Raw genomic sequence first — 57,886 nt, 5'->3', positions numbered from 1 at the left:
TAAGTATTATAACTGCAAACGAAAATTGATATTACGTAATGAAACCTTTTGAGTAAATTAAAGACTGTCTTTTAATATTTAATGTAGGCAGGCAGACTGGCCAATTGGCATGATAGCAAGTAGTCACCAACGCCCATTGTTATTGGCACTATAAAAAATACTAACCACCCCTTACATCGCCAATGCACCACCAACCTTGTGAACTAAAATCTGATGGACCTCGTGTGTAATCACGTTGAACACACCAATAATAATTATTAACGTTTCAAATTAGAACAATTGGTGAGTGGGTTGCACAAAGCCTTTCACCAAGTAACCTAACATAATTAATATATTATCATATATCTGATACACGTTTCTGATTCAAATTGTTTAAAGCGTGAGAAAATAGCCAGAATATTTGACAACCACACCCGGACTTAAAAGCTGAGATGGCCCAGTGGTAAGAACGCGTGAATCTTAACCGATGATCGTGGGTTCAAACCCGGGCAAGCACCACTGAATTTTCATGTGCTTAATTTGTGATTATAATTCATCTCGTGCTTTACGGTGAAGGAAAACATCGTGAGGAAACCTGCATGTGTCTAATTTCACTGAAATTCTGCCACATGTGTAGAATACACATGTGGCAGAATTTCAGTAGCACTAGTACCAACTAGCATTGGAGCAGCGTGGTGGAATAAGCTCCAAACCTTCTTCTCAAAAAGAGGAGAGGAGGCCTTTAGCCCAGCAGTGGGACATTCACAGGCTGTTACGGTTACCCGGACTTACCGCCATTTAACATCAATCACTAGTGAGATAGTGAAAACAGACTTACGGTGTTACGCTATTTTAATACGCGTATCCTTTAAATGATATAATTATTATAGTCGCGTATCACTTTCTGAAATTTCACGATCATATTTGGCGGTAAGTTTCATGTAAATATGGCATAACAGCATAATGGATTACTAATTATCGCCCTCAGCTTCACACGAATTTTAGGGGCGTTGATGCCAGAGGTTAAGTATATCTAATAAAGTAGTATCCTTCATTGAACATCAAAATTTCTTAGTACCAAATTTCGTCTAAATCAATTCAATGGCTTAGCCGTGAAAGCGTAACAAACAGACAGACGAAGTTACTTTTGATTTATAGTATTAATATGGATAGTATAGATTACCTAGGTTATCTAATTATACTAATTTTGAGCGTATGGCTTAAGCAGGTAAAACCCAAATTAAATTACAATCAATTAATTTATAATCGATTATTATCTGGCGCTAGGAAAGGATTATCATATTCGCCATAAAGGTAAATAAAACGCCAAAATACAAATACTTCAATTCACTTATGATACATATATTTAAAGACAAAGGGGGTTGGCGTTTGTATAAATTTATTGCTGTGGTCCGGTTTAGTAATGAGTCAATGTTGGTTGAAATATAGCGTTTATTATCAAACAAAAAAGCAAGTAACGGCCTACTGCTGAGCATTTTTTTAATATAATAGGTAGGCGGAAGAGCTTATGGGTTCACTCACTCAACTGGAACACAACTATACCAAGTACTGCTGTTTGCGGTAGAATATGCTCCAATGCCAGTTGCAGGTTACACATGTGGCAGAGCTCACGATGTTTTCCTTCACCGCTGGGAACGAGATTAATCATAATCTTCCGTTACAGAGGATTGTGGGCTTAACCTTAACGATACTTATTTTCATGTGTTTAATTAATGTTTATTTTATTCATATCTGTTAAGAATGTGGCAAAATATATATATAATACGTTATAGGAATAACGTGTTTCCCACGTTATTCCTATAACCTAGGTCGGATGAAATTTTACTCACTTTTACTTACGACTATTTTAGTTTTTTTTTTTTTTTTTATAACGTATAGGCTAGCGCTTGACTGTTATCACACCTGATGGAAAGTAAGATACAGTCCAAGATGGAGCGCGCTTGCCTAGAAGATGCCTATTCACTCTAGACTTGACTAGGTGGTGGGGAAAACGGAGGTCGGGAGGTTATTCCAGACCTTGGCGGTGCGTATCAGAAACGAGGAAGCAAATCGTTTCGTACATGTCTTAAATACGTCAACTACGTACGGGTGCAGGTCTTTTCGATGCCTCGCAGTTCTGTGGTAAAAAGGTGACGGGGGATCCAAATTAAATAGTTCCTGAGCACACTCTCCGAAAATATATCTTGTAGTATACCGACAGACAGGCAACCTTACGACGATGTTCTAAGGTCTGGAGTTTTGTGACCAGTGTCTGGTCGCCAATGAGCCTTCTAGCACGACGATCCACTGAATCCAAAGCTTGTCAACCGGCGCCATAGATTATATTTTGTGAAAGTGGATGTTTTGGCTGCGACATTATGTGCTTAGAGCATGTCAAACAAACAACCAATGGTCCTTCGATATACATATTACGTGGCCAGCCTAAATCGTAATCGTAAATTCCTCTACCTAATTACTTATTTCACACGGTTAAAATCGTAAACAACTGTACTAATGTCCTGTAAATCATATTCTTAGACGTAAAGGTGAAGTAGACTAGATCCTAAAATGAATTGTTTCTGTTACTCGACTGCATAGAGTCAGTAACTCTTTTGTGTGGCAATGTATACGGTTTTAGAAGAGGATCCCAGAAAGTGCTCAAAATGCTTGTTGTTAATTTAAAAAAAAATGTAAATGGACGCTTGTTTGCAACATTATACAATTACACCTTGAGAATGTAACGATCACCACCAGGCTATTCATTTACTAAAAATAATAAACAATTGTTTGCAACATTATACAATAAGTATTGATAGAAAAATAAAAAAAACCTTGTTTTTTGCCGGTTCTTCTCAGGTAGTTTCTAATTTGACAATAAATAAGTAAGTTGCTTTTGTATTGATTAAACGATTTTTGATTTGAATATTATAACATACAAATATCTGGCAGCAAATTGGCAATTTAAAACTTCTACCACCATCTCACCGTCTTCATTACTGTTATCTGATAAAAAACTTTAATGAGTTACAAAAATGTAAGTATTATTTTAATCTGTGCATCTTTAGATAATAATAAAATATTGTTATCTATTTTATGTACTAAGCGATTATTTCTACGAGAAATAATTAAACATTACTAGCTTTCCACCCTGGCTTCACATGGGTACAAAGTTAATGTGTTTTTTCTTAAATTATAACAGACAGTACGGGATCATCCGATCTACTTATTATAGATATTCGAATAATCCCATAGACAATTACTATTTTTAATCATGTTTGTGGTACAAATCGACCTATGTGTGCAAACACAGACACACTCTCTATTCCGTCACTCTCATAATCTGATGGATTGCTATCTGACACGGTCGCAGACAGTTCAGGTGCTTTTTCGGAGGCACGGGAATTTTAACACAGCCAACTTAAAAACTTCGGGCTACTACTGGGATATCTGCAGTCTAAGGAGATAGCCCTAAATCAAAGAGGCTCAAATATTATTCTAGTATTTATGAGTATATTATATTGTAACTATTTTATCTTATTCTTATATTAAACGAGCAATATTTGTATATATCTATCTATCGGCTTCCCGGGTACTGTATTATCATATGAGTAAAGTGTATTTGTATTGCTCTGTATGTATTAGTGTGTATGTTTATATATAAATAGTAACCCAACATTAAATTTCAGTTTTAAAATATCCAAACCAAAGCTTTTTCTGTATCTCATTATAATATTTTTAATTTGTGTAATGTGTAGAATTAATATTTCTTACGTTAACAAACAAATTAATTGATTCTCTTTATTGTTATTTATAGTGATAATCCTATATTGATTGAATATATTATATCTCAAGCAAACAAGACCATTGACGTCTTTCGAAACCCAATCTAACTAATCGTAGCGATTATCGATATTATTAAAACTTTTCTAAAATTATACTTTGTTTAAATTATAAGATAACGCAAACGAAATGTAACATCTACTTATGGCTTACGATCGCTTTAAATAGAGGCGCTAATTCAATGTATCGCAACATGGCCTATAGTGAATGCAATAGCAATTAATTATTTTTTAATTTAATGACATTTTAAGTTAATATTTTAATAAATATCTGTTAATATTAACGTCCGTACTTCGGTCAATGTGCCAAATCACAAAGCTGACATCTTAGCTATCTGCACATGAAGATATTATACACCTATGATAATCGACCCAAACGGATTGCGCTTTTTCGGCAGCAAGACCTTGTGGAACAGTTACTAGTCATGACCTCAAATTTCAGAACTATAATAGGCACACGAGGTGACTATTTGACATTAACAGTGTTGCCAGATGTCCATTGTCATTTCCACTCCTAGCACAACAATCATTTATTGCCAGCTTTTTTATTTGTCTAATAGCTCTTTATATATGCGCAAAGATTTTAGACGACGTGTTTTTGCTTTAAATTTGTAATTTTGTTTTTTTTTTATTTAAATTTTATATTTTATAAAAATGTTTGATTATATTTTGTGAAAGCGGATGTTTTGGCTGCGACATTATGTGCTTAGAGCATGTCAAACAAACAACCAATGGTCCTTCGATATACATATTACGTGGCCAGCCTAAATCGTATTCGTAAATTCCTCTACCTAATTACTTATTTCACACGGTTAAAATCGTAAACAACTGTACTAATGTCCTGTAAATCATATTCTTAGACGTAAAGGTGAAGTAGACTAGATCCTAAAATGAATTGTTTCTGTTACTCGACTGCATAGAGTCAGTAACTCTTTTGTGTGGCAATGTATACGGTTTTAGAAGAGGATCCCAGAAAGTGCTCAAAATGCTTGTTGTTAATTTTAAAAAAATGTAAATGGACGCTTGTTTGCAACATTATACAATTACACCTTGAGAATGTAACGATCACCACCAGGCTATTCATTTACTAAAAATAATAAACAATTGTTTGCAACATTATACAATAAGTATTGATAGAAAAATAAAAAAAACCTTGTTTTTTGCCGGTTCTTCTCAGGTAGTTTCTAATTTGACAATAAATAAGTAAATTGCTTTTGTATTGATTAAACGATTTTTGATTTGAATATTATAACATACAACTATCTGGCAGCACATTGGCAATTTAAAACTTCTACCACCATCTCACCGTCTTCATTACTGTTATCTGATAAAAAACTTTAATGAGTTACAAAAATGTAAGTATTATTTTTTGTAATGTTTGTACATGATTTAAAAAAATAAGAAATTGATTCAAATATTTATTATATTACACACTGAGTACACTTAGGTAACTATAACTATGACTTACTTGTGTTATATAAAGTTTCTAATATTTTTATCTAAAATAGACATTGATAAATATATATTTTTTTTAAATATTTTTTTTTAAGTACATATATAAAATATTTTTATACGCTTATTTATATTTACATTGTGTCATAATAATTCAACATTGAATATAATCTGTCTTTTAAAAACAAAACTATATTGTTTTATTAACAAACAAAATCCACGCGAACTTGTGGCAGTGAAAGTATTGAAGTTACGAAATGGTATAAAATTTTATATATATATATTTTAAGCTACCATTGCTTTCCATGGACTTTTTGATAAATTAAAACACTTTTAATACAACCTGTTTCCATGAATCCAAAACTATAAATAACTAGATAACAATCATTAAATATAAGTTTATCAAAATGTTTTATTTTTAAATGTGTCATTACAATTTCTACGTCTAATTTGTGCAACGTTTCTGACGCAAAAATGTTTTGAATTCTATCACAAATTCTGAGTTGCACACTTTATTTTTTTGTACTAAATTACACAATTTATTATGTAATAATCGGTCATTAAACATATTACAGGAGGCATTAGCCCAGCAGTGGGACATTCACAGGCTGTTACTGTGTAAACATTTAGTTATTCAAATCATATACACAATAGTGTTGTGTACTCTAAATATATATAGGCCGCTAGAAGTACTACATTTTTAAAGATATTTTCACCGAACAACTTATTTGTTTTAAATAATTAAATTATGAGTAAGAGAAGACGCAAATGCAAATTCATTTATATGTAAGTTGTATATAGAAAGTCACAGCAATAGCGCCCATACCTGACATTTAGAAACCGCAGACACAAAGTGTACGGCAGAAATGATGTAATATTTCATATGAGACCAATATATTTTAATAACAAATTCTCAGTAAATTTTATTAATTTTTTTTAAGAATTATTTCAAGTTTATTTACTCTTTTTCTATACAATCATTCCATAACAAATTTTTTATAAAATTATATTTAAAAAAAAACTTGTTCTTTGTGTATTTTTACACATTACATTGCAGTAATAAAACAGTTTAACTATACATAATTATACCACATGTCATTTCTGTTGTACCTTTTGATCCATTTTTAAATTAAAAACAATAAATTAATTTTAAAAAAAAGTCGATATAAAAATTCATAACAAAGGAACAGAAATGAGAGACAAATAGACAACAAATAAAAAAACATAACCCTAAAACTGTTTTCAAACAGGAAAATGAACCTTATCAGATAAATGTTTTAGTCGGCTTTCCTGTACGCACCCCGTGCCCGCCACGCTTTGAGCAAGTTGTAGGAGAAATACAGCTGGAAGAAGTGTACTTGAGATGCTAGAAGTATGAAGGCATACCACAAGAGTCCATAGGGATAACCCTGGAAAATATAATTGTATTATTAGTTATGAGTTTAATCAATTGTTTTTCAGTCACATACACTATGTTGGCTCAAAAAGCTTTTGACACCAGCCCATAAACTCACTCTCATGTAACAACCATATTACTCTTTTGCTGCATGAAAGAACAAATTAAAAATATACCTTTGTAATATTAGAATATTTTCCTATGAAATAGGTATGCAATTATCTTTCATAGCTATGGCGCTGTAAGAAATATTAAGCATTCAATACATTGTCAATGCACCACCAACCTTGGGAGCTTAGTTATGTTCCTTGTGCTTGTGATTACACTGGCACACTCACAATGGAATACAAAGTATTGAGCTTGGTGAAAGATTGGCTGAGGAATCTTACTGGCCAACCCAGACTTACTACCTAGCACCTAAGTCCTATTTCCATTAAATATATATGAGCAAACCATTTTTCGCAACAATGTACTTATTCTATTATATTAACTAATTGCTTCTTCTACCACTTTGGTCTATTGGCTAGCATATAAGGCAAAAACTCTAGTACTAAATTCAAACCCTAGGTCAGACCAGTAAAAATTAAGCTTTTCCATTGAGAAATTCTCAGTTGCTATTCTAGAAGAATACAGTATTTATACTCCGGCTCCTTGCAAACTTAACCAGTCCTGCACTTTAACAAATCCATCATTTTGAATTTGCTGTCCCATTGAATTACAAGAGCAGAGAAATAAAGAGTACATTTGTGTTTGCTTACTCTATAAAATTTCCTGTGAAATTGGCTACTCTTTTTTGAGAATGGTCACCGTGGCAGATAATGGCCAGGAAAATATCAAAATAATGAAGTTGTAAGTGGGAACCTACCTGCCACATTTGTATATCATCATCATCCTCATCTTCATCTAATGTTAGATACTGGTACACATCCCCACAGTAATATATCATACAGTACAATAACGGCCCAAGTCCTATAGCCATAATACCATATACGTATCGACGGAGGTTCTTCACATTGTTACGTTTGATTGCTGATAATCCAAGATATGAGAGTAGGAGAGATAGACACCAGATGTACTCCCACCAAAGAGGCTGAAATTGACATCATTTAATTAGCGAATAAGCAGTAACAATATATTTGTTTAACTTTTTATTGTACACTACACTACATAGTTTCTAATTAAGCCAAAGATATAAACATAAATATCTCTGTTACACTTTCAGAGCGAAGTGACTGAACGAATTTTGATAAAATTTACTATGAAGCAAGATTGCACTCCATGTAAGTACATAGACCACTTTTTTGTACATAAACACGAGGGTGAAGCGACACATGAAGACTAGTTTATTTTAAGTATAATTAGTATAATGAATTTATATAATGAAGAAATTTTAATATGTAATACTTCACTGGTGGTAGAACTTTGCGCAAGCTCGTCTGGGTAGGGTATCACCCACTCATCAGATATTCTACTGCAAAAGAGCAGTACTTGGTATTGTTGTGTTCCAGTTTGAAGCGTGAGTGAGCCAGTGTAATTACAGGCACAAGGGACATAACATCTTAGTTCCCAAGGTTGGTGGCATATTGGTGACATAAGTGATGGTTAACATTTCATACAATGCCAATGACTATGGGCGTTGGTGACCACTTACTATCAGGTGGCCCATATGCTCGTCCGCTTTCCTGTTCTATAAAAAAAAAAAGTCTTATTTAAAATTAGTTTAAATAAGACCCCTGTGACTTTGACCGTATTGGAGGGGATGAGTAGTTATTAAGTACCTTCCTTTTCTGTACCTTTGATAAAGTGTATGCAAAATGTTATTACTTTTGGTTTAGAAATTAATGCATATAAGTGTAATAAGCAAACACACTTTCACTTTTATAATATTAGTTAGCAAATGTAAGTTAAATATACAATTACTTGTGGTATTTGAAGCTCTTCTATTTCAAGTATGAATATGTCTAGCTTGTCAAGAATATCGGCTGCGAGCTTAGCCATCATCGTCAGGAACAGAACATGGTGAAAAAACACACAGTATTTGAGACGAGATTTGTTCAATGCACTGAAAAACAAATAAAAAATATTTATTTAATAAAATATAAATACTACAGAGTTGGTAGATATGCAAAGGAGCCATCTTATGGTAAGTTATTATCTCCGGCCATAAGCATGAAAACTTTTAGCCATATTAAGTATTCATATTAATATTAGCTCAACTATTTACAAAATTATTGAGTTTAATTTTCTATGTCTATGTTATTGAGAGTCGAGGTTTTAAATGTGATATGAAAGTTTTGTAGTGTATCTATCAGGTTATCATAATTTTCACTTGAATTGGAAATTGTTAAAGTTCGTTGATTAACAGATAGGTGTACAATACGTATTTTCATGATATATAATTCAAATGAATGGCGCCAAACCATCCACGACCAAGCTTTTGTCTAAAAATAATTTGACGGCTATTGACGAAATGTCGCGTGTCACATTTACACTGAACATAGAGTTAGCCAGCGCCCAACACACGTAAAAATAATCCCAAAGCTCACCTTATTTGATACTGAGCCGCTATTTTTTCCCTATGCTCGTAATCAGCACCATTCGTACCTGTCACCATAATACCGCCTCTAGAAGCCATTTTTTAAATTAACTTCACTTATTAAGTAATATAAATAACTCCCTAGAAGTACTACAACTAGTACTAGGCAGTATATACAGATGTATCTGTTTATATTTAATTATTTTCAATCAATCCATCACAATTTTTACATCTGCCAAACGAAATTGAGCTGGCGAACTGACATGCCAAAAATGCCAACGTCTCAAGGTTGACATGAGTGCGTTTAGAAATTAAGCATAAAATAATTAATAGCATTTGTGAATATGTCTTTTATTTTTGAGAATAATAAGTTTTAATTATAAAATATTTATATAGCCTAAAACTTACGTTGTCTTAACATACAAAAGATAATAAAAAAATATAATCTGGAAATTTTGCTGCGAATGTTGCCGTTAGAGAGCGTCCCAACTCTCTGTATTATCACATTTGACTTTCTAACTTTCTTTGGATAGTGAATTATAAACTTTTGACATTGTTGCTTAAATAAAATATTGTTAAATTGTTATTTCAAAAAGTATCTACTACATAACTTCGATTCGAAAAAATGAAATGTCTTTGAACATGCCTTGAACATTGAAAAAAAATATTATTTCTATAAAACGACACTTCGTTTCATAACAAAATTTACTACTTAAGTTTTGCTGAATTTAATAATACGACAACAATGTCGGTGTTAACTGCCTGGTGAAAACTATATCCATTCTACCAAAAACCCTTTCTTTCTTAATTAAATTTAATCGGTCGTGATACTTAAAATTTCCACGCACATAATACGACTATATTGGCATATAAAATGAAAGATCGATAACGATTTTAATTGTTTCGACAATGTTTTATAAACACGAGGCTTATTGATTAAAACGCAGTCTTTATTTTGATTCAGTCGAACCTATTTGCGCGTTTATAAAAGACTCGCTGACTCTTTGTCTTTCAGACATACATTAATTTTCCGAGAAACATGAAGCTACTAGCGATTGTTGCGATGTTCGCTTTTGTGGCAGTACAGGTAAATGATTTAATATTTATTTATAATTTCATTAATTTACTCTAAGGTCTTAATTTGAGAGATGTATATTGGTGAAGATGATTAGTCTAAATGGCTTAATGAATATAGAAATCAGAATTGAATCTAAATATTTCAAGTTTTAATTTGGGCAAGTAGTACTTTATTGTGAAGGCAATTATCGTTAAGAAATTAACGTCGGATGAAGTTCGTGTATTCACCGACCCTTTTTTTTTAACGCTGGAAAAACGCATTACACGTTTCCCCCACGGGATCAGTGGGGGGGTGGGTATGTGGGACACGCCGGTGTCCAAGGCGCCGAGTGCGCCCCGAACATCGGAATACCCACTAAAAAACCAGCCTACTACCTAGTACCCTTTCCGTTTTAACGAAGAGCACCGCGGGGTCGCTTTCGCATACTACCGTGGCGTGTATTCACCGACCCGCAGTATAGCAATGTGGAGATTATATCATCCCCAAATATTCTTAAGAATAGAAGGCCTTTGATCAACGATGGAACAAGTTACTGGGCATTTTCTTTTAAACTAGACTTTAACCGAAGTTCGATCTATAGCTCAGCTGTTCAGCACCGGTTCCCGATGAAGAGAAGAAAGAGGTCGAAGTTGTACCCGCCGCGGTCGCTGTTGAAGCCTCATCGCATGTCGTACCAGAGGTAATAGATAAATTATATAATAATAATAGAGGTAATACACACATATAATCTAACAATCCAATAATCCAATAACACTGACGATAATTGCAAAACAATCCGCTAACAAAAATAATTAAAATACAGCATAAGAAGTACTTTAAATATAACAAGAGAATTTCGATACTAAATTTTATAATTGACAAAGATGGTACAATAAAAATGTACCTAAATATTAACCTACGATTAATTCTAAGCGAGAACCCTACGTTTTCATTCGTGCTTATAATTTATCTCGTGGTCTTCTGTGAAGAAATACCTACATCGTGAGGTAACTTGTATGGAATGGATGCAACTCTGCCGCATTTACATTTGCCAAGTATTAATCCGTCGTAGTGGCACCAGCTCTTTGTAACATGAGGTTTTTGTCCTGTGAGACATGGACTGTTACTTCAGATCTTGTATAAATATGTATTTCCATTTTCTTTGATCAATATGACATTAATGGCCAACTTAGCTAGCTGGTACAACCAGTGTCTATAATTTATGCTATTTGTCTGTTGTTTTTGCTGGTCTTTTGATTTAAAAAAGACCATGCGTCTGCACAGATAAAGTTTCGTTAAAAAGTAAGTCCTATAGTAATACAATACCGTATTATCATTGACACCTTGAAATTTACCCAAAATAATTTAGCTAATTGCGCGAACATTCGTTATATAAAGATTTTTGATTGCATCATTATTATAAACGCGACGTAAAAAGCTTAGATAATTGAAGCTAATTAAAGTTTGTAATTGATTTGATACAGGTTACGGAAAATTAAAACTAAACAACTCAATTTTCAATCAACGTATTAAAATTTAATTTCTAGAAACAAGAACGTTTGTGAGAGAAATTTTGAACTTATAGTTAACCTAATCTGTGAACAGCACACGTGGCTCTCAATCTTTTTCAAGTATGGGTACACTAGTCATCAATATATAATAAAAAAAATAATAATAATAATACTGGTGGTAGGGCTTTGTGCAAGCTCGTCTGGGTAGGTACCACCCACTCATCAGATATTCTACCGCAAAACAGCAATACTTGATATTGTTGTGTTCCGGTTTGAAGGGTGAGTGAGCCAGTGTAATTACAGGCAACATACAAGGGACATAAAATCTTAGTTCCCAAGGTGGGTGGCGCATTGGCTATAAGCGATGGTTGACATTTCTTACAATGCCAATGTCTAAGGGCGTTTGGTGACCACTTACCATCAGGTGGCCCGTATACTCGTCCACCTTCCTATTCTATAAAAAAAAAAATATCGGATCCAGTATATACTTACGATACTTATAAAAATATCTAATAGTTTACCTATATGGCCTTGTGTCTGAGCGCAGGATAGTCTTATTTACTTATTTTAATAGTTTTTAATTATGTACCAACTTGTTAATGGCTTTGAGCGGAGCTCCTTTTTTACGCGGTTAACTGTTTGAGAACCACTAAACAAGTCCATCACATTATATTAACAAATATGTTTTTATGATTTAGACAAAGGCTGAGCAATCTGAAGTCGCTAGACTTGCTGAGCCAGCAGCGCCCTCTCCACACGCAGAAGAAAAGAAGGTGTGATTGCCGACACATATATAACGAGTGTCTTACATTTTATAACATAATATAATGATTTACTTTATGTAATATTTTTATTAATAAAGCATTACATTTGGGTAGTTTATTTAAAGAGGTGTGTTTTTTTTATTTTTGAATTCCCTTATCCTTTAAAAATTGCTTAACAGGTATGTACTTAATTGGTTTCTGTATTAAGTACATAAGTATTTTTTTATTATTTTAAGTTAATTAGTTACTAACCGAGATGGCCGAACTACTAAGTATTAATGTGCTTAATAATATTTATAATTATTCATCTATCATATACGAAGAATTGACGCAACATTGTAAAGAAACCTAGATGTGTTCTATACCTGCATCGTAGGGAATAATCTCCAAATCTTTAGTAGACCGTCTTTTTAACGTATCTATAATATCCGCTGATATTTCTTTACCAAACAATTGGACATTTACGACCTGTCACTTTAATAATAAGGAAATGAAATGAATACTGTTTCTGTAGCTGAAGAAACATAAACGCTCATTCGTGTCACTTGTTATATTATTCCTTAAAAGCGTAAAAAACGGTAATATTAGTCGAAGGACAGCAAAACCTGGTAAATTTTCGTTGTTATAATTATTGTAAAATCTTGCAATTTGTTTAATTATATCGTTCCAAAGAGGTGAAGATGTGTTTTTTTGAGGAAATAATAATATGTATTACGCAATTAGTAAAAATAAACAAAATATATCAGTAAAAACTTTTATTTAATAAAAATAATCATTATGTCGTGCGTATGAAAAAACGACAACTAAACGGATAACCCATTTCTTTAGTAAAATATATGTTTTGATCACTCCCACATGACTCCTATTTTTGTGGTTATCGATTTTTAATTGTAATCACTTGTCGTCGCATACTGTTTATAAGGTCTAAGTTTCCGATTGGCCTTTTTCACAAGTACCTAGAAATTCTTTACATTCTACTGCCATTCGTTGAGAATCTGCTACCCAGCTCTAAGTTAACTAATAATTTCCTTGGCAATTCACATTATATTAAAATCAGTCGGCGGTAAAGAAGAGTATATCCCGGACACTAGCTGGTGTGGGCAGTTCGAGCGAGCCCAGAGTGACCGCGCCCGCGCTGCCCGCACGGAACCGAGACGTGCTCTCTGACACCCCTGGCCCTTGGATATACAACGTCACCTATAGATAAAAACAAATTATACTCGTAAAAGACTTTGCTTTATTGACTATCAAAGCACAGCCAAAACGACTGAGTCAAAAACGTTTAGTTTAAGGGGAGAAATGCGAGAGAGAGTAACTTTGCATAAATTTTACTTTTACGAAGTACAACGAGTCGCTAGTTCTACATATTGCTCTGTACCCTGTGAGCCAGGCGAGTGACCCAGTAAATACTAAATAATGTATAAGAGACATAGCATCCTAGTTTCCATTTGTTGGCATTTTTGGTGTAAAGAATAGGCATTCTTTCTTACAATATACCAATATGCACTTTATGAGAACTTGTTACATTTATGTTATAAAGAACCTACCTGTTGAGGACTATGATGGCTAGGCTCTCCGGATAGCGGAATAGACCTAGGCTCCCGTGATGATTCCTTCCTTCTCCTCTTGTTGGTGCGACGATTGTCTTGCCGTTTTCTAATACCACCTATATGGACAACATCTGCAAGATTGTTAAATATCATAGTGTAAGTCGTATCAGTATAATCACAGACCAAGGAGACGGAGACGGATATATAAGAGACAAACCGAATATGTCTTTCATATTGTGATGTGTATAAAATGTATTCTATTTAGTAGACCTGAGGATACGGAATTAGACAGCAAAAGATAGAAATTAATAATCTATTAATTATATTTATATATATATTAAAATTTCGTCTTAATTAATAAACGCAATGGAAGCTTAGTTCATGAATACGCAAATAATACACGACACAACTTAGCGATTTGATGAAAAATCTAGAACGGTTGTAATAAGAAAGGACACGGGTAACTTGTAGTTTAATATTTTGAAATATCCAATCGTGTTGCTCGCTTGGAAAATTATCAATACCTTCATCATCCCCGGGCGGAGGAGGGAGGGCGCGCGGCGCGCGGGCAGCCGGGATGTTCTTTCGTCGATTTTCTATCAAACGAATGAGGCAGTCCAAGGCGGCTTGCTTATTCTATTACAAGTAAATTCAAGATACAGGTACTTTATTCAAGTATAAGCGTTTTTGAGTAGTCATATTTTATCAAACTATAAGAAACTGAGTCGTTCCCGTATGATATTAATTAAAATGTATGAGATGATTCTTATTAAAACTAGACTTTAACTAGACTATTCTAATGTGTATTATTTTAAGTTTTACTGCCTCGTTGGTTTAGTGGTTAGATACGAGGCCACAGATTCAAAGGTTCAAAATAAAAATAATATTATTGAGTTTTTCTTTCATTTATATATTTATATTTCATATTTTCATTTCACATTCCCGTGTCCGTCTTGTCGGATTACCGTCCCATCGGATTATGAGAGACATTCTCTCTTGAGATTGGCCGCTATGGCAGAAATCGTTCAGAAGAACACCAATTCATGTTGAAAAGGTATTTTTAAGTCGACGATTTAAATTCCAAAATTATCAAAACTAATTATCTTTACATTCGATTTTCTAAACATAAAACGTGCATAGTGCGGTCTCAAATGGCTTTAGGATACTAACCCTAACCTCCTCCAACAAGGGCTCGAACGCAGCTGAATCATTACTGTCACGTAAAGACTCCCAACTTTTGTAGAGTTTGCGATCCGACAACCTTATCGAGTTCTCGAGTTCACGAACCTCTAATACAGATTATCTCCTCAATTTAAATTCAAGTTCATATATGTAAAAACACAAATACTCGTTTTAATACATAAATTTATTTTTTCTTGATGTTTTAATTAACCAATATAAAGCTCGGAGTGTAAAAACCGTTGGCCCTGCGTCTGAACTCTTTCCGGTTATGTCGGATTGTCGCAATGTTATTCAATTACGAGAGGGAGGTAAAAGAGCGAGCACATGGGTTTACGCACAGTCTTGTGCACATATATCGCGCAGTTGGCTGGTCTCTTAATATACCACCATAACCGAAATCAGTTAGGACCACAATATTGTTACCTCAAATTCATATAATAAGCAGTGCCAACGCTAGAAAACTAAAAAATAAATTAAAAAAACATCGATAATGATAGAAAACACACTGCCTTTACCAGCCTCCCTCAGCTTAGCGAGGTGAGCAATTATCTGCGCGCGCTGAGAACGCAACGCTCGGCGCTGCAAGCGCGTCCGCGACGCCGCGTCCCGGGCGTTGCGCACTTCACGAGCGAGTGCGACCACTTCGCGAGCTTCACACTCTAAACGACGCTCTAGCTCGCTACGGAAACCAGCGATTACAACAGTCCGACAATCAAAGAATAATGCTGTTAATAAATAAGATCGGAGTTTGCTTAACGATTTGCAATCAATTTAAAAAAAAATATTCTAAATGACGGTTCAAACCAACGGACATACTATATTAATTAATTAAAGGACAAAAATCGCTACCAACCTCGGATACTCGTCGGTGACTTTGGCGTAAGATTGTATATTTCTGATTACTTCAACCAGGTGATGAAGCTGGTTACAGAATTCTGGCAGCTGTTCTGGAGTCAAATACTGGCCACCGTATCTTAAAATATTATTTATATTAAATATTAGTATGTATAATTATATCCAAATGTTATCTGAATAATATCTAAGTTTAGTTTTTTAAATTAGTTAATATCTTAAGTGTTTTAACTACTTTTATTTCTATATTTAGTTTTTAGATAAACAAATCCGCAGTACAACTAGGATATTTATACACTGCTGTTGTTGTATGCTCTAAACAACAATTGATTGAAATGTCAAAAACTATTTTTAGGGGGATAAAAGCATTGTTTAATTTTTTTTATATAAAATCAACAAGTGAAAGGTTCGATCAAAGCTGAAAGAGAATCTCACTCTACCCTAATGTAGGCCGGCGCTGGCTCTCAAAGTAACTTTACTATAATGCACTGGCTGTAGATTATATAAGTTAACAAACCTAAGGTCAATGTTCGCAGCAAATTGTGCATCGTCAATGGTGCCGCTGGATACGTCAGCTTGTTGTGAAATATCATTGTCTTCGTTGCTACCACAGCCTATACTCTCACTCATGCTATAAAATCGTATAACTTTATTATAATAAAATATGTTAATATTTTTAAAAAAAACGAGGCACTAATTATATTCATATTAATTACCCAGTAGATGTAAATGAGAAGTTTTTATCGAGAGTCGAGTATCGATGTTCTCCACGTAGTTTACCGAGTAACCTTCCTAGCAGACGCGACTGCCGACCAGTACTTCCGCTGTCCATATTTAATCTAAACAAGGGAGCCATAACATAATATATATTTACAGTGACAACTATTATATTATAAATTGATTTAAAGTAGTTGAACCTTATAGTTTTAATACAGGAATGAAATAAATAAAATGTATTTTTATATCTATGAACGTACATTTACAATATACATTAATAACTTCATAACACTTGATATATATATCAATAGCAAGTTTACATAACATTTATACATAGCATCATGTAAACATTATGACAACATAAGTGTATTTTAAAGAAAAAGTTATAGTGAACTGTGTTACTGAGATACATAATAAGTAGAATTTCTTTATAGGTACATAATATCGGTTGTATGAAACTGATTTAAAATACAATTGCAAGATTTTATCATTATAAGTTACCCACACACAAGACAAAAGCTTATAAAAATTGACGAATCATCGTTTAGAAAGTTTTAATTATTTTTTTATACGGAACATTTCTCAAAATTAGGTATTCGTGTAGATGTCTTTTAAATACTTACCTACTTAAATGATGGAGATGTTTGCAAGAATTGGTAGTTTGTTTTGCTGTGTTAATGTTTGATTTAAAACCATTTTATTGACTTAATTTTCGTATGTCCATTGTTGATTATGGTGGTTTACACATGAACGTAGTGATTCCATTCTCTATGGGTTTAGATGTCATATTTTTTAATCGATTATAGTCTATGGTTATTTGATATAACCAAAGAGTATATCATTTGTGTAAGAAAAAAAAACAACATATAAAAACCGTTTTCACAGCCTATACATGATAATAACTCAGTTTATTTTTGTTAACTTACATTAAGCAAAGTACTTTCTTTCCAAGTGTTTAAATAAAACAATATGTACATTTTTATTGCATTTTAATTCATATAAAAATACAATTATCATTATTAATATACATAATCGCATTTGCCAGCGAAGGCATACAAAACCTATGTTTAATAATAAAAAACGCTACGGCGACATTGCTACCAATCATTTTTTTAAGTACAATTTGAGGCACATGTCAGTCTGAGTCCAACACAGTATAAAAATGCTACATAACTTAATTTTAAAGCCGAATAAAGATATTCCTTTTAGTAACATAAGCATATTCGATCAAATCGGTATTAGTGCCAACAATAAGGCTGCTCTTTCAACAAAGAGTATTCAATAGCACTATGCAATCACATCAATAAAACAATATTACATATTTCCTGTGTCACAGCTCCGTGGCTGAAGCCAAACCAAAGCTTCCCTGACATCGTCACTACTAAAAGGAACATATCTAACGTCATCATATGCCAGAATTTTAACCAAACAACACGATCAAATCTCCAAAGCCTATCTAGTGAAATTCTAAAACCTACCAATTTGTGACCATAGATTTTAAGTCTATATATATATTTGGCTAGCAAGACTTGCCACTTTGACACAAAAGCTAAACCATGAGAGAGTACCAGTTACGTTAAAAAATATCATTCTCCATTTAAAAAAATAAAATAAAATGCGTAAATAATCCGATATACTGAAGAAATACATTGAGTAAATAAAATACCTTTGCGAGGGATTAAAACAAGTACCATCTTTGACTGGATCAAGCAAACCCAGCTAAGAGTCTAAGTGAGGGACCAGTTCACAACATTCATCTACATTAATATGTGTACAGATAAATACATCTACCCAACAATTTACAGACTAACTTCATGATCGAAAGTTTTTTTTTTTTAATTACAAAACAAGACGAATGCTTAAATAATTTCGTGTCTGCCTCATATTGTGATTATTTTTTTTAAACTAAATCAATGCCATAGACTAGATTATCTGTAAAAATATCCATCTCTCTATGCTTGTATAGATCGAGGTTAATGTTTTATACGGACTCATTACAGATACATGATTCAGTTTATAAAAAATAATAATTTAAATATTCAATTTTTAAATTATTTACTTTAAACATTGAATGTTTAAATTATTAAGCGATAATAATTAAGGTTTTTTTTCATAAATAGAATGTCAGGTATATATATTAAAGAAATATGCCAATCTTTCTGTAGACATATTAATGCATAACCAAAAATCAATCAACTCTCAATAAAATCCTGGTCCCATAGATTCTTAACAATAGGCAGGAGCTGCTTTTACTGGTTTTACCAAAGTCCAGAAGAAAATCCACCAGGAGGCACACGGACGCGCTTAGGTGCCTCGCATCTGGGTTCCGTGGGTGTGACCGCTTTGGGGCTCATAGATTTGGGCTCAGGGGGTGTTGTGGGTGTTGGAGCAGCTTGCGGTGTTGAGGCAGCTTGGGGTACTGGGGCGGCTTGTGCTGTCTCTGGAACTGGAGCGGGTGGTGCTGGGGCTTCGTGGGGTTCGCTCGCTTGACCGTTTTGGCTAGGGGTTATTGCGCCGTTTGTTGGCTTCGCTGGCTCGTCACCTTGACCTGCAATTCGATGTTACAATGTTTAAAAATTTATTAAATGGATTACAAAACATAGCTATTTAAAAAAAAGGTATATGTATATATATATATTTATATTAAATAAAAAAACAATTGAAATAAAAGACACGTCTACAATATTTGATTTTTTTTCCTACGAAAACAAATTAAATTTAAAATATTACCTTGGATTAGACTAGCTGCAGCAGAAGGCGCGGGTCGGCGGCCTCGGGTAGGTTCGGGCTCCCCACCAAAGATGTCCGTGTGACCGCCACCAGGGGGGCGAAGCACTCTGCTGGACGAACGGGATCCGTCGCCAAGACCAACGTTAAAGGATGTAGAAGTCATTTTAGATATATTCTGAAATAGAGAATCTTTGCAATCATTGTTATCATTTAATATAAAAACAGTAATGCTTGTAATTATCTGGATTAAGTCACACTTTGTCATACTACGTATTACGCAATGTAAATATAGCTAAATTAAATTTGGCAAATGCCACATCAATACATTTTCCTTCAGCGTTTGCCAGGATTTGATACAGTGATCATCGTTTGAAATTCACGCCTTTTTACCATCGTCACAAATGGGCTCTTCGTAAATAATTAACCTATTATTGTTTTTTTACTCCAACTTGCATAATAATTTGGTGAATGCTAAAATGTCTTAAATATTAACTGCCTACGCTTAATCCAAAATGGTTTTATGGCCACTATCTTTATGGTAATGTTATGAATCTAGTTTTTGAGTATAATATAGCGAAATCCTAGTAAATATCAGAGAGAATAATCTTGACATATATACAAATTTATTGTAGGCCAAAGTTTTAGTCACGATTCCAATAAAAACCAGCCAATTATGCAGAATATATTATAGCGCCCAAGTGTGTGCAAACAAATGCCCTCAAACTTTAAATCCGGTGGAATGGCAATCCGACCACTGACTTAACGTGATTACCGTGGCACTGGAGTGCTACACTCCAGGCTACTACAGGGAATTATTCACAGAATATTGACCCGGAAACTTGGGATATGCACTTGACCAACGAGGCTTTTTCATTAGTGTTTAAAACTACATTGCTATATAGATATATAATTGAAAAATTCTCTGAGGATTCAGTTGGATAATTATATTTGTTTAAAAAATAGATTCCTAGACAAAATAGTGTTCAATATCAATAATACATCTAGGGATATAGGACTTTCACTTCCAACTACGTTTCTACAACTATTTTTAGTACTTATAATTTAGAAATCGATTATAATTTGGGCGTACCAAGGCTGCGGTTAAAACTTCGAGTAACGACCGCATGAATCAGTAATACAGCAGACATTAATCATATTGTTCTCTATCCACAATGGTAGTTCAGTGGTACCATTATACCACACGCATAGCTATTTTAATGATATTAAATATTAAGTTGAATATTTATTCCATGTCAATCATAAATGTATTAGGTTTTAATAAATAATTGGGAGACATAAATATTTGAAACCTTTTTATTATATGAAAAATAGTGTGCCAATGTATGCAGGCGTTTGAACGTTACAAAAAATAACTATAAATGTATAATCAAATGTAAAATCAAATAAATGTATACATTAGTGAATAAGTTAAAAAAAATTAAGGAATAAGGTCCAAATCTTCTCCTCAAATAGGGAGAGGAGGCCTTTTGCCCAGCGGTGAGACATTCACAGGCTGTTACGGATTACGGACATTAGTGAATTAATGTTTGTTTATCCAATAATCGTTTTATATATACATTTATTGTTACCAATTGCGTGGGAGTCTCTGTCAGTCCCGTCAATAATTAAAAGATATGATTATTATGGGTAAGCCTTTCGTACTAAGTTCACTAGACATTTTTTGTATGTAGACATTTTACTAAACTTTGGTGAGCTATTCGAAGTATGATCGAGAACTTTCTTATCAAAAAAAGACAAATATTTTCTTTGTCTGTCTCCAATATAAACGTTCGACCCTTATTCTACCCGTGTGAAGCGGGACGGGTAGCTGGTGAGTAGTAACATACAAAAAATACAAGTTAAAACAATACCGTTATGTTATTATTATACTTATTAATCACGTAACTGTATTGTTTTTTTATAACAAGGGTATTGTTTCGATTTAACAATTGTTGAACAAAAGTTTCTTACTTTAAATAAACCTATTTAAACTGATTGCACATTCAAGCCGAGGCGAGTTTATCTCTCTATATATTTGTATATACAAAAGAATAACTCAATGACTGACTGACTGACACATCTCAAACTACTGGGATTAGCACCATCAAAATTTGCAAACGGATTCCTTTTTCGGTTTCTAAAGAGCTTTGGAAATTGGTATTCAGCAATATTGAAATATGACGCGCGCGAAACCACTGGTGAAGCGCTAGTTACTTATGTAATAATTATCATGCCATCTCATTCATCGTACTCGATTCGTTCACCGGTATCACAAATGCCGCTTATGTCCTTTTTTGATATTTCACTAGATTTAGGCCAGTGATATGACGTATACTGAACATATGGTGGTAGTATTGTATAATATGTTTTCAGTAATAACATATAACAGTAACAGCCTGTTAAGGTCCCACTGCTGGGCTAAGGCCTCCTCTCCCTTTTGAGGAGAAGGTTTGGAGCTTATTCCACCACGCTACCCCAATGCGGGTTGTTAGAATACACATGTGGCATAATTACAATGTAATTAGACACATGCAGGCTTCGTCACGATTTTTTTTCCTTCACCGTCAAGCACGAGATGAATTATAATCACAAATTAAGCACATGAAAATTCAGTGGTGCTCGCCCGGGTTTGAAACCCACGATAATCGGTTAAGATTGACGCGTTTTAACCACTAGGGCATCTCGGCTTTTTTTAATAAGATGTGATGGATTTTAATTTACTTGGTGGTAGGGTTTCGTGCCAGCTCGTTTGGGAACGTAACACACTCAGATATTCTATCGAAAAATAGCAGAACTTAGTATTGGTGTTGCGGTTTGAAGGGAGAATAAGCCAGTGTAACAAAAGAAGAGACATAATATCTTAGTTCACAAGGTCCATTGGCTATGTATGAGATGGTTATTATTTCATACAATGCCAATGACTATGTACGTGACCATTTACCATCGCGTTGCCAATTTACCAGGCCGCCTACTTATTCTATATAAAAAAAAAATTCGACATCTCCATTTCATTTTTCGATGTCTTTTATACGTTTACATTAATATAATAGTTCCGATCCAACAGTAAAACAGTCACAGACAAATATACGGAACATATATTTATATAGACAATAACATGAATAAAAAAACGAACCCTTACAATGTAATTCTTTTTTAATACCTACGTGTATGGCTTGTAAATGATACGTATGACGAACAAAGGATTCGTATTGATCCATTTTTAATTATCACGTTTCGAAGGGTCGCACCTGTTTCCTAGTATCGGTGCATCACGACAGGTGCACGCAAACCACAAAACCCAATAGACGGACTGATTAGTGTTATTCGCATCGCTTCAATTACTAGGGGTTGTAAAACAAAATATAGACTATAAGCAATCGGTACGTAAATACACACATCGAACGCAAGCGAACATGTGAATACTTCCATAAAGACTTCGAAGAATCTATAATAAAATATGAATGCGAAAGTAACCGCCACTGAATCGATTTTGATGAAATTTGGTACGAAGCAAGTTTAAATCTTAAGGAAGGACTCGGGACTTGGACTACCATTTTTATAACTAACAAAAATAAAAGATCAGGAAGGCTTTATATACGGGATAGCCATTAGCATCATATGAGGTAGAACAAACAATGTTTTTCCATTGGCCTCGCTTAAGCTGGAAGGCAGCTGTTGTGCCGGCTGCATTGCTGGTCATAATGCAATATCGTTTTTATCGATACATTACAAAGTAATATCAAAACTAAATGTTATCTTCAATAGTATAAGGTAGTTTATGCCCAATCTTTAGAAACATATGAAATAGAATATTAATATTCGCGTAATAATGTGTGCAATAACCACAATCTCGTTTGTAGCCACTTCACAAACACATGGCGAAATGTTTCTCCCACTGAAAGAGTGGGGGGGGGGTATGTGGGGCTCGCCGGTGTCCAAGGCGCCGAGTGCGTCCCGAACATCGGAATACCCACTAAAAAAAACCAGTGGTACCCTTTCCGTCTTAACGAGGAGCGCCGCGGGATCGCTTTCGCATGCTAAAGTGACAACCCACGCACATATACGTCAGAACAATTATCATAACAATAGTTCATTCAACGTTCTAATTAAGACGGGCTCATTATTATTATCGTTACAATAAAACACGCATTTCCTTTACAGTGACGATAAAGCGTTTTATATTGTTCAGTATGAAATAATTTCAAGTTGCAACGAATCTTAAGATAACACTATCTAATAAAATAATAAAACACACTAATCCATATAATAAATCATTTTAACATTCCTTTATAATCAATCACCTTGATCAAAAAACGTTGGTAAGAAGCGGTTACGTAGAAGAACTAAGTTCGTCCTAATAACTAAAAACACTTGCGAGATCCTTGCGATAATAACTTTAAAAAAAACACGTATTATTTCACTTTTCTTACTGTATACATAACTTAGAACAGAATATGAAACCAGTTTCTTGTAGATATCAGAAAGGCTTCGTCGAAGCTCAATTTTAAACATCATCCACATCATTATTTATGTTTTATTATTGAAAAATAAAACCGATTTCAAAAATAACAAAAAATGGACTAAAAGTAAAAAGTTTTTAATATAATTACATATTATACTACAAAACTAAAGTCAAGTGCTAAGCGATATTTCGCTTATCGTTGGCAACATAAACAACTTCATTTATTATAAATATAATGAATTAAAGTACATATAATGTTATTATTGAATAATAATGAATAAGAATGGCGCTTTTATTCCGGTTTGTCGATGTAAAAAAACTCTTTTTAAATAAATACTGCCTATTGAACGCAATTTATTATTAAATCAAAATCGTTTTCGAGTAGTCGGTGAATATATACATACATACATAAAAAACATGCACGTTGAACTTATAACATTGGAGAATGTTATGCGTTTTTTTTAAGTTGTTTAAAAATCACAACCATGACGTTAGAAACGATCGAATTTCGAATGTCATAATTACAATTGATAACCAATCAATATATTAACAATCAATTAAAAAATGATCTATATTGTATATCATATATTTCACGAGATGACATACAATATTATTCCTACGCCAATATTATTTTCTATGCAAATTTGAACGCCAACACTAAACACTAAATTATTAAATACAATACGTCAATTGCCGATCGCGTTATAAATCCCTGCTGGGCTAAAGGCCTGCTCTCCCTTTTTGAGGAGAAGGTTTGGAGCTTATTCCACCAGGCTGCTCCAATGCGGGTTTATGAAATAAGCATGTGGCAGAATTTCAGTGAAATTAGACACATGCAGGTTTCCTCACGATGTTTTCCTTCTCCGTAAAGCACGAGATTATAATCACAAATTAAGTACATGAAAATTCAGTGGTGTTTGCCCGGGTTTGAACCCACGATCATCATGATTCACGCATATAATATAATTTCCATATACTTCGGTAATATCGACAAACGAAAATGTCATTCACTGTGGGATTGTGTCTAGGCCCGCAGAAAGCCGCTCTACATCGACTCATACTATAAATAGTTCAATCATAATTACCCATTGAGTTATTGGAACTACAAGAGGGCTGTGAAGAGCATATTATTTTACGACTGTTACGAGTACTTAATTCTTATTCGAATCAAGTACCTATAAATACAAGTATCAAGATGCAACACTCATACTATTATATAGCACTCTTATACAATATGCGTGTTTATTTTAACATTTCTAAAACATATAGGACACCGTCTTATTTATCGCACTGATAACAGAAGGATTGGTTCATTTTTCGCCGAGAGTATCGACCATCACAGCTCATACCTTATATAATAATGTACTGATATATAAAGGACATTTTTTCTCTCTCTCTCTACCTCTGACAATAAGATCTTAAGCAAAAATTAAAATGAATCGAACTTCATTAGGACGTTTTAGAAATAAATTAATTTCAGCAGTACTGGTTTTGACGGCTAATATAATTATACTCCCCTCCCACTACGCGTTAGGTTTTTGCAAGGAGCGAGTACGATAACCCCAAGGAGGCACCATTGAGCAATAGAAGTTTAGATATAAACGCCTACGCGATTGGTGCAATGGTTCCTTTATGTTTAATACATTAGGTATATATTGCAATAAAGTTTACAATTTGTTATTGTTTTTTTATTGAATAATTTAAAAGTTAACGATGCAAAAAAGTAATAGATGATTATTCATAATACTCGGGCGATATTTTCTCAATAGCAACACCACGCATTTTAATTCAATAACTTTTTAAATAAATAATATTTTTATTTTGAATCACCATTCGCATAATTGTTATTATTTAGAATATTTGACATTGGTTGAAATATATAGTGTTAATAATATCGTAATATCAATTTCGATGTTTAGAAATAAAATATCGATTACAATCATCGATCCACCCAGCCGCTCGGACGTAATCAAGTAATGAAATCCAAACACAAATCGCATTTATAAGCAGAAATTTTATCTTTTCATCGCAATATAAACAAAATTGCCAGAGCATTGACACAACGTATTAAAGGCATATGATATGATTTGATTTTGTACATATATCTATGTATTTTTTTATGTAAAATTGCCAAATAGTCACCATTGCCCATAGACATTGAGGCTGTAAGAAATATTAATCATTAAAACGCCAATGCGCCACCTTCGAAACTAAGACAGTATGCGCCTGTAGTTACACTGGTTTACTCACACTACATACCGACAATAATAAGTAATGAGTGGGTGATACCTACCCAGACCAGATCCAGTGGGATTGCAGGGAGCCCTACCACCAAGTAAAGTAAGTTTAATCTTAACTATACTTAGTATCAATGTATGCATTTTCATACACAGGTACTTGCAATGTGTTTGCGTGCCGACAAGTTGTCCTAACATATTTATAATTTTGTCGCTATTCCTGTCTGGCATTCGTCATTGGTTTTCCTGATCATAAATTAGTACTCGTAAACAATACCTACAATTTATTACACATGTATATTCAAATTTGACGCGTATGTATCCTCATACGAATATTGAAATTATTTAACCAATTTATCAATTGAAATTGTGGGGTTTGAAAAAAATTCATTACAATTATAATATAACAAATTAAATTATAGCATCACGGCTTTAAATATTAGCCTACGATAACTTAAACCAATTCAACTCTAAATGAAAAGCTTTTAAAATTAAAACGTATAGAAATAATCGAGCGTAAACAAATATAAGTAAATGCAACAGTGACTTTTGCTTAAAGACGTCAAAATTTTATAACAAAATAATATGTAACACCATATGTAAGTTTGAAATGAAATGTTTAAAGAACGTATTATATTTCAGATAAAAAAAACAACAGTTGTGAAACATAAGGTGTATGTTAGCAGATGTTTTTTTATCTATTGAACGGTTGGAGTGCCGATAACCTTACAATGAAAACAGTTTCGCTCTTAGAAATTAATTAGCCGCATTATTGCTTACATCCGGATAAATAGCTATCTTTCTTCAGGAATATTTATTGAAACATGTGGCTGAATATCAATCGACACGTGCAGTTTTCCTCACGATATTTTCTTTAACATGCGAGCATGAGATGAGACAGACTAATATCGTTATCTCTATTTATCTCATAGGGACTTAACATATAAAACGATTAGAAAATCGCATGTAATATGTTAATCTAAGCTTTGTTCAACTCTACTCCTTATGTCATTGGAATACGTTATAGATAACGTTTATCAAATGATGATGACTCATTTTAAGTATTCGTAACTGAATAATTCCGTACCATAGTTTAAGTTTCACGGATCATCAGCTTCCGGTTGTTCCGTAACATGAATCAGTGTCTTATTTGATTCTTTGTTTAATGGAAAGTCATTCTTCTTGGACGTGGACCGTCGGTTCGATGAAGTAACGTGATATTAATGATTAAAATTACTGGAAGCCGAGTATAGCTTACGATATAATATTTTTATACCTTACTCACTATTTTCGGTAGAATCTAGCTTACGAACCGGTGTTGGCTTTACATTTTATTCAACTCTAATCTGATATTTGAAAAATGCTTATATGAAAGTTTTTTTTTCTGACTATATACTAACGCTTCACCACAGTAAAATCCGGTGACAAGAACAAATGCAGTCTGAGATGAAACGCGCTGGTCTATATCTACATAATCTTGCTTTGCAAGTAACCGCTTGCAAAGTAACCATATAACGCTCAGGAAACACAAACACCGGAAGGACATTCCACGCTACTTGCATAAAGTATTTTATTATCTCTTTTTTTATTTTGTGTAAGTGAATTAATGGCCTACGATTTATGCTAATAATTTTCACGAGTTTCTTGAAGCCAAGGAAATTAAATAAAAAAATACTATTTCCTCAAAAGTTACCTCTACTCTTACTTAAACTCAAATCCAACGACCAAAACAAAAAAAGAATTAAGCGAACGTGAAATCTAAATAAAACCATATAAATTCAGTCTGTTTATTACGTGCAGTTTGAAAAGAAAAACTTATCAAATTGCCAAATTACGTTATCGCGAAAGTAAGCAAGAATACAAATAAAGGTTGAGCAATAAAAAAAAATTACATCTGAATCACGTCCGACGAGTCGTGTTCTCGTTAGTCTATCAGTACTTAATTTTGGTCGATTAATTTCGCAGAACTTGAAATTTAATCTACAAAATCGCCGTTATTTATCACGTGTCTATCTTTCGGGAAGCGCTGATGGCTCAGTGGTTAGAAGACGAGAAGTCTTAACCGATGATTCAGAACTCGAAGCCTAATTTGTGTTTATAATTCACCTCGTGCTTGGCGGTGATGGTTTTTCTTCATCGTGAGGCAACCTTCTCTTCGAAAAGGAAAGAAGGCCTTAGCACTGAAGTGGTATATTTTTAAGACTTTTACAATACTCTTTTAAGTATCTATATCGATCTAACTTGTTTCACAAATACACTTCTATTATGTATATGCCTTAATTGGTGTTGGGGATTTGTGCAAGCCCATCTGGGTAGTTACCATATACCAAACAGCAACATTTACTATTGTTGTGTACCAGTGTATTTACAAGCACAAGGGACGTAACATATTTGTTCCCAAGATTGGTAGCGCTTTGCCAATGCAAAGGTGACCACTTACCATCAAATGGCCATTTGCCAAATTCGAGACTCATCGCAGAATACGATTGTGAAATTTATATGGGAAATTAACTATAACAATTATAAGATTCAAAGGATATAAGCATCAAAATAAAGTATTATCGTAAATCGGTTTTAAACACTTCACGAGTGAGATACGAGGCGAGCTCTTACAGAATAGCACTGCTTAGTATTTGTGGGTCAAATCTTGCAACTGAATTTTAAACCACACCCACTCAAATGATTCACTAATCGTAAGCTGAAATTTTGCACAACTGGTTGGTGACAATACATATGGAATATTCGACCAATCCAATTAATTAATATTTATTATGGCTTTTATTTAATGACTATTAGTCGCGCTTTTTTTTTTTTTTAAAAAAATCTTTAGTATAGTAGGCTCACGAATACTCATTTTAATATAATAATAATCATTTTACGAGATTAATTAAAATTTACCGAATCGGAATATTTTTTAGACACACTATAAATTGAAAAAATAGATACAGATAAATTTAAAAAATATTCATGCATATAAAAAAAATCCAAGTTTCACATATATGTCATAGCTATGTCAGATAAAAATTAACTAGGTACCTTTCAACTCGGTGTTGAGGATGTTACCTTTACGTCATTTGGCATACAACATATGCAAATAACAGTTCTAATTATAAAAATGACGTCATCTGTCACCGGTAAGGACCACAGATAAACCAAATGGAGTTAAACATCGTAATTTTTTCAATTTCTTTTTTATATATTAACATATAAAGTGAATCGTAACATAATCTACATGATACGAGTATAATGTAAGAGAAAATCTAGTATCACACGGTCGACATTACAACTGAGCGCCAGCTACAAAATTACAATTTTTCAGTGCGGTTGCATCGAAACTGCAACACGACTGCGCAGTTTGTTTTTTTTTTTATATTTGCCGGGAGGGCAAATGACTACTCCACCTGATGGTAAGTGGCAGTAGAGTCCAAACGCGACGACGGCCAGTACAGATGGGAAAGACGTTCTGCACTAGCCACCTTCGCCTTGCCGGCCCGCAAGATGCCTGTCTGTTTGCAGTCAGGTATAAGACGGGTTCTAAGAATTGCAGTATTATTACTGCAAACCGTATGTAAAGACTTTTAAATATAGCAGATGATAAAGCTCATATAATCGTATAAACAAAATTCTTGTAAATGATAATAACACTAGCGATAGGGTGCAATGGATAAAACAGCACTGCGCTGACCCCAAATAAATTTGATAAGGGAAAGATAATAAGTTGATAACATAGCCCTATGTAAGCGTCCGCCATTCGCCATAAATATTCGCAATAGTATTATTACTTTAGAATTGACAATGAACATTTATCTTTTCAATCTACGTTGTTGCTAATGCAATTACTGAGTCACCGATCACATTGACCCCTGTACAGGAAATCATCAATATCAACCATCACTGTTTTGAGTTGGAATCACTATCGACTAAAAGGTATCTGGTAAGCGTATCGATACTTGTTTAAGAAAATATCTTTTCTACAAGATCTCAATAATTTTTTTTTTAATTAAATTATTTCTAAGCTCAGACGTTTGGCGTTTGTGCCACTTTTAGCTTTTTTATGTATTATATATTTATCTTTTACGCCTTAATTACATTGTTATTAATTAAATTAATAACATAAATGTTAATTACAATTAAATTACTGAATAACTATTAAATAATTATCTTAATTAAATTGCGTGTTCGTATCACTGTAAGGCTATTCTGTAAGAACAAATTCGGGACTAACTTCAGAAAACGGTCGTGAAATGACACCAAGTTTTAATCAACATTGATCGTAATAGTTACAACAATTCAACAATACACGCATCAAAATATTACATCACCATAAGTCGGTTGTCAACATTTCACGGGTGAGTAATGAAGTGAGTTCTGCGCCTGAACTCTTTCCGGTTGTGTCGGATTGCCGGATTATGAGAGTGAGGGAATAGAGAGTGTAGGTGCACTTTAGGATGTATGTAGGTGTTTGAGACACACTTGTGTACAATACGTGGCTAATCCCTCTTGAGACTTGTCGCCGTGACCGAAATCAGTCAGACATCATCATCACATTGAACGATGTCAATAAAAAGAAATATCTATCTTTTATAAAAGATAGGTAATAAACTAAGTAGAAAGCAGATAGTCCATCACGAAACGCGAGAGAACAATAGAAATTCAATTGTAAATTTGTCCGTTGACCGCGACGGGCATTCACTTGTTGCAAAATTGAACACTCCTACATTACAAGTAGGTTAAATATTGCATTCATATACAAAGTGCATTGGCTCGATACCTTGTTTAGTGAAGATTTCACAGTTTTAAATATTAAAAACAATTTGAATGTTTACTAAAAAAAAAGTGGCTTATTTTTCGTACCAAATGTTTTATACAAAGTTGTTTTTAAATTAAGTTATTGTTAAGTATAATGTTTATTTATTTAAATTTTAATATACTATATATATATATATATGCATATATATATATATGTACATTAATTGTTTTTTAATGATCATCATATTATAAAATAATTGCATGTAGTTACTTAGTTCTGACATGTGATACATACATAGTCATTTATATTCAGTAGAATATATTAAATACTAAAAAGACCCTCCAAGGAACTAAATACATACGTACATACTTTATATTATTATAATACATTAAATTTAATTTATTCAATTAGATACATATTGTTCAATTATATATCATTTATTTTCTAAATACTCGGCGGTAATGAGATGTCAAATATTTAACAAACGATTCATGAAAAAAATATAACGCAGAACATTATTTAGACGAATTGCGAATCTCCTTATTTTGAAGTCGATAAAAAAGGTCAATATGTTTACCATATCAAAAAAATATCAAATATCTACAAACGATCAATTAATCGTACATCGATAAGAACTCGTCCGACAATTAAAACTTTTTTCTAATCACGATAATCGATATACGGACATCCCTACACAACAGTAATCGATTCGTCTGTCAAGCGAAGCGGAAACATCTCTTATACGGCAACATGCATCGTAGCAACGTTGAAATAATCAGAATAGCATTTATGGAGTATCATTATTCAACAAGGTCGGGCAGTTAAGAGACCGTATAGAGAAACAGCAAATATAATATATATATATATATATATATATATATATATATTATATACATAGTTACTTTCGCAATTATAACATGGTCCGACTTCGGTATATTATAATTTCTAAGATTGAAGATCAATATATAAATAATACCAGTTCTAAAACAAATGAAACATATATATAAATAAATAATATCCTGGGACATTATTCACACACGGCCATCTGATCCCAAACTAAGCTGAGCTTGTAGTGTGGAAACCAGACAACAGAAACTTTTCTTTTGTAAATACATACTTATATAGAATATTATACCCAGACTCAGGACAAACAGACATGTTCATGCACACAAATGTCTGTCCTGGGTGGGAATCGAACCCACAACCTTCAGCGTGAAAGGAAAGTAAAGTGATAAGGGTGTATTACATAGCAAACACATTTATACTAATGAATAAGATTTGTTGTTATATATATAACAATATGTATCTAATGCCTAACTGAATAAACTATTAAACTAACATAAAACAACCAAGAGATGCAGCGCGTTTCGAAGAAGGTGACATACATGAATTACTTGTTCTTATTTATACTAAAATACATATGCAAATATTATATTTTATACATTATAATATAATCCGTATAACTAAAAATAAAAAACAAATCTATTATATTATAAATAGTTGCAGAGATTGTATGTTTGTTTGAACGAGCTAATCTCAAGTTAGAAAGGGTTATATATTGGAAAAGAAGGAAGGAATGTTTATCGAATGAAACCTCGGTCAGTAGTTATTACCAACATAAAATTGAATAAAAATGTTCGTAAATACTAGAGGAGCAAACAAATCTAGGGTAAAAGTTATTATTACAAGATATGAATAGAAAAATTGTGTCGTTATGCCTCTTTACATACAATACTCTCACGCCATATTACCACTCTTTGTACGTTATTAGTCCGCTAGAAATCATAAAGTAAATGCAAACGATTTTAGTTTTAACTCGATCGGACGAACGATACGCGTAAGCATGCACTATAAAAAAGTAATAATGTAAATATATAAGATTTAAATAAATCATTTATATATAAAAACTTCAAAATATAATTAATATTATTGATGTGAACGACGGACTCGTTTTTGTAAGAAACCTCTGAAAGTTTTTACTCAAATGAAAATGTAATTAACGGTTGATTTGAAATAGAAGCCATAACGTTGATTTAATTAAAATCGAGTGTTCACAAACAATTTTTTTCGAGGTGCAATTATAATATAATATCTCAATCTTAGAAATTTATGTCGGAAACCGATGCCTGGAATTAGTTGGCCCTAGATCCCGCGGCAGGTCCAAGAAGCTCTGGCTCGATGTCGTGAGGGACGACATGAGAGAACACGGTCTGACTAAGGAGGATGCTTTTCATAGGGCAAAGTGGAGGAATAGATGCAGGAAAGCGGACCCTGGCGTTACTAGGCCGGGAAAACGATAGGCAGAAGATCTTCAATCTTAGAAATTATAATATACCGGAATCGAACCATGTTATAATTGCGAAAGTAACTATATATATGTATGTTTGTTATCCCACTATATGTATGTTTGTCGCTTCTCTACTGGACTGATTGTAATAAAACATAATATACGCGATAGCACACGAAATCAACAGGAAAAATAAATTTACCGTATGTTACTTAGTACACGCCGTACTTAGTTGAATGAAACTTACTGTCATGTATGAATTAAAACATTCGTTTTTTTTTTCGTATTTATTTTGAATGCTTGAAAACAACATCTATCAGTCAAATGAAGCAATGTCGTGAAATAAGATGCAAATAGTCTCAAAAGAGAAGGTCTGTTACCAGTATTGGGACTTATCAGAACGTTATATAATATTCGTATCAAAGTTTAAAAACAAAAAAAAAACGAAAGAGACATGCCTGTCGTTTTATTAAATTTAAAACTACCACCGATTTAGAACGTAGCAAATACCGAGAAGAAACGCTTTCGACTACGAAGTTAATACATCCTTCCTGAGGCAGGATATTCGAATCTGTAATAAAACTCCACAGACTACTACAACAATTATATATAAAACTCGTGTTATTTTTTTTAATAAATAAGTTTTATATTTATTGTGTTGGTTTATATAAATGATAGAACCGTTTACGAGTTAGCATTCTCTCATGTTCATACATGATACATAATTATATATGATTAGTATATGTACATTCTTTTACTGATTAAAAAGAGTAACTACAGAGTTTCTTGTCGGTATTCTAGGTAGATACCGATATATACCGTAACCGTAACAGCCTGTGATGTCTGTCCTGTCTGTCTGAATGTCCCACTGCTGGGCTAAAGGCCCCCTCTCCTCTTTTTGAGGAGAAGGTTTGGAGCTTATTCCACCACGCTGCTCCAATGCGGGTTGGTAGAATTCACATGTGGCAGAATTTCAGTGAAATTAGACACATGCAGGTTTCCTCACGATGTTTTCCTTCACCGTAAAGCACGAGATGAATTATAATCACAAATTAAGCACATGAAAATTCAGTGGTGCTTGCCCGGGTTTGAACCCACGATCATCGGTTAAGATTCACGCGTTCCTACCACAGGGCCATCTCGGCTTTTTTACCGTTAAAACGTATATACGACATGAGATGATTTCACTTTGACCAAGTCACCGACCGATATATAGTAAAATGATAATTCAAAAGCGCTTGTAAGTGCCTACTTATAATCGAATAAAGAATATTTTGATTTATCAAGAAATTCAGTATTCACTCTTTTCCAACAATGAAATTACATAGCTATGTTTATATATATGTTTAAACATGTCTACGTAACATGTCTAGTACGTATATAATAATCTGTGTGTTCGAAACCCGATACTGATTAACGTAATCGCGTATTAGAGATATCGCGTTTCTGCAAAGGCGACCGCGAGTGAGGAAATGCAGTCCAGTCGGCGAATATGGTGCAACCAAGGGTAGTTGTTAACAACGATGAGTTCCGTATTTGTATTTGGTATAATTATACGATACTATTTAAAGTTAAAATTTGCAGTAAAAACTACTGCCAATTATTTGTATTTGGCTAAACGTGGGTGTACCCTCGTCTTTTTTATAGCATCTTGTTATACTTAATATGGGGACAATTAGAAGTATGTCTCTTATTAATAGTCAATAGTTGTATTAACCCGTTTACATAATTATAAGTCATTAAAAAATGTTATGTCAAAGACTAGTTGATGGTATTTATATTTTTAATTTTTTTTTTAACGAAGGTATCACTTCAAAAGGTTTTCGCTGTATATATATATATATATATATATATATTAACGAAGGTTCGTTAAAAAAAAATTAAAAATATGTTAATATGCAGTATATAGGTGTATAATATAAGTTATATATTGTCTTTAGTCTTTGTCATATATACCAATAGTACAATTTGAAACTTCAATCAAACTATACATATAAATCAATAATAATTATATAGCAGCCATAACATACCAAGCTGTAACACAAGAAAAAAAACAATGACATTAATTTCCTTAGAGTAGAAAGACAGCAATGTTAACATTTTTTTCTATATGATAATGTTCAAAATGAAATTTATCATGTTCTTTTAGAATGTATTTTTTCATTATTTAATCAATTTGAAATTGATATGTTTTTTTTTTAATTAGTTTACATACTTTAAACAATACATATCACATAAATCAGAACGTAACAAACCAATTTACTAACTGTTTTTTAGTTTATATAAACAAGTAAATGTATGAATCTAGTCTTAGATCAAATTAGCTAGTTCATGCAAATCAATTTTTGTTATTGTCTCAATAAACTCGGCATTTCTTATTTATTAAGCCAATAACAGTAACACTATTAACCCTTTAAGCCTTATCTACAAAAATTACTGTAATTTATTACATCTGAGTATAGCCCTACCACTAAGGGCTTTGTACGAGCTAGTCTGAGTAGGTACCATCCATTTATCACATACTCACTGGTGGTAGGGCTTTGTGCAAGCTCGTCTGGGTAGGTACCACCCACTCATCAGATATTCTACCGCAAAACAGCAATACTTGATATTGTTGTGTTCCGGTTTGAAGGGTGAGTGAGCCAGTGTAATTACAGGCACAAGGGACATAAAATCTTAGTTCCCAAGGTTGGTAGCGCATTGGATATGTAAGCGATGGTTGACATTTCTTACAATGCCAATGTCTAAGAGCGTTGGTGACCACTTACCATCAGGTGGCCCATATGCTCGTCCGCCTTCCTATTCTATAAAAAAAAAAAAAACTTGCCAAGTGATAGGCACAAAAGACATTTTATATTACATAATTTTAAAATGAGTAGTAGATTGACAATCTAAGGAATGTTTAAAATTTCTTCCGTCGCCAATGTCTATGGGCAGTAATAAACACTCACCACCAGGTTGCCTATTTGCTAGTCTACCTACTAATTTAAAATAAAAAAAAAATATCAGATTATATTGTATGATAAAAATTGAGTTGTTACTGTTGATTTCCATGCAAGATATATAAAGATTTAATTATATTATTGTCAAAACAATATTATTTTATTTAGTTCTCAGTAAAATCAACATTTCAAACCTGTTGTGTATTGCATGTGAGAACATATTTAAAATAGTATTGATAGTACTGTCAAAACAAAATATATTACAATAAAAAAACTACTGTATTTAAATATATCTTCTAAGCTACAAAACACATTATTAAAGAAATAATTGAAGTGAAACCAGAATTTTTAAGTATATAATTAATCCTCCTAATACAATAATGTACACAATTACATACACAATTTATTAAAAGATATTATAACTTATTATTAATGAAACTTAATGATCAATGCCGAATCAAATAAAATGGTAATATAAATTTGTGTGAGCTTTTGCTTTATTATATCAACCTGTTGCTTCGTTGAATCTAAAATCCTTTAGTGAGATTTGGGTAAACAATCAAGTTCAATTAAACACAGTGTAACAAGAAAAACATGTGAAAAGAAAATGAACTTTATTACAATATTATTGATTACATTATAAGCTTAATTCAAATGAATTACCGGAAATTTTGCACCTTTTGATGCAGGTGTAAAAATAAACAGTAATTTATAGTTTTTTTATTATATATTTATTTATTTTTGTTTATGTTTTTTATTTGTATGGTATTTTATGATAAATCCTGAGTCTAACTAAGAAGAATTTACAACTGATTAAAGTTGATAATTTCAAGTTATATTTATTTAAATTTTTTCATTAGTCATATTTCTATTTCAATCATATTTAAGATAAGATATAAAAATAACATTATTTCCCTTTTAATGGTCAATAAAACAAATTTTATCACGATTTACTTATCATTAGCCAATTCCGACTTTTATTTCATCATCAAAATCTAGAATCAATGTTTCATTAAAAAAAAAAATTAAATTTAATAGAACTTTCAAAAACAAAGTTGCATCTCAATATAAGTTAATAGAGAATAAAATATTTCGATCCTGGTCAATAAGTAAAAAAAAGCATAACAAAGAGCGGTTGAAAGACTGCAATTATGATATGACTAACTGTACTTCCAATACCTCGGGCAACGGTCGAATCAGCGTGTGACAGACGGCTGATCTAACGGCTTTAATATTAAATCCGATCAAATATCCGCAAATTAGCGGTTTATACGCAAATACGTAAAATCTGCCCATCCCAAGGCTCAGACAACCAGAGCACATTGACCTTATAATCTTGAAAAATAACGGCTCACTGAACTAAACTCAGTCGGCGAAAATTAGGAACAATGTTATAATACTTTGAGATTTATAAACATTTATATTAACACCAAAACAAAATGTTTTTTTTTCTATTTGCCTTTTATTCAAAGACTAAAATTTTAAATATATTTGTTAAAGTAAAAAAGATTACTCACCTCCAATCGGTTTCCTCCTTTTTGATAGAATGAAGTTGAATGAATGTGGGATAGAGACAACAATATATTTGACATTTCCTGTGTTGCAATTTTATTCATACAGATTGTACCAAAATAAAAAGTCAAACCAAAATAAAAAATAAAAATAAAGAAAATTTGTGCATAAAAAAAAATAACTGCAACAATGCAAAAATAGAAATTTTAAAATTGAAACCTTAATAATTCTAAAATGCAAAATAAAATTTCTTTAACAGTAGATTAAAAGATTATTAGGCAACATTAGAAATTTATTCCTCTTATTAACTTAACTAGTTTTTAGCAGTTTTAAGATTTACATTTGGTTAGTCTAGAAAATATTATACTCAAATTTATTAAACATTATTACATTAAATAATTATAAATGTTCTAATTTTAATAAGAAAAATATTGGTTTTAACGATATTCAAATTAAATAACAAGTGTTGTGTATTGTAGTTTTACTAACTACATGTTTATACATACATATATATTTATAATTAAAAAAAATAACAGTGTGGATTTACCATTTATTATCTATATCTATAAAGTTATATAAAGCTGCAGAATTAGTTTAATGATATATAGAAAATTTTACTAATTATTTATTCAAATCACTTTTTGTACAGTTTGTACTAAAAGAATCATCACATTTTTTCATGAACGATGAGAGCCCGTCACAATCAATGTTACTGTGTTTTGTACACAATAATTATATTTTCGCGATATTCGCGATATTGGAGCATTCTGTCCAAGTTTCGTTTGAGTGCGGTCAATATTAAAGAACAGACATGGGTTGCGAGGAGGTCTTCATTATTCACAGATAGAATCTTATCTATCATAGTTGCGCGACATATACCAAACATATTCATATATTGGGTATTTGTAACGTGAAAGTAGTGAGTAGAAGTGTTAATTGTAATGTTAACTCTATATGTAAAATCGATATCGATATTCGACAATATTTATTCCTATCTAGTCCATCTACCATAACGTAGACCATCTTTTATGACACTTGACACTAGAGCTACGCTACCATAGAGTATGAGGACTACAGCACCTCACTAGCGAATATTAGTGCTACTAATACTAATATTGTAGATTGGCACTTGGCATTCATCTATTTTAGTTTTGTTTAGCTAGCTAAACAAAAAAATAATATTCGTAAGAATTAGAAAAAATGGAAGCTACACAAAACGAAGTACTAAAAGGAAGTTCAGATAATGCTTCACCGGAAAGTAAAACAGAAGTAAGTATTAAGTTTTAATTCAGCTTGTTTTATAAATAGAAATAAAACAATATCAGGTGACAGAGGATTTTTAAAAACTTCAACTTTAAAATTACTATTTATCTCTCATTATAAAATTAATTCGGTTTCATATTTCTGTCTTGTTAGAAACTCTTCTCTCTACGAGTTAAGTTTAAATATTGGAGTTAACTTACCTATAGTTAACCTGTACACTTTGGCGTAATGCCAAATTTAAAATGTTTACGATATTTTAGTTCTGAAGCACGTTTTATTCTTTTATGGTTAAAGAAAATCTGATGCCTCAATTTATTAAATCCTTTATGTTATACAATAACTTTTCCGTATAAATTGTTGCTATGGTTTTGTAAACAACTGCATTATTTTTATATAAGATAATTTGGTTTACTATTAAAAAACCCATTTGTTCAAGTATAGATAAAATATCAAATATATCTTTTGTGTTTGCTTTACTAAAATGAAATTAAAATAGTGTGTATGATTATATAGAAATAGGTAATTGCAATTATTATTATATTTTTGCATTTTAATTTAAAATATGGCTTTTAAAAAACCACTACTAAAATCAATATGTATATTGATAATCTTACAGGAAAAACCACCCACACAAACACCACTACTTCAAGATCCACCAAAGAAATCAAAAAAAGATGATCGTTCAAAAAAAGATGACAAAAATGTTGAACAATTCATGAAATCACTTAACTCAGTACCAACTCCTGACGAAAAACTGTCATTAGTGTGTAAGAAATATGTTCAAGCAGCTGAAGACAATAAAAAATTACAATTCTACATTAAACAGTCAGATAAACGTTATGCCTTGCTAACCAAAGAAAAGGAACAATTGCAATTTGAATACAATAAAACTATATTAGTTAAATCTAAGTTAGAAAATCTTTGTCGGGAGTTGCAGAAACAGAACAAGGCTATTAAGGTATATTTTTAAATGTAAAAGAAATAACTTCATGTCTTCTATAGTATGCCATTATATATAATTTTGACTTCTTATTATACAGATTATTAAAGTTTTTGTTATTAACTTGAAATTTTAAAAATAATATTTTGAATTCTATCATGTTATCTATATAAACTTTTTAAGTACATTTTACAGAAATTACCTTACACAAATTACAGGCCCTAATAAATACTTAATACTTACAGGAAGAATCTCTTCTCAAAATTCGGGAGGAAGAAGAGAGGCGTAAGGAAACTCAAACCAAATTTCAGAACACCCTGTCAGAAATAACAACATTATTGCAACAAAACAATGAAAAGAACGCTAAGTTGAGGGATGACAATATTAGTATGACGGAGAAGTTTAAAAGTGTCGTTCAACAATATCAGCTGAGGGAGCAACAGGTAATCTATATTACCTATTTATTTCATGAGTATCGAACAAAAGAACACAGAACAATGAGGTAGAACATTATCTTTATGTACTTCTACAATTTTACGAACCATAAACATTGTTGACCAAGCTAATTCTGTATCACATATGGCACATACATATAGTACGTAAGTGAAAAATCCAACACAAACACAAAGAGGAAAAGCTTTAGAAACTTTCTGTGGATTATCTTAGGTCTTTGATAGCATGCAACATGATATATTAGTCTGAAAGCTTAACTCTATGGCAAAAGAAAATTTAGATAGTTGATGGGCTGGTGATGAGTCTTAAAAATTTCTCATCCTCGTTTATATAAGTGTACTGCTTTATATTTTGGATGTAAAGCACATTTTAGTGTCGATGGGTTACTGGTAAATAGTAAAAAGACTAAATGTATCGAATTCACTACTCCAAACGATAATGTGTAAAACCTGGTCACTAACCATATTATCGGAGCTTAACAGAAGTATACATTACATAAAAGATGCATTAAAACAGCTTTTATTCACTTTTATTGAGGGCTTAAAGGATAAGACTAAAATTAATATTTTTTAACAAAATTATATTTATGGCTTATTGCTAAAACAGTATTTATTTTAATTGTATAATTGGAATACTTTAAAACAAGTATAAAAATAAATATATAAGTTACTGTTCCTTCATTAAACATATATTATTAAATATTTTTTAAGGTGGACAAAATGGCAAAACAAATGACTTTAGAAACTCAATTATCTGATGCGAAATTGCAAAAAGCCTCTCTAGAGCATCAAGCAGAACGAGAACGCATTTTAGCCGAGATGGAACAGATGAAGGTGACCCTCGCACAGTACAGGGCGAAGATCATTGAACTACAGGGTACAGAGACATCTTTAAAGGGTCAGCTGGCAATTTACATGGACAAGTATGACGAGTTCCAGAACGCTTTGGTGAAAAGTAATCAAGTATTTGGTGGTTTTAAAGAACAAATGGAGAAGGTAAGAACTGCTATTGCGATTTCCTAATAAATAAAAAATTTACAATATTGCAATATGAAATGTAATTTTTCTTAGTGTGTAAAGTGTAGGATGTTAAAGACTCGTGTTAAAATTTCAGATGTCAAAAAAAATTCAAAAGCTAGAAAAGGAATCGCTTTCCTGGAAGAAACGTTGGGAGACCTCACAAACTGCTCTTTTGGATATGTGTGGAGAGAGGCAGGCCAGCGAGGAGCGAGCTGCTGCCTCGGGAAAACATCTCCTGCAGATGCAGAGCTTGTGTCGAACACTGCAGGTAAAGTGTAACGGAAGATTTTTATGCTGCTCAAGTTTTATTTAGCATAAGCACCTATAAAAAAAAACACAAACATACCTAATATATTATTATACTTTACTTTGTTTAAAATAGGCTTAGAAGTAAAATTAATTAAATGTTAACTCCCATTTGTTTATTTAATTGAAAGACTACATTGACTGTGGTTGTAAATACCATAAATTTGGATTGTGCATATACGGTAAAACGTCCGCGGCAGGCGGAGCGCACGCTGCTGCTGAACACGCTGAAGGAGCACGACATCGAGCGCCCCGCGCCGCCCGCGCCCGCCGCGCCCGCCGCGCCCGCCGCGCCCGCCGCGCCCGCCAGCGACGCCAAGGTCAGCCGCGCTGTCTACTGTTTATACATTGATATTTATATTGCTTGCTATGTTGGACCCTCTTCAAACGACTCCCCTCCGTACACCCAACTCTTAGTGATATCTTTTTAGTATAAATAAAATATAATATCAAATAAATCTTGTATAAATTTAAGATATATTATTGATACGTTCGAACTCCTTAGTATCATTTTAGATGATAAACTACATAAGTGAGATACAGAAACCGCTGATAAACTATAGTTAATTTCAAGTCTTTGCAAATTTTGTGCATATTATTAATATAAGGCACAAACAAAGTTGTAATTATTTGGATCCGGTGATTGGGCGTTAATGGTTGAACTTTTTTTTTCTGACCATCATCTATCAATTGTAATCTGACAAAGCTAGAGTTGACTCCATAGTGAATTAGCTTATTTATAATTTTTTTTTAATTTTATATACCGTTGTCTATATCTTATATCCCTATACCCTGAAAATAGTTTCTATTCAAACCGGATTATTCAGATACAAATACATGTAGTATTACCAAACTGAAATTATTAAAACAATTTAGATACAAAGTTCATCAATTAATTATTTCGATTGCTTTACCAGGTCGATGCAATGGCAGCAAATTGTGTGCAACTAAGACAGAGTCTGGCGCACCTACAGAGTCAACTGAATGTCCTGACTAATAAGAATAACACTAAAGAAGAATCTCCGAAACCAGAGAAATCGAAGAAGTCGAAATCGAAAAAGAATAAGGCTGAAAAACAAGCCCAAAAAGCCAGTCAAGACAGTAGTAATACAAAAGAAGCTGAGATTGAGTCAAGTGTTAAGGAAACGCCAAAGGAAATTTCACCTACTACTGAAGATAATAAAGTTAAAAATGAAGAAAACAGCACAGATGACAAAATAGATAGTAAAACAATGGAGAGCCTTATACAAGCAATTAACATGGCTAATATAAACATTTGCGATTTAGAAGTTGTCAGTGATGACATTGATAAACAAAATGGTGAAGTGAGCGAAGAGAAGGCAGTATTAATAGAAGAAATAGTCGAAAAACAAAACAATGAACCAAATACAGAAGTTGTTTTAAACGAAAATGAAACATGTAGCGAAAATAAAGTTGTTCCAGCTGAACTAAAAGATGTCCCAGTTATGAACGTTGAACCGATTAATGAAACCGTTGATGTTGAAAAGGACAAAATTACTGGAGAAACACCAGTTAGTACATAAACATTAACGTGTATCCTATGTAAATAGACTTTTGTGGCATATTTTTTGATTCGTGTCAAATTAAATCGTAATGCGATGTTCTTTTATAAATAACTAGGAATTGTTCTTGAAAAAATTTGGTTTATTGATCAGTATTAGGATGAAAAAATAATAATTAATGTGTATGTATTGATCCGAAAGCGTTTATATATATATAGCATTTTATATATTAATTTAATTCTTGTAAAGGTACTATATTATATAGTGGGAAGTATTTTTTATACAAATTTAAAAACACTGTCCAACGATATATTTTTTTCTAGTTAATAACTTGTCATTAAACGATTCTTAGATATTCTTAAATGAAATTATATGAACTATTTCGGTTATCCTGATGCTATTCTTTCTTTTCAAGTGTCTGTTGAGAGAGAACGGAAAGAAGAATAGAATAGAATTATAAAACGTTAATGTTGACTTCTCAGAGTTGTTGCTGGTAGGGCGTTGTGCAAGCCCTTCGACAAGGTACCTTTTTTACCTTCGGGAAGGTACATTTCACATACGCTACCGCCGAATAGTAACACTTAGTATAGTTGTTCCGGTTTGAAGGTTGAGTGAGCCTGGAATAAGGGACGTAACATCTTAGTTCCCAAGGGTGGCGGTGGTGTCGACTTAAAAAAGTCGAATCGAACCAAATGAGGTACGGCAGAAATCAGTGAAACCGAAATACGATATAATCTCTTAAGTATAAATTTGTAGTGAAATCTCATGATAATAGTTGTATGGTGCTATTTAATTATTTTTCTATAATCTTAAATCTCGCGTTACGGTTTAAATCGCTAAGTAGGAATGTAAATGCCTAATAACTTTTCTACATTATTTTATGAATTAAAATAATCGTCGAAAAGTTTTAATATAATGTTTTGTATTTTAGTGTTATAACGACTGGTTGCGTTTTGTGTGATTATATCCGTTTTTATTCAGCGCAAATAATTCGATAGTGCCTGAAATTAGTTATGTCTAGTCAAATATGACCTTTTGTGTATTTCTTGTATGTGCGTGCAGAATTTTTTATATATAAATGGTAGGTTTAATGTTAAATACACTAAGAATTATTTGCTTTAATGTATAACGATACATAATTTATTTATTTACTTTATTCTTTGGTTGGTCGCGCCAAAATATATACACAAATCACGTGTGGCAACACTGGCTAGCGGAACACTGAAAATCCGTTCAAGTGTCAGCGTCTGTTTAGTTAAACGCTTCTTTGTCTCTTTCTGTCGTTAGTGATATGACATTCGAATGACGAAGACAGTATTGCTTAACTTTGCCCCGCTAAATAACGTTTATAAGGCCGTTTGATTTTAGTGTATTTGACAATTAAACATCGTTACCTAAAATGACGGTTTTTTTTAAATAGACTTTTCTTTATGACAATAAGAATATATCTGTTTATGGTTTTGTACAAATTATTTTCTTTTCTCATTATGGTACGCCTTGCATTTATTAAAAATTGATATGATTTTGACGAAATGTTCAAGTTGTATGATTAATTACATGTTTTTTTTAAATATTCTGTTTTTTATTAAATTTCCTATATATTTATGTATGTAACTTCTGATCGATTTCAATCGGGTCGCCTAATTCCAAAGAATATATTATTACTCTGCGCTTACAGATTCACGCTTAACTGAAAAGATTCATCTTATAATATTAAATGAGCAATTCTATATATATCATATACCTCGGAAACGGTTCTAACAATTTGGCTCAAATTTTGATTGATGTGATGTTTTGATATTTAAGTTTGTCTATAAAGCTGAAATATAAGATAATTCATTCTTCTTCTTCTTCGTCGTGACACTCTTGTCAGAGCGGTCGTTATCGCCATGAAGTATTATAAATTATTCGGCGCAGATGTTATTCGCCTACGAGCCTGCGCCATATGTCCCTGTCAGAGTGATATGACTGACTGACACTGACTGACAGATAATTCATGAAGAAGTGTATTTTCAAAAAAAAAAAATATAAATGCAAAATGGAGTTTATTTGTTTGTTTTTTATTCTTTCACTAAAACTACTTAACCGATTTTTATGAAATTTTGCATAGACTTTTTAAGGGGTACAGAAAGACACGTTCCCCTGCCATCTCATGCAGGCTGAAACTGGTACTAATAATAATAATAAGCACTTTTTAAGTGATGTAACAAATATTGGCGTTTGAAAATGAAGTATTGACTCTCGTGATTATTTAAATAATATCGACATACAAATAAAAGTTACAATATTACAACATAATGTAGGCTAAACAAGATTCTCGGTAGCATGCGGAAGCAATCCCGTGGCGCTTCTCGTTAAGACGGAAAGGGTACCGCTGGTTTTTAATGGGTATTCCGATGTTCGGGCGCACTCGGCGCCTTGGACTGTTCCCGTAGGGGAAACGCGTAATGCGTTTTTCCAGCGTTAAAAAAAAGCTAAACAAGATTTATTGCTCTTTAAATTACAGCAAGAGTATTATTAATTTTATATCAACTAAGTGACCAAAATGTAACAATATATAAATCCATCCCTCAGAGCAAAAATATCAAGAGAAATGAAAAATTATTGTACTCGTATGATGCTGGAATCATACAGTAATTTTGAATTTGGAAAAGATTTTCTTGTATGTAAAAAAATTAATAATTTATTTAAATTTCGAATTGCGCATTAGAAGAAAGAAACGATCATGATCTAGAAAATAGAAATGAAAACTGACCAATACTGGCGAGGTATTCAGTCTTGTACTTATGTAAGTACCTAAGCCTAGGCCACCTGAGCCGATCAGGAATTACAGAATCATTATCCAATCACCCTCGATAAATAATTGGAAGATGCAAAGAGATAAGTTCTGCGTAGTCGGTAGACCGAGGAAAATTAACCACTATTGGGTCTGGTTACGTCTAGGTGTCATCGGGCTTTTTTTTATAACTTTCAGACCATCTATTTTGTAAGAACTCACTTCGTCAGTAATGCGTTATTTTGATACGTGTATCCTTTAAATGTTATAAATAATTTCACAAAACCTTAAATTTTTCAATGACAGCGTACCAGCTCTTACATGATTCCTCGCTTAATAAATAGCTTAGATAATAGAACAGGCGAAATAACCAATAGGAATTTTAAACAAGTTGAAGATGTATTATTTAAAACAACAATTATAGTCTACATTGTATCTAAAATCCTAGGCGGAAGGGCACTCAAGATGAAGATGATTTTTGTAGTGCCATCATTTATTTTTTATTTACTTTGTTGTATTCTTAAGTAGGTAAATAAAAAAAAATGCATATCACTTTCTGACATTTCACTATCGTCCTAAATAATTAAACACACACCGTAACCGTAACAGCCTGTGAATGTCCCACTGCTCGGCTAAAGGCCTCCTCTCCTCTTTTTGAGGAGAAGGTACACACACACACATATATATATATATTTATGTAAATATATATTTTTTATATTGTCGATAGTAATATGCTTGGTCACAATCAATCTTTTGATAAGTGCTGATGCTGTCTAAGAAGGAACGCGCTTATCTTATTTACCCTTGCAGTGGAAATATCCGGAATTAGAAGAAATTAGTTAGTACAGTATAGTTCGAAGATAGTGTTACCCTCGGCGGATTTACCAATGGATATAAAGAATGTAATGTATTTTCAGCGTGACATATTTTCTAATCCCAAATCGTATTCAAAGATGGGCAAAAGGGCCACCTGAAGGTAAGTGGTTATAAGCGTTGGAATATTAACCATCCCTTATATCACCAATTCGTGTTTGGCGGTAGAATATGTGACAGTGGTACCTATCCAATCAACATTGCACAAAGCCTCATCACTAAGAAAAGGAGGTGATTGAGTTGATCGAAAAAATTGTGAGGATGCATGTTTACTCATCACTGTACTGAAGTTGCATGGGACCAGACCGTCTCCTAGTCGCCCGTCGCCTAGCAAATTGATATTTACGGGCTATGACTGTATTATATATTTCACCTCATCCATTTTTCTTAGTATAAATTAAGTTATTTTTTTATTTAAGACATTGCACCGTTTCATTATGTCGCTAACATTTTGTAAATCTGTAAGGATTGTACTCGCAATGCAACTTACGGAACATCCAGTTACCAGCCGTGTTCAATTGCCTAATAAAATTTAGCACGTGATAAAATTGCGAACGGTTTCCTCGGCCGTGACGCCTGATCTGTCATCGAATTTTATTAAACTATAAAATTAACAATGTGTTTCCGTTGCTTTGTTCATGTTGACCTAGATGTTATTAGTAGCAAAATCCTGAGTTGTAATATACACAATTTCTCATATATTAGTTATTGTTATATACCAATATCCATTTTTGTTTGATATCTGTTTGATTTTAATATAGTGTTTAGTGGTTTCATAGACGTATATTTGTGTCGTCGTAATAAAATGTACACTTGAATATAAGCTACCACCGTTCGGAATGTAGATTATCCAAACAATACAGGTTATACAGTAACGTACCAATTAGGCAGTCATATATATATGGCTCTTCAGGAATCTGCAGTAAACATTTAATGAATGAAATTACGACGTATTTATATTATTAAATCGTTATTCTACGGTAAAATGTTGGATGATGATGGATGCCTGTTAAAATCAGCTTAAAATTGCAATTATGACGGTGCATTCTTTAAAATTAAAGATTTAATAAGCTGCCTGCATAGAAACTATTCAAATATTTTAAAATAGCTTGTACATTTGATATACAATTTAATAATATCAATACGTAATTTTAAATTATTTATTAGAACATAGTAGGTAACGCAACATCTATAATTACGATATCGACGTCCTTTTTTCTAAATTTTATATAAGGAAAAGTTATTTTACAATTAGTTAATTCTCCGACTACTGATTTAGGCTTATACTTATGTAATGGAAATCAATAAACTTTATTTAAATCCGGTTATTTATTACAAATATGGAATACGTCCGAGGCAAATATATTAAATTATGAGTGTTGTGAATGAATTGTGTATGGTTTGGTCGTATTATCAAACGAAATTGTCTTGACTACCTATAGGTATATGTATAATGCAGGCATATAATTGTAACAAACATTTTGGCCTCTAGGCCAAGGTCTCTACAAAGTGTGCTACTTTCCTTAGCTGCGACTTTTGTATATTTAACTTTCAAGTGATATGAATACAAAATAATTGTAGCATTTTATAATTGAAATTTTACTACTTACAAAATATTCCCTTCCGATTATATCTTAGATACTTGTAAAAAAACATTTATTTGATGAAGATTTAAAAAAAAATGAATAACTTTAAAAATTTAAATACATTGGTTCAGCAGTGGGAACTTCTCTCCCGTTTGAGCAGGTTTGGAGCTTATTCCACACATGCGTTAGAATTTCAGTGAAATTAAACATTATATAGACGTAAGTTACATTGCGAAAGTTCGAAACGTATTTTTTCATACTATTGAAATTGAAATGTGAAGTCCTAGAACACGGATTCTCAACTTTTTTTTGTTGCGGCATACTTTTAACTATTTCAAAATTTGACGGCATACAGAGAAAAATATAAGTTTAAAAATTATTTACTTACCTATACACACTGCGTAAAATAGATTACGAACCCAATCAAATTTTATGGATTTAAATATCTATTCCTGTTAAAAGGATATTTTCTTTTTAAATCATATTATTTAATAATATTAACATAATAATATCTAAAATTTGACACAGTGGTTAAGAATCACTGTCCTAGAAGATAAAAATCATTATATCAATAATTACTATTTTTTTTCACTTAGTATTAGTTTCCGCCTACGGCTTCGACTGCGTGTGAGGGAGGTATTGGGTACCCCAGACGGGTATGAAAATCTTTATGATGACGGTTGAGTAGTCAAAGATTTAGACTTGAAAGCGTAACCAACAAACTCACTATATTACGATGACACCAATACAAAACCATAGACACTACTTTCATAGAGCACGACAATCTTTTAGATAATTTTTCACAGTCATGATATTTTTCACAACACGACATCGTTCAATAATACTTTCAAATCATTTGATAATACTCTAAAGATCTTTGTTGTCGTAATAGAATTGAGCTTGCGCAGGACAACAGTAATGAATCGTTGCTCTTAACTCTGTAAGATTACCTATTTATTGTTAGAAGGTTATTTTGTACAAACCTGAATTTATAGGGTGTAATTCCCTATGGAGTCTCCTCGCCCTTTTTGAGGAGAAGGTTTGGAGCTTATTCCACCACGCTGCTCCAATGCGGGTTGGTAGAATACACATGTGGCATAATTTCAATGAAATAAGACACATGCAGGTTTCCTCACGATGGTTTCTTTTACCGTCAAGCGCGAGATGATTATAAATACAAATTAAGTTCATGAAAATTCAGTGGTGCTTGCCCGGGTTAGAACCCACCATCATCAGTTAAGATTTACGCGTTCTAGCAAATAGGCCATCTCGGCTATTATCTCGGTATTTGAATATTTTTACTGAAATATTACCTGACTATATAAGTAAAAATATTCAAATACTCAATTGTATTGCATGTATTGTTGTGAAATAAATAATGCGGATGTGGTTTTTACGTATCTAGGTGGTATGGCTTTGTGCAAGTCCGTTTGGGTGGTATAAGTGAACACTTAGTGGTCGGGCTTTGTGTAAGCTTGTCTAGGTAAAATTTGTTTTAATTGTTATGCTTATTGGTTTTTATTTAGTGATAGGACCACCCACTAATGAAATATTCTATCGCTAAGCAACAATACTTAATATGTTGCGTTTCGGTTTGAGGGTGAGTGAGCCAGTGTAACTAAAGCATCATAACAGTTATGTTATCATAGTACCAAATTTCTCAAGAAAATAATGTAGAGAGGGAAAACAATCATGCAAATGAGAATAACCATTGTCCTAAATTGCCGTTTAACCATTGTCCTATGATCAACACAGTGATCTAGTTGCACTTTAGAATCCCTTGATCTGGGGAGATGGGGGGAGTAGAATTCTACTAATCTATAACGATTACGATACAACTTTGACTATTATATTTATTAGAATCAAAACCGTACCGGTATGATGTTGACATATATCGTTATGTCAAAACCAAAATTAATTTTTAACTATTATGCAAATAGTTGATAATTGAATTAAAAAATAGGAAAACGGATAATCGTTGCCGATTTACGCTTTGATTCGATTGCTATAAAGTGACAATTTGTTAGCAGAATTGGCTTCCTGACTGATATCTGGCGCCTGCTTCTGCTTGGTAACGCAACACGCCTTCGTATTTCTGAGAACAAAAAGTATAATCAGTAAATTATGAAGCTGCAAACATTTTTTCAGAACAGTAATTTGACGACAATTTAAGAAAAAAAAATCCTAAGTAGTTCCATAAAAATAATTTTATTAAAAATATTTATATTTAAGGCATAACATCGAAGTTAATTTTACTTCTTTATCGATCGTTAAATTAAATTAATTTATTAAATTAGACATATCTTGAAAAACGAAACGATATATTGGTATTTATTTATATATATTTATATCGGTATTTATTTATTTATTTCCTAGCGAATTTTACTCTAATCATTTTTACATACATACAATTAGAATACATCCACAGATTGCGTTAAATCATTTGAAAGCAAAAACTATATGTTTATTAATAATCACAGTTACTAATTACTTGCTGTAAAAAAAGAAGCTAAAAATAACAATGAACCTAGAAAAAAATGAAATTAAAGCTTGTACATGCACACATATATACGAAACAAATCGGTAACAGCCTATTAATGTCCCACTGCTGGGCTAAGGCCTCCTCTCCCTTTAGAGAAGAAGGTTTGGAGCTTATTCCACCACGCTGCTCCAATACGGGTTGGTAGAATACACACGTGGCATAATTTTAATGAAATTAAACACGAGACACGTCAAGCACGAGATGAATTATAAACACAAATTAAGCACATGAAAATTCAGTGGTGCTTGCCCGGGCTTGAACCCACGATCATCGGTTAAGATTCACGCGTTCTAACCACTAGGCCATCTCGGCAATACAAATATGAAGTAGATATGTAAACCTTAAACCTTTTCTTTTAATTTATTTTCGTTTGATTGCAACATACCTACATAAATATTTACAATTGATCTAGCGGCGATATTCGAACTGATTGTATTAATGAATTATTCTCCACACAACACCAAAGATAATTTAAATTAAATTTCATGGGCTTATTTCATAGTTTAATTACACGAATTTAATCTTTAATGTATTGAAAGAAATCTTAATTGTACAAATAATTATTCTTATTTTCTGTATAGCTATTTGGAATAAAGTTATCAGTCACATCTAATAATGTCGCTAGATTGTATCAATTTGTTTACAAAGTACTTACGAGTAACCCGGTGTAATTACTGTTATAAATATGTCAAATCATTAAAAAAAACAGTAAATTGTCCATGGTTTCATCTAAATATCTTTGATTAGTTGATGGTACGCCAGAAGGTTACGTGTGAGTAGGCTCTATGCCGGATACCTGTCATAATTAATACAAGAAAATAGTGAATAAAATAAAGAAAAAAGTCCTTGAATGAAATTCACGACATGAAGAATGGAGTACAAGACACCGCAGGTTTACTGGTGGTAGAGCTTTGTGCAAGCTCGTCTGGGTCGGTAACACCCATTCATCAGATATTCTGCTGCAAAACAGCAGTAGTTGGTATTGTTGTGTTCCGGTTTGAAGGGTGAGTGAGCCAGTGTAATTACAGGAACAAGAGACATAACATCTTAGTTCGCAAGGTTGGTGGCGCATTGTTGATGTGAGCGATGGTTAACATTTCTTACAATGTCAATGTCTATGGGCGTTGGTGACCACTTACCATCAGGTGGCCCATACGCTCGTCCGCCTTCCTATGCTATAAAAAAAAAAGAACTAGGTGGACTGATGACCCGAAGGCGGAACATCCATACCTATATTTTGGTATTATCTGTAAAATGTTGATTTTAGGATAGATTGTATTATTCTTATAATAAGTCAGCAATATAGACTCGTTCTCGACACCGAATGTAAGTTATATACTATAATTAAATTATTCGATTAATGTTAAAATGATTGTAAATTATAACAACTTCCGATTTTCCGCAATGTTTTAGATAAATTATTAACAAGGAAAACGGTTTCCCCACGACACTACAATTAGATTATATATTCGCCGTTATGTTGCGTTAGCCAATAAACATATGTACAATGTGCATGATATACTTTAAATTAATTAGAATTATATATAAGTTACATATTCTAATGTAGGTTTATAAATTATCCAAGATAAATTACAATTAAGACAAGAATTTTAGATGGATTTTCTTTTATTTAGGTAAGTAGACGAAGAAATGAGTCTCCAGATGTTAATTGCTCGTCTTCACCCGAAGACATTGGTATAAAAGCTATAAGTATGATCAATACGCAGTCAGTGAGATGTAAGATGTTAACCCTTGTATCTGTTGTCATACACTGGCTCTTTTTTATATTATATGTAGGTGGGCGAACAGATCGATCACCTGATGATAATCAGTCACCATTGGCTACAGACATTGGCACCGTAAGAAATATTAACAATTTATAAGATCACCAATGTGCCACCGACATTTTAAACTCAGATGTTATGTGCGTGTAACTAACTTGGTTACACTAGCTCACTCACCCTTCCAACCGGAACACAAAAATACTAATTATTGCTGTTTTGCGGTAGGATATGTAATGAGTGGGTGGTACCAGCGTAAATGAACCTATATCATACCAACTATTGTTGTTTAATCGCCATCAATTGTAGTTTAATTGTAGGTATACCCGCTGCGTGGAAGTGGGTAGACTTATGTCTGAAACAAACTCAAAACTGATTGCTGATGTCGCAGATGACGATTGTGAAATGCCAGTAAGTTTTATATTAAACTATAATTATATTATTCAAACAATAGACGCATCAAAGTAGCGTATCACCTTTTTCGTGTAATGGAGTTTTTACAGAATAGCTGCTGCTTAAAGCTCTCCGACGAAAGTTCATAATAATTGAAAACAACCTTTTATTTAATAGATTATTCAATACAAATATATTATTCTACAATAAATCTATATATAAATAATATATGCAGATAATTTCTTTTTTATCTATCGTTTTCTCTTTTACTCCTTTGAAAAACGGATGAAATAGTTCTCATATCTTGCAAGTATTGACAGGACAACACGAGCACATGGCCTTCGACCGTTACATTTTGCTTTTATATATCTATAATAAAAAAACATAATAGTAATGCCTGAAAATTTCATAAAAAAACGTTTAAAGCGATGCAATTTTCGTGTGTTTTTCTAATTACAACAGTCGACTTGTGATATAATTTTTTTACATTACAATGCACCCTTCGTATAATTCAAACTGTGGATTATATTGAGCTGATATTACCGTTATAGAATGTTACATTTATCAAATCCTGTCAACCACTCGAAACCGACTATAATCCTTCGTATCCAACAGGATTATAGTCGGTCGTGTTTAAGATTTTCTCTACAATTTCTGTAAAAAAATAAATTCTTGGCAGACAAATATGTAAGTGAAGTAAATATGTATATCAATTACAAGCTAGTATTACAACAAGCTACAAATACGTATATAGTATGGTGATATAGGATTGTACTCTATATTCAATTATTTATTTCTAATATAATCTACATAAAATATTATCCCCACTTATATATATTTAACAATTAATATTATGTAAATAATGCTTTTGTCATGTATAATAAATTCTAATATAATTATATTAGTATTAATTTACATTTCATATTTATATTTCATATATTTACTCATGGTAATAATAATTTATTTCATAATATTTTTATATTGTATATCATTAATAGAAAATTGTCATCTGTAATTATAAAAGTAATTGCACTTTTATCAATATAGTATAATTCTATTGTGCAGTTTTCAGCGAAAGGATTGAACTCTTAAGAAAAAAAAAGTCGTGACGCAAAGAACAAAAGCAGCTCTATAGAATTATCTAACACTTTCAGCGTCCGGGGCCAATACAACACTCTCTATAAATACTAATGCCGAGATTCCGTCTGTACATTGCTCCACAAGTCGAGCTAGGGGCACTTTCGACCCCGCTCCTAAAACCAAACTTAAAACTTCTGTGAAAGTACTGAAAGGTCAGATTGTGATTTTTGTGTGACATGATATTTATTTACATTTTTAATTTATTTTGACGCACAATAATAGTGTTCATTTGTGTTTTCAGTACGACTGGAAATATGAGGGTTTTCAGCGCTGTGTTGTTATGCATTGGTAAGTATTATAATATATTTTTTTTAAATTAAGCTTATACAATTATATATGTTAATTGATCATTGAATATGATTGATATGAATCCCTAATCCCATTTTTTTGTTTTAATAACGAGACACATTTAATCATAATCATAAAAAAAACATCATATACATGATTTATTAGGCTTTTAAACAGACCAAATCAACTTTTATTTCTCTTGACTAATGTAAAAAAATATGACTAACAAACAATAAAAAACGCAAATAAAAATCCTTTATATTAAATATGGTATTAAAATTTACGTTATGCTGAAAGACGAACGGAATAAATTAATTCAATAACTCTTATAATCGTGTTAATTGTTTCGTACGAGTCCGAATTTGAACCGAGGGCGGAAAGCTATTGTTATAATATACTAGTAGTCAACTTGTAGCTGTTACTGGACTAAGGATATGTAGGTAGCTGCCAAGGGCTTGCAGGCAATATGTGTAGCTGCTTACAGACTTGTCGCCGCTTAATGGTCCGAGAAAAATACGTCATACTTTGACGTATTTTTCTTTTTTGGTGTCTTTTCCTTTTTTTTAATGGAGAAGTATTTTACATTGTTCTTCATTAAGGCAATCATTTTAAAATTTGGTGCTAGATAGATTTCTATCTATCTATAATAGAATAGAATATGCATTATTGTACACCAAAACAGTTATAGAAACATACAGCGATAAAAACAAACATAAAAAATATGAGTTTGGCCTTAAACAAACTGGCCATGTGGAGTCAACATGGCTTAATCCGGCTCTGCTTGTCTTAAAATAAGACACAAAATAGTAAAATTCGATAATAAAATATTTCTCGACCATAGAAGTATGTATATAATTATATATTATTTTTTAATTTCTATTAATAAAGACCACAATTAATACGTAAATCTACTGAGTATTTGCGTTTTCGCTCAATAAGAACTTAAAACGAAAAAAAAAATCACATATAATCCATAGTTGCATCCAATTTATCGTATAATATATAAAAACTATAAATTTCTTAATTAATATAACTAAAACGATAATGTAATTAAATAAAACTTAACTCATACTATACAGTACGGTACAGTACAGTATACATAAAATTAGAAAATACATGCCGGTATACGAGAATAACATGAGATATTTTGATTCTGATATTATTTCACTTTCCCTTAGAAACCCGAGCTCAAGTTATAGATGCATAAAAACCACAGCTTCAGGTTAAATGTTAGTTTTAACTTAAGGGTCACGTATATAACAATTTTTTCTAGCGTCCGGACAAAGGTCTTAAGAATGAGTGCTTAAAACTAATATATTTTCTAAAAACTGGTGATCTTTTGAAACCAAAACAAAAAAGGTCCTCTATTTAAATGTTCACATCTTATTCTAATTTTGAGCTGCAGTATTTAAATGGTTATGAAAATAATTTTTATCTCATGGGATATTATCTTGCCTAAGATTAGTTTAAGGTACAACTCAAACGCGCAGCGTAGCGAAGGGCCATTGACTAAAAACCGCCTGAAAATTAAAATCACGATGCACTCAGTTTATGTATTGCTCTTTGCGCGATTATTATTGGCGACCAGCATTGAGAAATTATGAAAAAAATTATCATTTGATATTGAAAAACTTAACATGTAACACTTAAATGCCATCCAGCGTTGTCACCAATTATGCACAAGAAAGTTATTTAATTGATATTTTCAGAGCCTGTTAGTAAATTCTACATTATTTTCCAAAGTGAAAACATTATATTGAATTACTAAATATATTAAATACGTAGCCTATATAGGTTAATATTATTTCAAGAGAGCCTCAGACCTTAAGAACCTCAAAACCTATGACGAAAGTTATCAATAAAAAACATTCAACATATTATATTAACAATTTCATTTTAATTCCAATAAAATAGTAATCAAATACTTAGTAAACACTTTCGGACACTTCAATCTCTGAATCAAAATGTAACAATAATCACACGTAATAATAACACGCGATCTTAGTTACATGTTAAACAAATGGAGCAAAACAAATTGTAGATGTTATCTAAGATTTAGCCAGGAAATATATGCATTCCTTCCGAATTGTCTATCGTGATACAAATCGTTGTAACGGTCGAACGATTCGAATAATCATGCGTGTGAATGTATTTATGTAAGCTTAATTCTTATGTTTACTTTTTAACGCTTCTTATTCTGTAATGTATCATTTTGATTTCAGATTTTAGTCGAAATTTAGTTTTTATTTGATTTATTATTAATGATCGTATCGACGTACAATTAAAATAATTTTATGTATAATCTTAAGTTCTAAACTTTCTCTGTAATATATATTATTGCTTAATTTAAATGTATGCCTAGATTGATTTGAAGATAGATGGAAATTGAAAATATATTTTTACAGGGTCGGTCTCCCTCGCAACCTCAGCGCCGGTCAACCAAAAAAACTCATCACCACAAAGAGTTGAATATGACTACGAATATGACAATTCAAACTCGAATCAGGCGAGAGACCCAGCAGAGGCTGCAAGCCACTATGACGCTTACATCCAGGACGTCCAGGCCGCTGCCACTGGTGGTGGTAACAATGCGAAGAAAGGTTTCAGTCAGGGCAGTGGTTTACGGACGATAGCTGTTGGCTCGGCTAATCAAGCGAAGACGGCGCTTGGCAATCAACAAGCAGCGGCATATCAAGCGGCGTACGTGGCTAAGAATACGTTGGCGCAATCCGCGGCGCAGTCTAGTGCGACAGCTCAGGCTGCGCTGGCGGGAAAGCAAGTTATCCTCTCTGGATTGGAGCAGCAAGTGCGTGATGCGAAGGTGTCGCTACAGGGCGAGGAAATGCAGCTGCAACAGGCTAAGAGAGCGGCCCAATCGGCGGCACAAGCTGCACAACAAGCTATGCACCAGGTATGTGGTAACAAAGCCATTGTATGGGGAATTGAAAAGAAAAATAAAGTTCCATTTACTATATAAGGGTTATAGGAACAAATTTGCTTCTTTTTGGAATTTATTATTTATTTATTTATTTAATTATAATAACTATGTTTATAGAAGCCAAGACGTTTCAGCTTTTAATATGGATATGAAGAGCGTTTTAACCTTACAGTATTTAATAAAGCGCAATTAGAAGCGGATATTAAAACTAAAGCCGTTACATTAAACACGGACAAAGTTGCGTAAATTTATCGAAATAAAATGAAAAAAAAAATAAACATTAAGTTATCGATAAGTAACTTTAAATTTA

General features: G+C 32.6%; 6 protein-coding genes across 9 annotated transcripts in view; 3 read left to right on the top strand and 3 right to left on the bottom strand.

The window, feature by feature from the left end:
* Positions 1 to 5,216: 5,216 nt before the first annotated feature.
* LOC126776419 (protein jagunal) lies at positions 5,217 to 10,016 on the bottom strand. 2 transcript variants are annotated; one of them, XM_050498930.1, is made up of 5 exons: positions 9,611 to 10,016; positions 9,213 to 9,290; positions 8,587 to 8,728; positions 7,532 to 7,756; positions 5,217 to 6,679 (listed from the first exon to the last, which is right to left on the bottom strand). In XM_050498930.1, exons 2-5 carry the CDS (start codon positions 9,278 to 9,280, stop codon positions 6,548 to 6,550), a joined length of 567 nt encoding a protein of 188 aa, XP_050354887.1. In that variant the 5' UTR covers positions 9,281 to 9,290; positions 9,611 to 10,016; the 3' UTR covers positions 5,217 to 6,547. The 2 variants fall into 2 exon arrangements, with proteins under 2 accessions (XP_050354887.1, XP_050354886.1); XM_050498929.1 differs by lacking the exon at positions 9,611 to 10,016 and having other exon boundaries at positions 9,213 to 9,477.
* A 104-nt stretch (positions 10,017 to 10,120) lies between these two features.
* Positions 10,121 to 12,658, top strand: LOC126776453 (uncharacterized). Its single transcript, XM_050498975.1, has 3 exons — positions 10,121 to 10,289; positions 10,861 to 10,959; positions 12,469 to 12,658. The coding sequence occupies exons 1-3, from the start codon at positions 10,242 to 10,244 to the stop codon at positions 12,547 to 12,549; spliced, it is 228 nt and encodes a 75-aa protein (XP_050354932.1). The 5' UTR covers positions 10,121 to 10,241; the 3' UTR covers positions 12,550 to 12,658.
* Positions 12,659 to 13,274: 616 nt separating this feature from the next.
* LOC126776381 (uncharacterized) lies at positions 13,275 to 17,581 on the bottom strand. Of its 3 annotated transcripts, none has more exons than XM_050498865.1 (9): positions 17,459 to 17,581; positions 16,835 to 16,957; positions 16,636 to 16,749; positions 16,120 to 16,239; positions 15,773 to 15,945; positions 15,255 to 15,373; positions 14,609 to 14,720; positions 14,082 to 14,215; positions 13,275 to 13,731 (listed from the first exon to the last, which is right to left on the bottom strand). In XM_050498865.1, exons 2-9 carry the CDS (start codon positions 16,948 to 16,950, stop codon positions 13,588 to 13,590), a joined length of 1,032 nt encoding a protein of 343 aa, XP_050354822.1. In that variant the 5' UTR covers positions 16,951 to 16,957; positions 17,459 to 17,581; the 3' UTR covers positions 13,275 to 13,587. The 3 variants fall into 3 exon arrangements, with proteins under 3 accessions (XP_050354822.1, XP_050354824.1, XP_050354823.1); XM_050498867.1 differs by having other exon boundaries at positions 14,082 to 14,200; XM_050498866.1 differs by having other exon boundaries at positions 15,782 to 15,945.
* A 226-nt stretch (positions 17,582 to 17,807) lies between these two features.
* Positions 17,808 to 37,856, bottom strand: LOC126776425 (nascent polypeptide-associated complex subunit alpha, muscle-specific form). Its single transcript, XM_050498940.1, has 3 exons — positions 37,761 to 37,856; positions 19,566 to 19,740; positions 17,808 to 19,383 (listed from the first exon to the last, which is right to left on the bottom strand). Exons 1-3 carry the CDS (start codon positions 37,833 to 37,835, stop codon positions 19,094 to 19,096), a joined length of 540 nt encoding a protein of 179 aa, XP_050354897.1. The 5' UTR covers positions 37,836 to 37,856; the 3' UTR covers positions 17,808 to 19,093.
* A 975-nt stretch (positions 37,857 to 38,831) lies between these two features.
* LOC126776335 (gamma-taxilin-like) lies at positions 38,832 to 44,774 on the top strand. Its single transcript, XM_050498789.1, has 7 exons — positions 38,832 to 39,024; positions 39,635 to 39,976; positions 40,204 to 40,401; positions 41,122 to 41,406; positions 41,525 to 41,698; positions 41,937 to 42,056; positions 42,654 to 44,774. The coding sequence occupies exons 1-7, from the start codon at positions 38,956 to 38,958 to the stop codon at positions 43,278 to 43,280; spliced, it is 1,815 nt and encodes a 604-aa protein (XP_050354746.1). The 5' UTR covers positions 38,832 to 38,955; the 3' UTR covers positions 43,281 to 44,774.
* A 9,830-nt stretch (positions 44,775 to 54,604) lies between these two features.
* Positions 54,605 to 57,886, top strand: part of LOC126776391 (tol-Pal system protein TolA-like) — a 6,997-nt gene continuing 3,715 nt past the window's right edge. Inside the window, exons 1-2 of the mRNA XM_050498884.1 lie at positions 54,605 to 54,638; positions 57,044 to 57,549. Coding sequence (XP_050354841.1) covers positions 54,605 to 54,638; positions 57,044 to 57,549 — 540 coding nt within the window. The remainder of the gene's footprint in view (positions 54,639 to 57,043; positions 57,550 to 57,886) is intronic.

This window comes from Nymphalis io, chromosome 20 (genome assembly GCF_905147045.1).
Source record: "Nymphalis io chromosome 20, ilAglIoxx1.1, whole genome shotgun sequence".
NCBI classification, from domain to species: Eukaryota; Metazoa; Arthropoda; class Insecta; order Lepidoptera; family Nymphalidae; genus Nymphalis; species Nymphalis io.
Note: the sequence above shows the minus strand (reverse complement) of the source record. Positions and strands in the feature narration are given on the sequence as shown.

Bases quoted from the DNA above. Each gene is read 5' to 3' on its own strand.
- LOC126776419 (XM_050498929.1), bottom strand. From the start codon at position 9,301: ATGGCTTCTAGAGGCGGTATTATGGTGACAGGTACGAATGGTGCTGAT. The intron at 7,757-8,586 runs GTAATTGTATAT...TGTCAATTTCAG, and splicing joins AAGAGCTTCAAATACCACAA to CCTCTTTGGTGGGAGTACAT. The intron at 6,680-7,531 runs GTAGGTTCCCAC...TATATTTTCCAG, and splicing joins ATGATATACAAATGTGGCAG to GGTTATCCCTATGGACTCTT.
- LOC126776453 (XM_050498975.1), top strand. From the start codon at position 10,242: ATGAAGCTACTAGCGATTGTTGCGATGTTCGCTTTTGTGGCAGTACAG. The intron at 10,290-10,860 runs GTAAATGATTTA...TTCGATCTATAG, and splicing joins TCGCTTTTGTGGCAGTACAG to CTCAGCTGTTCAGCACCGGT. The intron at 10,960-12,468 runs GTAATAGATAAA...TTTATGATTTAG, and splicing joins CATCGCATGTCGTACCAGAG to ACAAAGGCTGAGCAATCTGA.
- LOC126776381 (XM_050498865.1), bottom strand. From the start codon at position 16,950: ATGGACAGCGGAAGTACTGGTCGGCAGTCGCGTCTGCTAGGAAGGTTA. The intron at 15,374-15,772 runs GTGTGTTTTCTA...AATCTGTATTAG, and splicing joins GAGGGAGGCTGGTAAAGGCA to AGGTTCGTGAACTCGAGAAC. The intron at 13,732-14,081 runs GTAGGTTCTTTA...TTTTATCTATAG, and splicing joins GCCATCATAGTCCTCAACAG to GTGACGTTGTATATCCAAGG.
- LOC126776425 (XM_050498940.1), bottom strand. From the start codon at position 37,835: ATGTCAAATATATTGTTGTCTCTATCCCACATTCATTCAACTTCATTC. The intron at 19,741-37,760 runs GTGAGTAATCTT...TCTCTATTTCAG, and splicing joins AAGGAGGAAACCGATTGGAG to AATATATCTAAAATGACTTC. The intron at 19,384-19,565 runs GTAATATTTTAA...ATCGAATTGCAG, and splicing joins TGCAGCTAGTCTAATCCAAG to GTCAAGGTGACGAGCCAGCG.
- LOC126776335 (XM_050498789.1), top strand. From the start codon at position 38,956: ATGGAAGCTACACAAAACGAAGTACTAAAAGGAAGTTCAGATAATGCT. The intron at 40,402-41,121 runs GTAATCTATATT...ATATTTTTTAAG, and splicing joins ATCAGCTGAGGGAGCAACAG to GTGGACAAAATGGCAAAACA. The intron at 42,057-42,653 runs GTCAGCCGCGCT...TTGCTTTACCAG, and splicing joins CGCCCGCCAGCGACGCCAAG to GTCGATGCAATGGCAGCAAA.